A 66,653-nucleotide genomic window follows, 5' to 3' on the forward strand; every position below is an offset into this window, starting at 1 on the left:
TGAAGTGTGCACTGTGTGAACAGTATTATCTAGTTCAATTATCTACTATCTAGACAATATCTAGAAAATACAAGTATCGGTTTGAGACTCGGTATCGGATCAGGATCAAAATTAATGATTGGGATCAGGATTGTGAACAAAAAAACGTGATCGGGACATCCCTAAACACTACTAGAGTGTGTGTCTGTGTCTGGACAGGTGGCCATTCCATCACAGGACACATACACACTCTTGGAGCAATTTCTAGTAGCTCCAATTAACTGCATGGCTGCATGTCTTTGGACTTGTGGGAGGAAAACTTAGCACCCAGAGGAAACCCACACAGACACAGGGAGAACATGCAAACTCCACACATAAAGGACCCTCTTGCTTCATTCATTTATTTATTCATTGTCAGTTTTACCACTGCTCTATCCTGGTCTGGGTTGCAGTGTGTCTGAATTATTAGGCAAAAGGCAGGAAACACCCCGGACAGGTGGCCAGTCTGTCACATGACACACACACACAGACACATACACACACTTGGAGCAATTTCTAGTAGCTCCAATTAACCTGCCTGCATGTCTTTGGACTTTTGGGGGGAAACCAGAGCACCCAGAGGAAACCCACACAGACACAGGGAGAACATGCAAACTCCATACATAAAGAACCCTGGCCGCTCAGCCAGGGAATCAAACTCAGGTCCCTCTTGCTTCATTCATTTATTCATTTATTCATTCATTGTCTGTTTTACCACCACTTTATCCTGGTCTGGGTTGCGATGGGTCTAAAATATTAGGCAAAAAGCAGGAAACACCTCGGACAGGTGGCCAGTACGTCACAGGACACACACACAGACAGACACACACTTGGAGCAATTTCTAGTAGCTACAATTAACCTGGACTTGTGGGGAGAAACCGGAGCACCCAGAAGAAACCCACACAGACACAGGGAGAACATGCAAACTCCACACATTAAAGACCCTGGCCGCCTAGCTAAGCAATCAACCCAGCTCCTTCTTGCTGTGAGGCGACAGTGCCACCACATCCCAAAGATGCTCTGTTAGATTCAGTGACACTAAAGGTCATTAACGAGGACTCACTGTCATCTTCGTGGATCCAGTTTGAAATGACTTATGCCTTGTGACAAGGGTCAGAGTCATTCAGATCACATTTTTTCTCCATTCGGATTTTTGACATTAACATGAACTGAACCTCTTGATCTGTGTCTGTGTGCCACATACCTGGCTAACTGGATAGTCACATTAACGATCAGACGTTCCTAATAAAGTGGCTGGTAAGTTTATATGATCTCACACTTGTCTTGGATCACTTTATGTAATCCTGGCTTACTTTTTTCTAAAGCACAGTGTGGTATCACTCCACACATGCACCCGTATTTGCTAGTAGGTGAGTCTCAGTGTCAGAATCTATAGTTGTCTATTTGTATTTGTTACCATAAAGAAACTAGGATTAGGACTAGCAAATGCTAAAAAGTAAAGCATTTGACAGCTAAACATGCTTGTATATCTTAGCCATTCTGTATATTTAAGCTACAAGCTAGATATTAGTTAGCGATGTCCCAGTGATTAAGGAAGAGATGGACGCCATCCATCTTATTCAGAAAGCAGAACCAATTTAGCTCATTTACACACCCAGGCATTGAGGGATGTGGCATTTTTTACTGGTTTAAACATGCTGCAGGTGGCATGTAGTCAAGATCTGCCTCCTATGTCTTAATGAAGATGCAAATTTTCTTATATATTTACATCCTTGTCATCACTCCGTTATTGTCCTCACCTTCTCTTTACCTTTTTATTCTTTAGCTATCAGTTTTTCTATCCTTGCTTTCTCTCTCCACCTTCCTTCCTTGCTCGTTCCCTGTGGTATGTATCTCAGGGTGCTGCTCTGAGTCACCAGCTTTGGAAGACAGACAGGAAATTCAGACAGGACATTCTAAAAAATTCACACACACACACACACACACACACACACATATGCAAACACAGATACACAAAAGCTGTGTATGTTCTTCTGTGTCAACAATTTACAGTAGCATTCCCTAATAACCTGGTATCGTGGTGTAAACCATGAAGTAATGATTTGGTATTGCATCTGCAGGAATTAAAGCCCAACCACAAGTTATTTAATTAAAGGAGAAGAATACTGTGGCTAAAAACCTGGTTACAAACGGGAGTTCAATAGGAAATAATAATTATAATAATAATTGACAAAACAAAAACATCCACAGGCCACAACAGAGAAAGTGGATACAACAGGAATAGTGCAGAACTGAGAACTGGTTATCACAATAAGACATTCTCGGTTCTCAAACAAATTTAAGATAGGGAACCCTAAAACAAGCCGGGGTGGTGAAACACGAGCGGTAAGCCCTCGCCATCAACTGTTGCAGCCCTCATGTATACTCATGTACATTATAGAGAGAAATCACATAAACTCCTCATTGGCCGCTCAGGTGGCACAGCAGTAAAATATGCTAGCACACCAGAGCTGGGATTTCGAATACATCGCGTCTAATCTTAGCTCTGCCATCCGGCTGGGCTGGGCGGCTGCATGTTTATGTAGGGACCTCATAACTGATGCAATTACGACCTCTGCTGGCTGATTGATGGCGTCTGCACAGAGTAGAGGAATAATGCGTTGATCAGGATGTGGCTCTCCGTACACAAGGCTGATTCGCCTCGTGCAGGTGAAAAGATGCAGTCGGCTACTGCACACTTGATAGAGAGGGCATGTGTCAGTTCGCTCTCCTCAATCGGAGCGGAGGTCAGCACCAGTAGAGAGGAATCGTAACGCAATTAGGTAAAAATTGGACGGCCCCTAATTAAGCATTGATCAGCTGTCCAGCTCACAGTGTGAGGTCAGTAAAAGTGGGTCCAAGAGTGTAAGATTAATAGTGGTTCACTGTGTTTTTATCATTTTTCTTTCTCTCTTACTTTCAGATGCTTATTATACTTTTCTTTTTCTCACAGGCATATGATTCCTTAATCGCTCATTCATCAATTATTGTATCATTTTTCTCAGAAGAAAAATGCAACAGTCGTGTATAAATAATTGCACATTGCTGAATGGACGCTTATGTACGATGCTGCATGTCTCTGACTCATAGCTCAGTCTGTGTGTGTGTGTGTGTGTGTGTGTGTAAGAGAGAGATGAGGATAATCTAGGGCAGATGGAACACTTTTATTTGTCATGTGTACATATGCTGGGGTCAGAGCACAGAGGCAGCCGTTGTATGGCGCTTTTGGAGAGGAGAGGGTTAAGGGCCTTGCTCAAAGGTCCGACAGTGGCGCAACCCACAACCTTTTTTCAAATATTTTTTAAGTTTTGTGCTTTTCTGTATTTTAGGATCTATTTTACATGATGTACTTTATAAGTAACCGTGTGTGTGTGTGTGTGTGTGTGTGTGTGTGTGTAGATGAGCTCATGCAGCAGCAGGGCTCTCACTCTGCTCTCCACGGTGTTTGGGGCATGCGGGCTACTGTTGGTCGGGGTTGCCGTGGCAACTGACTATTGGCTACTGATGGAGGAGGGTATCGTGCTGCAGCAGAACCAGACCATCGACGTCAAGATGGCACTGCACTCTGGTCTCTGGAGGGTGTGCTTTATAGCAGGTACACACACACAGATAAACAGCACATTATAAACGCCCCTGTTTTATTTAGCCTTGATCCTAAAGGAATTTACTATTAAGCATCTTAAGCATGTTCCAATATAAGTGAAATCACTGATCATTTATTTATTATCTGCTTTACCACCGAGTTATCCTGGTCTGGGTCACTTTGGGTCCAGTTTCCCCAGAATCACTTGGCACTATGTAATAACACACCCTGGACAGGACGGCATCTCGGGGGCTCAACCACCCCGTCCTCAGACGCAGCCAATTACTTCTGTATGCAGACCCATGACTGTCCATTAGAACCGCTGGGGATTCGAACCCTGAATCCTAGTGGTAATTGGCTAGTGTAATTCTAAGCAACTTCTAAACAAGGGCATGGACAACTGACAAACAAGAGCAAACAAAAGCAAACTAGAACAAACAAGAGCAAACAGGAGAACCAAATCAAAAGCAAAGGCTAAGTCAAAGGCAAAAGCACATGAGTTAAGCACAGATATCATAACCAAGATAAACCAAAATAGTCTCCAATGAGTCCACCCCAGCTGCCTTCTTATATTGCCTTCTTATATATTCTTATAAGGGTGATTAGCAGGGGACCAATCAAAAAAAGGGCGTTGTCCCTAGACTGAGTGCTCCCGGAGAGAGGGGTGTGGCACCTAGGCACACTCCAGGAGCAGAGAGGCTTGATTCGTGACTAAAAGACCCATCGTCCACACTTTCTGCTCTTCTTGTGTCTGCCTCTCATTACTTCTGGTCCTAATTTCATCTTGTTGCCCTTCAGGTTCAGAGAAAGGTAAATGTGTGGCGTCCGAGTACTTCACTGAACCAGAGATCGAGATCACAACAGAAAACACTGCGAATATCCTCAGTGAGTAAAATCATTTTAATGGGTCAGACACAATCCAGACATAATCACCTGTTTTAAGTTCTGTACACACCTGATTTGTTTCGTGCTTTCTCAGAAATGGTGCGGACAGCCACGCCCTTCCCCATGGTGTCTTTGCTCTTTGTGTTTACTGCATTCATCCTGAGCAATGTTGGACACATTCGCCCACAGCGCACCATCCTGGCTTTTGTCTCTGGAATCTTCTTCATCCTGTCAGGTGAAGTATTAGTCACGGCTCCATCTGTTTTTAAAATGAACTGTGTTCGTGTAGGGCATATTGTAGGGCATTTCTAGATAAGATACTAGTTGAAATGTGTCTGTGCATATCTGTTGTTGCTTCTTCTTGCTGGATTATTTAAAATTTTTTACATATTTTTCTTTTGTACTTTCCCTGTTATTTGTCTTTTTGGTTTCTGGTTGTCTTTTTGCACACTATATCTGGTTGTCTTTTTGCTTTTGTGATCATTCTGTATCTAGTTTTTGCAAGCTTTACTTACCCTGCCACTTTGTAGGTCACTCGGTTTGTGCCTCCAGCTTTTCCCTCCCTTCCTGCTGCGAGCTCTCCTCTTGCTGTCTTGCACTTGTTGCTTTTTTGTTGCGTCGCGACATGGTCCCAGTCATCCATACTGTTCAAATCAAAGAATTTACTGAGTAGTGACCTTGGGGCTTTAGGACCTGTAGCAGTGCTCTTCTTGGGGGTCTGCTGGCTCCTGCTTTGGTTCAGAACCGCACATCTGCTCCTTCTGAGTGCAGTTGAAGTCTTTAAACTTCCGGGCTGTTCACTGTCCTGGAGGAGGAGGCTTTGTGCATCAGCTGCAAACACAGCTTGATCAACCACAGCAATAACTTCTGGTACTAGACTTTTGGCAGTTCTATGTACAGGACTCTTGTCAGTGGGTGGTGGGTCTTGCTGTGCTGCTGCTCCCAAGCTTTAAAAGTCCCACAATCTTTTAGTGACTGCTCCTTACCATCTCTTCTTTTGCAGCCTAATTTAAAACTTTGGCTGTGGCTGGCGACATGTACAGGGTGTTTCCTACCTTTAGCTTAGTGAATCGTACCCCCTGAAAAATGAATAAATGAACGAATGAACAAATGAATGAATGAATCAATCAATCAGCTATTCTTTCTCAATATCTTGCCATGTATCTGATTATTAAATTATACCAAAGCTGTAGTTCAACTAAATGTTCTGTGTTTATCATATCATTGCTGTCCGATTAAAAACATGTACCTCCAAAACTTCTTAGAAAAAAAAGAAAAAAAAACGTTTTAAGACCACAAACAAACCACAGATGGCAACATTTACATACAATTTAGCACAGAAACAAAAGTATTTCTTTATCAGGTCATCAATCCGCCGATATCATATGTAATTGAATAACCTGAATAAACTGTATAGATCGAATATTACACATTTCTCAAACAGTACCGGAGGGGAAGGAGAAGGAGATACGCGGTTTTGATGGACAGGTCTAGCAGACAACGGAGATACTTGTTAAAGAGATTTCATGATTTTTCATCTTTTCATTGGTCATTTTGATATTCGCTGCTATAGACAGACAGAGATTTATACCCACAACCAACACATGTAAAAAAGTGAAAACCGCTAAAAGTGGAGATACGTGTTTTTCATCGGACAGTGACGATATATTTGTATTGCATTACACGTTGGTGTTTACTCTTCCTTTACCGTTAAAGCTGATTGGAAAGACCATCACAGAGCTGGACGTCTGTTGTTCCCTTTTGCACTCTCACTTCATCTGATTCTTTTAATTTCTTCTCAAATTTCTCTATTTTTGCTTCTTTTATCTGAAGAGGTTCATTAAAATTGAGTTGAGGAGCATGTAATGGCAAAGGTTTTTAAACTGTGTGTGTGTGCAGGTTGTGATGACTCATGGTAGGTGAATGTTTTCAGGGGGTAAAAGGCTCTTGAACACAGCATGACATCTCACTCACATCTTTACTAATGGCAGTATTTTTATTGATCTTTAGTGACTGATTAGCATCCAGCCTGTAATGATCCACACTGTAATGATTACAGTGCAGGTCTGGAAATACCTGGGGGTGGACAACCAGTTCACCTCAAAGTATCTTAGTGCTTGTAGGATTTTTATTAAATAAACTGAGGTTAAACTTGTAAAAATGTACATTTTGCAATATACATGGTGGCATTGTGGCATAGGAGATAATAGTGGGTTCTACCCAGGACATGTGTGTTACAAGTTTGGTATGTTCTCCCACATCCACATGGGTTTCCTTTCCTCTCCCAAAATATGCAGAGGCTGGATTGGCTGAAAAAGACCTGAGTGTAGGACTGACTGAATGCCAGTTGTTCCCTGTGATGGACCACTCATATTGTGGTGTTATTATAGTGTTTTTAGGCACAAGGATCAGGATGAAGCCGTTAATAAAATAAATACATTTCTTTTTTCTGTTTTTCCACCTCTTTCTCTTCTCTCATTCTTTCTCAGGTCTAAGCCTGGTGGTGGGCCTGGTGCTCTACATATCCAGCATAAATGATGAGGTGATGAACAGGCCAAGGGAACCTGAGCACTTCTTTCACTATCACTATGGATGGTCCTTCGCGTTTGCTGCCAGCTCGTTCCTTCTCAAAGAGGTCAGAATTCACAGTGTCTTTTGTTAGAAGACAGGACAGGACATGACCCTAATGGACAGGACATGACAGGAGAGAACACGATAGAACAGAATAGGATATGACAGTAACATCCCAGCTCGTAATTCCTACTTTGACCAGCAGAGGGAGGTGCAGGACAATGCAAGTGCATCCGTCTCTGTGCCCATCAACACTCATTTCTGTTAGCTGTGTCAGCACTTGTCTGCAGATCTCAGTCGCTCTGAATTAAATCCCACACTGCATAAGTGATTCGTTTGTTGTTGAATCTTTTTTAGTGTGTTTTGAGCCACTATATGCATTGATATACTTTGTGTTGGCTTTGCTGACTTCTGCATTGGGTCCATTACTTTATCTACTTAGCAGCAGGGTGTGTTCTGATGTCAGAAACCTATAATTAAAGAACGACTCCCACTAACATGGACCCAAAGGACCCTGACCAAGTCACGCCTGCATTCCAAAACTAGTAAACTACTATAAGCTGGATCTTCTGGAGCTGATACTGGCAGTTACATCCAAGATAAGATAAGATTCCTTTATTGATCCCCATGGGGGAAATTCGAGTGATACAGCAGCTCCAGTACAGTGTAAGTACAGTAAGTAGAGTAAATAAAAATAGAATAAAAAAGAAAAAATAAGGAAAGAAATTTGCTATGCAATGCAATTACTATTATACATCAGTATGGCAATTACTACAATATTATACAAGCACTATATATTCTAATATATACATATGTGTAAATAATGAAACAGAGTCCAGTGCTGGGCAAAAGGGTATGGGGAGATCTTGAGTTATTATATGGGGAAAGCTGGCTCATTAGTGTGAGGACAGTCTGTGTATTCTGCTATTGTGGAGAGGGTGGACTCCTACAGGTACCTTGGGGTACATATAAATAACAAATTGGACTGGACACATAACACTGATGCCATCTATAGGAAAGGACAAAGTAGACTGTTTTTTTCTGAGAAGGCTGAGGTCCTTCAATGTGTGCAACAGACTGCTGAAAGCTTTCTATCAGTCTGTGGTTGCCAGTGCCCTCTTTTTTGCTGTGGTGTGCTGGGGTGGTGGCATCAAGGCTGGAGATGCCAACAAACTAAATAAGCTGGTCAGGAAAGCCAGTTCTGTGGCCTGCTATGTGATCAGAATCAGAATCAGATTTATTGGCCAAGTATGTGGATACACACAAGGAATTTGGTTCTGGCTGATGGTATCTCTCTAGTATAAATACAGTATACAAGCAATGCACAAGTTCTAGACAATGCGCAAGAAGAATTAAACATTAAACACAAAAATATACAAACTATAAGACTATATTCAGGCAATATATAGAAAATGTATGGACTTGTGCATGTATGTACAGTGTATCACAAAAGTGAGTACACCCCTCACATTTCTGCAGATATTTAAGTATATCTTTTCATGGGACAACATTGACAAAATGACACTTTGACACAATGAAAAGTAGTCTGTGTGCAGCTTATATAACAGTGTAAATTTATTCTTCCCTCAAAATAACTCAATATACAGCCATTAATGTCTAAACCACCGGCAACAAAAGTGAGTACACCCCTAAGAGACTACACCCCTAAATGTCCAAATTGAGCACTGCTTGTCATTTTCCCTCCAAAATGTCATGTGATTTGTTAGTGTTACTAGGTCTCAGGTGTGCATAGGGAGCAGGTGTGTTCAAATTAGTAGTACAGCTCTCACACTCTCTCATACTGGTCACTGAAAGTTCCAACATGGCACCTCATGGCAAAGAACTCTCTGAGGATCTTAAAAGACGAATTGTTGCGCTACATGAAGATGGCCAAGGCTACAAGAAGATTGCCAACACCCTGAAACTGAGCTGCAGCACAGTGGCCAAGATCATCCAGCGTTTTAAAAGAGCAGGGTCCACTCAGAACAGACCTCGCGTTGGTCGTCCAAAGAAGCTGAGTGCACGTGCTCAGCGTCACAGCCAACTGCTGTCTTTGAAAGATAGGCGCAGGAGTGCTGTCAGCATTGCTGCAGAGATTGAAAAGGTGGGGGGTCAGCCTGTCAGTGCTCAGACCATACGCCGCACACTACATCAAATTGGTCTGCATGGCTGTCACCCCAGAAGGAAGCCTCTTCTGAAGTCTCTACACAAGAAAGCCCGCAAACAGTTTGCTGAAGACATGTCAACAAAGGACATGGATTACTGGAACCATGTCCTATGGTCTGATGAGACCAAGATTAATTTGTTTGGTTCAGATGGTCTCAAGCATGTGTGGCAGCAATCAGGTGAGGAGTACAAAGATAAGTGTGTCATGCCTACAGTCAAGCATGGTGGTGGGAATGCCATGGTCTGGGGCTGCATGAGTGCAGCAGGTGTTGGGGAGTTACATTTCATTGAGGGACACATGAACTCCAATATGTACTGTGAAATACTGAAGCAGAGCATGATCCCCTCCCTCCAGAAACTGGGTCGCAGGGCAGTGTTCCAGCATGATAATGACCCCAAACACACCTCTAAGACGACCACTGCTTTATTGAAGAGGCTGAGGGTAAAGGTGATGGACTGGCCAAGCATGTCTCCAGACCTAAACCCAATAGAACATCTTTGGGCCATCCTCAAGCGGAAGGTGGAGGAGCGCAAAGTCTCGAATATCCGCCAGCTCCGTGATGTCGTCATGGAGGAGTGGAAAAGCATTCCAGTGGCAACCTGTGAAGCTCTGGTACACTCCATGCCCAGGAGAGTTAAGGCAGTTCTGGGAAATAATGGTGGCCACACAAAATATTGACACTTCAGGAACTTTCACTAAGGGGTGTACTCACTTTTGTTGCCGGTGGTTTAGACATTAATGGCTGTATATTGAGTTATTTTGAGGGAGGAATAAATTTACACTGTTATATAAGCTGCACACAGACTACTTTTCATTGTGTCAAAGTGTCATTTTGTCAGTGTTGTCCCATGAAAAGATATACTTAAATATCTGCAGAAATGTGAGGGGTGTACTCACTTTTGTGATACACTGTATGTACAGTATTCAGTGACCAATGTACACCGATTAGCCATAACATTAAAACCACCTCCTTGTTTCTACACTCACTGTCCATTTTATCAGCTCCACTTACCATATAGAAGCACTTTGTAGTTCTACAATTACTGACTGTAGTCCATCTGTTTCTCTGCATGCTGTTCTTCAATGGTCAGGACCACTACAGAGTAGGTATTTTTTAGGTGGTGGATGATTCTCAGCACTGCAGTGACACTGACGCGGTGGTGGTGTGTTATTTATTTATTTATTTATTTATTTATTTATTTAACAGGGACAATGTACATTAATCAACATTTTTGTTTCCACATCAATGTAAATGTACCAGAGTTAGCTATAAAGCTAATTTCCATCTGTAGTCCCTAGGCAGGTTATTGTTGTAGGGTTGGAAGCAGTGTCAATAGCTCAGTAAAACATTATACACAGAAGAAGCTATTAAAATACACACATATATACACATAAACGTACATACATATAACATCACAAACAGTAGATAGAAATATATGTGATTATCAATGATAACAGGTTTGATTTGCTTTCAGCCATGTCTTCAATTTATATTTAACAGTCTGATAATTTGTGCTCGCTCTTAACTCGATTGGTAAGCTGTTCCAGTATTGAGTGGCTCTAACTGAGAAGACTGCTTGCCCAAATTTGCTTTGTCTGTATTGTACAATACAGTCCCCTCTAGTAATTGCTCTTGTTATCCTACTACCTCTACTATCTTTTTGTGCTATAAACTGATTCAAGGGAGGAGGAGCAAGCCCATTTAAAATCTTGAAAATGAGACAAGCATCTGCAAAATGTTTGAAGTTATCAAAACTAAATAAATTATGCTTTTGTACAATATGACAGTGATGATAGCTATTGGGCTTCCGGTCTAATACCTTTAGTGCCTGTTTATAAAGAGACTCAATAGGTTTTAAGATTGTAGAGCTTGTTTGTGACCAACTTGTAAAGCAGTACGATATATGAGAAAAAATCATTGCGTGCATGAAGAGTTTGGCTGTAGCAGCTGTTAGATATGGTCGTATGTGTCTAAAATTAGCTAAGTTCAGTTTAACAGTACTTGTTACCTTTTTAACATGCTTTTTAAATGACATGATTGAGTCTAAGATGATTCCAAGATATTTAGTATCAGACACTACTTTGAGCTTTTCTCCTCTGACCAGAACATCATCTTGAAACATTTCTGTCAGTTTTTGCGAGAAAAACATACAAACAGTTTTATTTACATTCAAGTGTAAGCATGAATTAGTTAACCAATTAGATACAGGGATCATGGCTGCAGTTAACTCACTTGCAGCTTGCTGTTTATTTTTAGCATGTACATAAATAACGGTATCACAACGGTTAGTGTGTGTTGTGCTGGTATGAGTGGATCAGACACAGCAGCACTGCTGGAGTTTTTAAATACCGAGTCCACTCACTGTCCACACTATTAAACACTCCTACCTAGTTGTGGCGCTGTTGGCTGAATATATTTTTGGTTGGTGGACTATTCTCAGTCCAGCAGTGACAGTGAGGTGTTTAAAAACTCCAGCAGTGCTGCTGTGTCTGATTTACTCATACCAGCAAAACACACACTAACACACCACCACCATGTCAGTGTCACTGCAGTGCTGAGAATGATCCACCACCCAAATAATACCTGCTCAGGGGTCCTGACCATTAAAGAACAGCATGAAAGGGGGCTAACAAAGTATACAGAGGAACGGATGGACTACAGTCAGTAACTGTAGAACTACAAAGTGCTTCTATATGGTAAGTGGAGCTGATAACATGGACAGTGAGTGTAGAAACAAGGAGGTGGTTTTAATGTTATGGTTGATCGGTGTATGTATGTACATATAAGCAGAGGTACACAATATATGGTAACATACTAATGCCAATATACAGTAATATACAGATAATGTAAAACTCATGCATTGTCTGTTTTACCACATCTTTATTGTGGTCAGGGTTGCAGTGGGTTTGATACACTGAATGCGAGGTAGTAAACACCCCGGACAGGTTGCAAGGTTATCACAGTGCACACATTCGCACACACACACGCACTTAGTACTGTATTAAGTAGTGTCCATAAGCCTAACTGCACATCTTTGGACTTGTGGGAGGAAACCTGAGCACCCATAGGAAACCACTTGTGGAAGATCATGCACATTCCACACAGAAAGGCTGCTCGGCCATGGAATCGAACCCAGGCCCTTCTTGCTGAGAGGCGACAGCGCTAGCCATTGCGCCACTGTGTTACCCTTATCCAGGGGTCATCAACTACGGCCCGATGCTTTAATTTGACCGGCCCCTTTAACCACAGCAGCAATACATGTTGTCTGGCCCCTGTTCATCTTCGAACTCACAGTATTATAACGGGGAAAAAAATAACAAAGGAGTCTCAGTAGATTATACGGCAGCGATCCAACGGGTGAGGGGAGTGATTGGCGCATCAATAGAGAGATGAGTGACCGCAGCCACTGTGGGATTTCGTTATGAAAATCCTCGTGTCCTGTGTTAATTTAATTAAAGCTAATGCTCTTAACTACAGGCAGTTTCAGGAATTCTTGTCTGAGCTGAAGATGTGCTTTACTGAGATCCGCTGGCTGAGTCGGGGCGAGTTTTGAAATGTTTTAACGACCTGCTCCCGGAGATCAACGCATTTATGCATCCAAAATCAAAACTCAAGCACATTGTTTAATTTTTATGCTTCTCTTTCCATTGCTCCCCGATCTCAATAAAACATGCACTCAAAGTAACTACTGTTTTCGGGAGCATCTACTTCTGTGTGCAAACTTTTTCGAAGTTGAAACACCTTAAGTCTCCAACCAGATCCAGACTCACTGATCAACATTTATTAGCTATTATGACTGGCAGTAACAAATATGGAACCTGACGCTTACTCTCGTCAGGCAAAAGCAGGCTCACAGTTCACACTGATTTTTTAAGGAAACACTGTATGAGGTAGGATAATGGAAATTATTAAAATAAATAAAATGTCTGCATTATCATTATGAACTACAATTATACAAAGCCCAGACAATACATCCAGTATACATAGTAAATAGCTTTTTTGGGTGTGTTTACTATTTCACCTGCGGTCCGGCCCCCCGAAACACTGAAGAACAGTAATCTGGCCCTTCGGTTAAAAAGTTTGAGGACCCCTGCCCTTATCTATGACATTATCGTTATTTCTTATTATAATTACTCTTATTTTAAGCAATTAAATTATCCTGAGCCTTTATACACTGCCTGGCCAAAAAAAAGGTCACCACCTGGATTTAACTGAGCAAATAGGAAAGAGCCTCCCATTGGATAATTACTGCATGGGTGATTATGTTTCAGCTGTCAACAAGTTATTTAACCCTAACTGATGCAGTGAGTAGCTTCTCATTTGTTAAACAACCATGTTGAAAGACACATCCTGTGGTCATGGAAAATATGTTAATCTGTTTCAGAAGGGTCAAATTATTGGCATGCATCAAGCAGAGAAAACATCTAAGGAGAAGCTGAAACTACTAAAATCGGGTTAAGTACTGTCCAACGCATTATTAAAAAGTGGAAGGACAGTGGGGAAACATCATCTTCGAGGAAGGAATGTGGTCGGAAAAAAATCTTGAATGATCGTGAACGGCGATCACTTAAACGTTTGGTGAAATCAAATGGTAGAAAAACTACAGTAAAACTCAGGGATGTTTAATAGTGAAAGTAAGAGCATTTCCACACGCACAATGTGAAGGGAACTCGAGGGATTGGGACTAAACAGCTGTGTAGCCTTAAGAAAACCACTTGTCAGTGAGGCTAACCGGCAAAAACGGCTTCAATTTGCTAGGGAGCATAAAGATTGGACTCTGGAGCAATGGAAGAAGGTCATGTGGTCTGATGAGTCCAGATTTCCCCTGTTCCAGAGTGATGGGCGCATCAGGGTAAGAAAAGAGGCGGCTGAGATGATGCACCCATCATGCCTAGTGCCTACCGTACAAGCCTGTGGGGGCAGTGCTATGATCTGGGGTTGCTGCAGTTGGTCAGGTCTAGGTTCAGCAGCGTTATGTGCCCAAAGAATGTGGTCAGCTGACTACCTGAATATACTGAACGACCAGGTTACTCCATCAATGTATTTTTTCATCCCTGATGGAACGGGCATATTCCAGGATGACAATGCCAGGATTCATCGGGCTCAAATTGTGAAAGAGTGGTTCAGGGAGCATGAGACATCATTTTCACACATGGATTGGCCACCACAGAGTCCAGACCTGAACCCCATTGAGAATCTTTGGGATGTGCTGGAGAAGACTTTGCGCAGTGGTCCAAATCTCCTATCATCAATACAAGATCTTGGGGGGAAATTAATGCGACTCTGGACAGAAATAAATGTTGTGACATTGCAGAAGCTTGTGGAAACGATGCCACAGCGAATGCGTGCCGTAATCAAAGCTAAAGGCGGTCCAACCAAATATTAGTGTGTGACCTTTTTTTTTGGCCAGGCAGTGTATAATTATACATTCTTAAATGTTTTAAAATGACTGCTACTTCATTTACAATAGCAACAACTTTATAAAACTAAACAAAACATTATATTAATGTGTTACTGTATTCGTAATCAGACCTGGGACACATTAAGTGACCCACATGACATTTTTACTAAGAAAAAAAGACAACCACCATGTATTTTTATTTATTTATTTATTTATTTATAATAATTATTATTAAATATCTATTTTGTTATTGAATATTTCAGGGTGCGGGTGTGATGTCTGTCTATTTGTTCATGAAACGCTACGCTGAAGAGGAGAAGTATCAGCCTCACCCTGCTCTCTACCGCCCCCGTCTGTCAGAGGGCAGCGACTACAGCGGTCAGTTCCTGCAGCCTGACACCTGGCCTCCTCCACACCAGCGCGCCCGCAGCACCTCCGAGCTCTCCAGCGACATTTCCATTCAGCTGGCAGAGAGCCAGCAGCCACTTCCGAAACTCAGCGCCCAGCACAGCGTGCCGGCCATGAGCGCCACTGCCGCCTCCAGTCCTGAATCTGCAGCTGTATTTCAGCTTCAGTCGCCGTCACACTTTGCTCACAGTCACCCGCTACACCCGCTGGCACACGGAGTGCCCGGTGAGCCCCAGAGCCTGCCCCTCTCCATGCCTCCACCCGCTATGCCACCCCCTCACTACCACACACACATGCGCATGAGCGCATCCCCATGTTAGATAGTTTCCAATCGTGCATTGTTTTTTACAGATTTTGTATTTAAGCGTAGTTAACATACGTGGAAATATTCATATAAATTATTTTGTTTTCTCATGTGTATATATATATATATATATATATATATACTGTATATACACACACCGATCAGCCATAACATTAAAACCACCTCCTTGTTTCTACACTCACTGTCCATTTTATCAGCTCCACTTACCATATAGAAGCACTTTGTAGTTCTACAATTACTGACTGTAGTCCATCTGTTTCTCTGCATGCTTTGTTAGCCCCCTTTCATGCTGTTCTTCAATGATCAGGACCACCACAGAGCAGGTATTATTTAGGTGGAGGATGATTCTCAGCACTGCAGTGACACTGACATGGTGGTGGTGTGTTAGTGTGTGTTGTGCTGGTATGAGGGGATCAGACACAGCAGCACTGCTGGAGTTTTTAAACACCTCACTGTCACTGCTGAGTCCACCAACCAAAAATATCCAGCCAACAGTGCCCCGTGGGCGGCGTCCTGTGACCACTGATGAAGGTCTAGAAGATGACCAACTCAAACAGCAGCAATAGCTGAGCGATCGTCTCTGACTTTACATCTACAAAGTGGACCAACTAGGTAGGAGTGTCTAATAGAGTGGACAGTGAGTGGACACGGTGTTTAAAAAGTCCAGCAGCGCTGCTGTGTCTGATCCACTCATACCAGCACAACACACACTAACACACCACCACCATGTCAGTGTCACTGCAGTGCTGAGAATGATCCACCACCCAAATAATACCTGCTCTGTAGTGGTCCTGTGGGGGTCCTGACCATTGAAGAACAGCATGAAAGGTGGCTAACAAAGCATGCAGAGAAACAGATGGACTACAGTCAGTAATTGGAGAACTACAAAGAGCTTATCTATGGTAAGTGGAGCTGATAAAATGGACAGTGAGTGTAGAAACAAGGAGGTGGTTTTATGTTATGGCTGATATACAGTATATATGTATATATATATATACATATCTCAAGCTTTCAAGTTGGCTGTGTGTCTGTAAGGGGCTGAACAGGGCTGAACAGGGTTTTCAGTTGTTTGTACAATGAGACGGGGAATAATAGAGATCGGTGTGTGACTGCACTTGTCAGCAGGGGCGTGTAGCAGTTGCAAGCCTTCTCGGGCTGCAGCAGTAGAGGCAAAATACCATCAGATACCTGGATTTGAATAGATTGGGAGAAAATACACAAATATGAATGTTATAATGAAATCGTAAATTATTTTATTACATTTATGATGTAGAGCTCTATCAATGTACAATGCAAAACACTTTTCCATTATAACACATTACTTATTTATATACAGTATGTGATGCACAAACCTAAACAATGGCTTGAGTTGTACTGGTCATTTAAAAACATCATTTTAATTACTCAGTCTAACAACAGTAATGGAATTATGTTTGTTTGTGTTTTATGTGTAAAAGATATTTGTACCTTGAACATGAGATACTACGGAATAATGTTTTTATCATGTGTATATAATGTGGATTTTTAACTAGAATAAGAATATATGAATATATCACAGATAACTAAGAGGACTGAAATTAAATAGTCAAATCTTTTTTTTTATCAGAGCAGAATAATGGTGGACATTTTATTTATTTAATTATTTATTTATTTATTTATTTTGAAGCAGATCTTTTTTTCTAGATTAAGCCTGGTTTAATGATACAGTTTGACAACTTAATTTACATGCACTTTAAGTGGAAAATCCACAACAGGATTATTATAATAATAATAACAATAACACTGTATGTGTTCTGTTTATGATGTGACAGAGCTTTAGTGTTAAGTTTAGCCTGTGTGAGTGATTGTGGTTATCATTAGAATAAAGCCACTATGTTTACTCAGCGTATGTTGTTTTTGAACAGATACATTTGCTGATTAGGTTGAATTTTTGTTCATATACTTTTCACCACACAATACAGCTGTCTGCACCCCAAAACAGAGCGAGTCGCACGTAAGTCGCACACACAGCGACTTCAGACTCGACTCGGACTCGTTTCAAATGACTCGGACTCGACTCATAACTCGCAAAAAAATTATCGTCAGCATGTGTTAACATTCGTTAACTACTAACTAGTCCCTACTCAATACACAGTTTGAAGTTCACTTCATTTGAACATTTTCATTACCTTTGGATTGGAATCTCACTTAAAGTGGTGGAATACCCTACGTAGTGCACTTTACAGGGGTGAATGGAACGCTCCTACAGAATTGGCGCTAATGATTGTAAGAACCGCTTTCTGAACCAATCAGGCCTTCTGATTGTAATTTTTAGTAAGAAATGCTGTTATTTTTCATTTATTCAGTTTGCTTCACACAGATGATTGTCAATGAAACGCTTGATTGGCTTTCTAACGAGTTCATGTTTTACTTCACAACCGGGAAAAGTTTGGAGGTTTTTAATTATAAGCACATTTATAAAAAAATAACGGATTATATTCCTAATGGGACACACAGTTATAAATTTAATAGCATCTGGAAGAACATAAGCTAAGGTAAGCAGTGGTTGTGATTTTTTTTTTTTTTTTTTGCTGTGTTTTGGATTTTGGCCGCTGTGCCGTGATTTATCGCGCTTTTGTTTTGCAGTGAAAACAAAACTTATCAGTTTAAGCTTTTAACTGGTACCTTCCTGTTACAGAAATTACATTCATTTGCACAATGACTAGGAAAGTATTATCTGAACTTACATATTATTTGTTATTTCTATGCTACATTTCCAATATAGTAGATTATATTGACTCGTGACTTGACTCTGACTTGTATTTTGTGACTTGTGAACATCTCTGCCCCAAAACAAACTCAATCTAAAATGTGTGTTCCTTCAAATGACAGCCTGGCAAGAGGAATACTACTGACAGATGTAACAGATTTTACCAAACTATCCACATTTTAGTAAGTCAGTAATTTTTTGTTAATTATTCGAACTCTGTAGAATAAACTTGGGGGTGGCATGGTGGTGCAGTGGGTACTGTCACTTTACATCAAGCAGGCCCTGGGTTTGAGCTACTAAAGCTACTAAAAATGCCCTAAGTGTGAATGTTATGTGGCTGCCCAGCAAGCCAAAAGGGGGGAAAGGCAACAAGAGCAATAAGGTCAAATTAGTCAGAGAAAAAATGGCTAAAAAAACAGTGAAACTATAGTTAAGGAGAAGAGCACTAGGTAGAACTGTGACTGAGGCCAGTCCACTAGCTACTCAGTCCACCAATGCACTGACATAATCACAGTCCACAGTCTCCCTTAACCTCAAATAAGAACAGAATAGAATATGAAACCAGAATAATTACCATCTTTAATTGGGTTTGTTGAATGTACTGACACTTTGCTTACCACTGTCCGTGGTTCTGAAATGACCATTTGGGTCCCTGTCTGGTGTCCTGCAATGAGCTAAATATCCTATTTTAATACAACAGTTCAGAAAACCAGTCAGTAATCTAAGTGTCACACTGGATTTACTTCAACCACTGATGCTTTTCATTGCATTATCCACATCAGGCTGGATAGGACCTCTGTCTGGATTTGCGGGAAGCCAAATAAAAATAAGCCAAAAAATAATCATATCTATAAGTAGTGCATACATAGTTGAGCCTAGTACTAGTGAACCAGAGACAGGATGGTGGGTACCCAGGGCTCATTAGTGCACATACGGAGCAAAGGCTTGCCCATCTGGTTTAATCCCAAATGAGCTACTATAACCTGCATCAGCCATATTGGGCTGTGTAACCACAGCTCGGTCAGAGTACCCAGTGGACCAAAAGTGCCTTCAATAAGCATGAGAATATCAGAAGAGGACCAGGAAGCAATTTAAAAAAATTCTGTTCAATGTTGTTTTCTTTTACATCAGGGGAGTGACCAGGTGCATGTGTGTTGCTTACCTGGGGAAGAGATGGTACAGGGATGCACTGTGGAAAGAGGGCAAGCTGGCAGAGCATCTCAAGAATGTACTAATGTGGAATTTTAGCTTGTAGCTCATATATAACATAAATGCAATGTACAATTTACAATAATAAATGGCAAGGTGGGCGCCCAGGTGGCGCAGTGGGATATTCCACTAGCACACCAGCGCAGAGATTCTGAGCTCCTCGGTTCAAAACTCGACGTTGCCACCGGTCGGCTGGGCGCCATCTAGCGGGCATAATTGGCAGTGCCTGCAGCAGACACGTTTCTGCTAAGCCGGGATAACCAGACTATGTGGGTGGGGTCTTCAAACGCTGTGTAAGGACCCTGATAGGCAGATAGAGAGGTGCCTGTGCAGAATGCATGGTTGAAAAAGGGTTCCTCTAAGGGCTGCACATGGGTCGGAGGAGGCGTGAGCAGCAATATACCCACCTCGACTGCAATCAGGGATCCACCAGCAGCGGAAGACAAATTGACTACACTAAGTTGTAATCTAAATGTGTTGGTGTATTGTAATTAGGTCTGACAGATAAGATAGCATAATGGTTTAAATTTTGAGAGCGCAGTTTGGAGTTTTGGAAGGCCAAAGTTTCTAAATCCCAAACAGGGGCGTAACTACCGGGGGGACAGGGGGGCAGGTGCACTGGGGCCTATGGGGGGGGGGGGGGGGGGGGGCTCCACGACATGAACTCAACCCCCCACCGCACTGCTTCCCCATTGGCTGCACTCGCCAGGTTGTTATTATTATATTACAATATTGTAGCGATATGTAAGTGACATTCAGCTCAGCCAATCAGAATGCAGCACCCGGTTTATACATGTGAAATCAGGGATCCACCAACAGCGGAAGAAAAACTGACTATGCTAAATTGGGAGAAAATGGGAGAAGATGCATAAATAAAATGAAAAATAAATAAATGGCAAGGTAGTTTTAATGACATTAATTATGTGAGCACCTTATTAAGCACATCACTAAACAACAATGTGGTGTTTAAAGAAGCAGATCTCAGTGTACTGACAATGTCTAGTCGAATGTATTTCAGTGGCTGGACTGATTATTATTAATTTTCTTGAAATCAGTCGGGTTAAAATGAGCAAATGTTCTGCATGTAGCATCAATTTCCTTTGACAATAGGGGTGACATCATGGGGAACTCTTCAAAAGAAGGATCTGTGCGTGTGTGTGTGCATGTGTGTGTGTGTGTGTGTGTGTGTTTGATGCAGTTTATAGTGCTGTGGATAGGATGAACCACTGCAGTCCTTTATTACAATGCACAGCACTGCGCTGTGAGCTAACAGACCATGTGTGTGTGTGTGTGTGTGTGTGTGTGTGTGTGTGTGTGCGTGTGTGTGTGTGTGTGTCTCCTACACCACCAGGGCTGTCTGTTACTTTAAAACATTGTTTCCCTACTCAGCTTTGTGCAGCCTCAGACTATTGCCACAGGGCAGTCTGATCGATCAACATGTGTATGTGTGTGCTGGTCTGTGTGTATCCAGTGACATAAATACACACACAAATCCACAATATCTGTTGCATACATACGATGCTGAATTTTATTCCTATATGTTCCTATATGTTGCAGGTTTCGGTGAAAAGGCAGACAGGACGTTTAAGTGAATATAATTGTGGATTTGGAGACATGGAGTCTATGTATGTGACTGTCAGAATAGGGTTGAATGGAGCTCTCTTTTCACCATAACCATTACTGCATGAAAAGAGCTGTCACCCCACATTAGCCAATCCCTGCTCCGAGCCCATCCTCTTTTTCCATCAGACACAGAGAGACACACAAAAGAGAGGAACAGAGAGACAGGGAGAGACCCGACTTCACAGGTCAGAGTTCATTGTCCAGCACTGGTGCATTCTCTCTGCGTGTATGACTTTAGTCATTTATCAGCATTTTTAATCAGCAGCAGGTTCAAATCCGCCTCTGGGAGGATGGCAGGGAGACGTTACAGCTACTTAACCTCATCTTCCTCATCCTAATCTGGATAATTCAGTGTGAACCAAAGACAAACCACAAATACTTCAAATCTGAGTATTTATAAGTGAATGATGAATCTGCTTCTCTATAGTGAAGCTAGTTTTGACAGATCTGTCGCATTAAAACCCACCTCCTCACCCACCCCATTCTCTCTCTCTCTCTCTCTCTTGCTCGCACTCCCTGCAGAATTCATCCACATTAGACCACATCTATATTAGAGTGCTTGTTAGGTTTTATTCTTCGATCATCTTTTTTCCATCAAGGATTGAGCAACAATTTTAAACTGTCTGATGACAGAATGATGGAACACATTCTTAAACACACACACACACACACACACACACATAAACACACAAGCACACAAGCACACACACACACACACAGTTCTGTCATTTTATATTTATTGGGTACTTTCCTCAACGTGCAGGCTTACAATGATAAAGTGAAATTGAGGACATTGTAGCTTCACATTAGTTAAATTTAGTAACAGGCATTATTTACCAGAAATAACTACATATAGAAGTTTATTTCTATCAGTAAAGTAACTTTCCTTAGGATTTAGTTTTTTTTTTACAGTAGCCATTAACCCTTAAACAGCCAAGAGTGGAAGATTAGTTGTAAAAAATAATTTAATGTTATTGCTTACCTCCTTTGAACCTGACATGAACAAAGTCATGTGACCTACCTACTCATACCAGACGAGACTTTCAATAAATGATAGCCTCCTATAGGTGGTTAAATATGTTGTATCTCCTGGTGCACGCTGCCTGTTTAGAGTTAATTTTACTTTTGCACAATTTGTACAATTGCATTTTTGTAATACATCCATACTGCTGGTTCTGTAAAATTTTGTAACAGTTTTGTAAAAGTCTTAAAATTACATTATTTAGTACATTACATTTACATTTTCTGCATTTAGCAGACGCTTTTATCCAAAGCGACTTACAGTACTGTGACAGTATATTGTCTAAGCAATTGAGGGTTAAGGGCCTTGCTCAAGGGCCCAACAGTGGCAACCTGGCAGTGGTGAGGCTTGTACTGGCAACCTTCTGATCATTAGTCTAGTACCTTAACCATTAAGCTACAACTGTCATAAACAAAAATGTAAACATCTAACACATCTAACACTTATGAATGACACCTGTCATGTATTTAATATACAGTGTATCACAAAAGTGAGTACACCCCTCACATTTCTGCAAATATTTCATTATATCTTTTCATGGGACAACACTATAGACATGAAACTTGGATATAACTTAGAGTAGTCAGTGTACAGCTTGTATAGCAGTGTAGATTTACTGTCTTCTGAAAATAACTCAACACACAGCCATTAATGTCTAAATAGCTGGCAACATAAGTTAGTACACCCCACAGTGAACATGTCCAAATTGTGCCCAAATGTGTTGTTGTCCCTCCCTGGTGCCATGTGTCAAGGTCCCAGGTGTAAATGGGGAGCAGGGCTGTTAAATTTGGTGTTTTGGGTACAATTCTCTCATACTGGCCACTGGATATTCAACATGGCACCTCATGGCAAAGAACTCTCTGAGGATGTGAGAAATAGAATTGTTGCTCTCCACAAAGATGGCCTGGGCTATAAGAAGATTGCTAACACCCTGAAACTGAACTACAGCATGGTGGCCAAGGTCATACAGCGGTTTTCCAGGACAGGTTCCACTCGGAACAGGCTTCGCCAGGGTCGACCAAAGAAGTTGAGTCCACGTGTTCGGCGTCATATCCAGAGGTTGGCTTTAAAAAATAGACACATGAGTGCTGCCAGCATTGCTGCAGAGGTTGAAGACGTGGGAGGTCAGCCTGTCAGTGCTCAGACCATACGCCACACACTGCATCAACTCGGTCTGCATGGTCGTCATCCCAGAAGGAAGCTGACGCACAAGAAAGCCCGCAAACAGTTCGCTGAAGACAAGCAGTCCAAGAACATGGATTACTGGAATGCCCTGTGGTCTGACGAGACCAAGACAAACTTGTTTGGCTCAGACGGTGTCCAGCATGTGTGGCGGCGCCCTGGTGAGAAGTACCAAGACAACTGTATCTTGCCTACAGTCAAGCATGGTGGTGGTAGCATCATGGTCTTGGGCTGCATGAGTGTTGCTGGCACTGGGGAGCTGCAGTTCATTGAGGGAAACATGAATTCCAACATGTACTGTGACATTCTGAAACAGAGCATGATCCCCTCCCTTCGAAAACTGGGCCTCATGGCAGTTTTCCAACAGGATAACGACCCCAAACACAACCTCCAAGATGACAACTGCCTTGCTGAGGAAGCTGAAGGTAAAGGTGATGGACTAAACCCAATTGAGCACTTGTGGCGCATCCTCAAGTGGAAGGTGGAGGAGTTCAAGGTGTCTAACATCCACCAGCTCCGTGATGTCATCATGGAGGAGTGGAAGAGGATTCCAGTAGCAACCTGTGCAGCTCTGGTGAATTCCATGCCCAGGGGGGTTAAGGCAGTGCTGGATAATAATGGTGGTCACACAAAATATTGACACTTTGGGCACAATTTGGACATGTTCACTGTGGGGTGTACTCACTTATGTTGCAGCTATTTAGACATTAATGGCTGTGTGTTGAGTTATTTTCAGAAGACAGTAAATCTACACTGCTATACAGGCTGTACACTGACTACTCTAAGTTACATCCAAGTTTTATTTCTATAGTGTTGTCCCATGAAAAGATATAATGAAATATTTGCAGAAATGTGAGGGGTGTACTCACTTTTGTGATACACTGTATATAATAAATCATATGAATCAAATGATATATTAAATAGAAAGACGGCACAGTGGTGCAGTGAGTAGCTCTGTCACCTTACAGCAAGAAGGTCCTGGGTTTGATTCCTCGACCAGGCCAGCGGGGTTCTTTCTGTTGAGAGTGCATGTTCCCTGTGTCCACAAGAGTTTCCTCCAGGTGTTCTGGTTTCCTTCCATAGGTCCAAAGACATGCAGTCAGGCTAATTTGAGCTACTAAAAATTGCCCTAAGTGTACACTGTAGATATGTGTGTTTGTATGTCTGCCCTGTGATGGACTGGTGACCTGTCAACAAGGTGCATCAAGGTTCACCTATGATAAGCAGAATATATAAAGTGAAGTCTAATCCCATATCACAGAGCAGTTGTAGCCTAGTGGTTAAGGTACTGGATTAGTAATCATAAGGTTGCTGGTTCAAACCCCACCACTGCCAGATTGCCTTTGTTGGGCCCTTGAGCAAGGCCCTTAACTCTAAATTAAGTTGCTTTGAATAAAAGGGTCTGATAATGCCAAAAATGTAAATCATGGCCTTTCAAACTACAAAATGTACTCACTCACTTTCTTAACAGCTTATCCAATTAGGGTCGCAAGGGTGTGCTGGAGCCTATCCCAGCTTTTCAATGGGTGCAAGGCACACAGTAACACCTTGGACGGGGCGCCAGTACATACACACACCCATTCTCCTACAGGACAATTCAGTGTCTCCAATTAACCTGACTGCATGTTTTTGGACTGTGGGAGGAAACCGGAGCTCCCAGGGGAAACCCACGCAGACACGGGGAGAACATGCAAACCCTGCACAGAAAGGACCCGGACCGCCCGGCCTGGGGATCTAACCCAGGACCTTCTTGCTGTGAGGTAACAGTGCTACCCACCAAGCCGCCGTGACGCCCTCAACAAAATTTAATCAGAATAAATTTTGAAATGATGTTTTACATATATGCTGTATTATTTCTCATATGGATCAGCCATACAGCCCTGAGGTCAAATTTGTCCTATCATTATAGGGACATTTTGTTCTAATAAACACACACACACACACACACACACACACACACACACACAAATCCCTCACAGCAGGCTAAAAGTCACGCAGTGAGTAGCCATTATACGCAGGTGTCACCCAGCATTAGACATGCTGTATTAAACCACACCCAGCTCCCTGTGCAGTGCACTGGGTTTTCTTATTGCTCTGCTATGGTAAAATCATGAATATAGGGCTAACATAACCATAGCATGGAATCCCACAATGCATTGCAATGTCCAAAACATGTACCCTAAGGAATGTTGATCGTCCATTATACACTTGGCAGTTTGGAGTGGAAAATAGAGAGCTGTTCAGGGCACAGGGATGCAAAGGGAAGAAACAAGAGGCGTGCGCATGCGCTATTCCCATCTTCCCATCGTTTAAAGGTTGAGATGCGACAAGTTGCTTACGTCTCTCTCTCTCTCTCTCTCTCTCTCTCTCTCTTTCTGTGCGGGCGGGGTTTACGCAGTCGCGCAAAGGAATCACTCACACACACACACACACACACTTACAAATACACACACACGCGCGCGCGCGCGCGCGCACACACACACACAAGCATCAGCTGCGCGCGCTGTGGAAAAAAATCCATGTTTCTGTGACGTGAGTCCGCGTGCGTACGCAGCCTCCGGACCACCGCGACGCTATTTTAATGCAAGCAAGCAAACTTCGTTTATCGTGCAGAACCTTCTCTTCGGAGTTACCCGTCGTCCTTCGTAAATCTCCCTCGCTCTTATCCAGGTTCGTGTGGCGTTCAGAACCTGCACCGTTCTTCGAAAGGGGGGTAAGAACGCGGTTTGGTCCTGTTTGATGTTGTTTTACGCGTCAGATTTGCCACAGGGTGCTCAGTGTTTCTTGGTGCACTTTTGCGCAAACTGCAAGCTTGCATGCTGTCAGCTCACACAGCGTGCACTGTGCATAAATGCCTTGCCTAATTATGAATGGATAGATGTGAGTGTGAATCAGTCATGCATGCCAGGGTGCATGTGAGCGTCATTTCATCCAGCGCAATGAAACGTGCATCTAATGCGCCTCCTTAACTATAGTTTGTTCTCATGCATTCATTGGTAGTCCTCTGGCTCCTTTATATCAGGTCTTATTTTGTGCAAACATAAGCCAGGACGCGTGCCTGGTGTGTATTATGTTTTTCAGCGCGTGGTGCTGTCCGGTAGCCATGCGCGCACTGCGGCTCGCCGCACTCCTGCCCACCCGCCTTACCGACAGACAGACAGATGAGCTGCCGTGTAGGCGTTCTGCAAGGACCGCTTCATTATGATGTCAGCATTCGATGCGTCACGTGACCCGAGCTGGAACATGTCAGCTTATCTTCATTCACACATGAAGGGAGTCTTAATGTAAGGAGGCATAAGAAGGCCAGAGCACACTCACTGCCCAGCCAGCTCACTGCAGTCACATCCATGGCCACCATCCCAAAGTGTCAGGCAGCATCTAGTACTCATTTTCCTAGTTACATCATTACACGTAGTTTTTGGTGTCCAAGGCATCAAATAATACAAGACATGGCCATGAATTGAACACTGTGGGGACCAAATGATGGATCTTTTCAATATGCAAAGATAGAGCTGGGCGGTATGATGGTTCATTTGGTATACCGGCTTTCATTCCTCGTACGGTATGGATTTTTCATACACCGCCATATAGGGTTGCCAACTTTCAGAACTGGAGATAAGGAACACCCTGCTGGCGGGTTGGCGGAAGGCATAGGGTGGGGGTGGGTGGGGGGTGGGGGGGTGGTGGCAGGTGTTTACCTGAGCGGGGTGTAGGCGGTTAGGGTTGCACCTATAAAAAATATAACGGGTCTTACACCGTCATAAGAACATTATCAAAATGTTTTATTTAGGCTGTTTAACATATATTATTTTCATTCTGTTTCATATCGACCTGTCTCAGTCTAGTCTGCAGCATTTCTCTACAATTGATAAAAATCCAGAACAAAGCACGTCCCGTATCAGTTCAATACGGAACACAACGTTTAGTCTCCAAATAAGGGACGATTCCGTATTAGGGTGGCCAGCCGTCCGGCTTTAGGTTGGACAGGCCGGTTTTTCAGCTGCCAGTCCTCCGCCCATGCAACGCTAGGACGGACACTTAAAAATCCTCCTTTTGGAATGAACTGGTTACATTTTTGATCAATATTATCTGTCATTGGCTCAGGTACATGTCAAAACAAATGCTCGCCCACCACTGGCCAATCGCAGAAGGTCTGCCCTCTAAATGCTAGTCTGTGATTGGGTGGTTGAATTTCGCCCGCTCGCTCTGTTCTGCATACACCTCTACTTGAGTCAATTAGTAAACTTTTGGAGGCAGCGAGGAACAGACTTAAATATCAAAAGTAGACACAACATGGTGAGTAAAACAGTAATTTGTTATAGAATTCTTTCTTAAATTGGTCAAAAACTCTGTTATATGGGTTATGGTTTCATTCTGTGTGTTGCAGTATAATGTCCCCCTGTTCCTGGTATGACGTCCTCCTTTTGGGGTGTAATGTCCTCCTTTTTGTGACTATGAATGTGGCCACCCTATACCATATAGCATAGTTAATACAACAGCTGTAGGCCTTAATAGGACGCAAATATTGTTCACCACTAAAGCTATATGGAGCACTGTGCAGATGAGAAACAGCTTACTTGTTAACCAGGTAGCATTAGTGTAACAGTGTTAACAGATGAGAGAGGTTTTCTCGATATGGTGGGAAAAAATGAACAAAAACAGCAAAGATATGCGCTGTGTCAGCAGTTTAGAAGTTGTTTTAGTTCCGACACAGATTAAAACACTATATTCTGTACAGTTTGTCATGACATGGTTGTTGCAAAAAAAGCAAACAGTTAAAGGACGTTACTACTGGGGTGAAAATAGTTCAGTTTAATTACTATAATGACGTTATACCAACAACACCGAAGCAAGCCGGAAGCGTAGATATGTAAAGTCATCCACTTTTCTACAACAGACCTGTGATTAAGTTGTACAATCAGTGGAGTCATACCTCAGTATAACGGTATAACTGTGCACTTCATCAGTGGTGACTGGTGAACGTCGTTTTGTTTGTTAAAGGGAGAGCTAACAGTAATTGTACAATACTTAAATATTTAATAAACAATAAAATTCGTATTTATTGCAACTCTTTTACGCGTACTGATTCCATCATATATTTTGTCATTTCGTGGGGCCAAGCAAAGCTTATAGTCTTCAAAACCTTCACTATATACATGGTGAAATTAAAATATTTTATATTCTATGTGCTTATGACAGTAGAAAAAGCCACAGAAATATAAAAAGTCCCAGTCATACAAAAAATAAAACATACCGTGATATACCATGAAACCATCACAATCTTAAAAAATACTGTGATACAATTTTTTGGTCATACCGCCCAGCCCTATGCAAAGATGGAATCTGCATGGAATTTGTTTATCATTCTTATATTAGTCTATTGGGGTGGACATTTTGAGCGTAATATATTGTGTTGTCGGCGAGACGTATAGAAACATTTCTGCTCTTTAACTGTAGGAGGCAGCACTCTTTATTTGCAATTGCTCTGAAGTTAGTTACAAAATAGTGAAAAAGAAACCAGATCAGATATACAGCAGATCCATCCCGCTATGCTGAACAAGTGAACAGAACAGACAGGTCACCAAACACAGCACACTTTACGAAAATGGTGACTTACAAACGCAAACCAAATGATGGATCTTTTCAATATGCAAAGATAGTGTGTGGAATATGTTTATTTATTATTTTTACTTCAGTCTATTGGGGTGGACATTTTGTGCATAATTAGGGCACCACTAAATTCATGAGAAAATGTGCTTATTTTCACGGACCTGGTTTTTAAAAAAATCACGGATTTTTAAACAAAAGAGCCACATTTCACGACATTCATTAAATAACACTCATAGATTAAATGATAGAATCAATGGCATGTACAATACACAGCACATCTACCTAACGGATATGTAAATAGACGTCTGTGTTTTCACACACACCCCTCTGCGTCAACATAATCGGTTGGGAGTTTTCCAAACTTAGTTTTGTCTTACTGATTGTTAGGGTAACTGAGTGTCTTTCGAGTTTGCTGAGTTTATAAAGAAAGAAATAAACTGTACCTAGACAAACTATCAGGAGCATAACATTTTACTGGTTTGTTCTTTTGAGGCGCAGCACAGATATGATCACGTGTCTAGAGAAGCACACTTTTACATTGATTATGGAATCCCCAAAGGGACAAAATGCACTCAATACATAAACACATACAGTGTATCACAAAAGTGAGTACACCCCTCACATTTCTGCAAATATTTCATTATATCTTTTCATGGGACAACACTATAGACATGAAACTTGGATATAACTTAGAGTAGTCAGTGTACAGCGTGTATAGCAGTGTAAATTTACTGTCCTCTGAAAATAACTCAACACACAGCCATTAATGTCTAAATAGCTGGCAACATAAGTGAGTACACCCCACAGTGAACATGTCCAAATTGTGCCCAAATGTGTCGTTGTCCCTCCCTGGTGTCATGTGTCAAGGTTCCAGGTGTAAATAGGGAGCAGGGCTGTTAAATTTGGTGTTTTGGGTACAATTCTCTCATACTGGCCACTGGATATTCAACATGGCACCTCATGGCAAAGAACTCTCTGAGGATGTGAGAAATAGAATTGTTGCTCTCCACAAAGATGGCCTGGGCTATAAGAAGATTGCTAACACCCTGAAACTGAGTTACAGCATGGTGGCCAAGGTCATACAGCGGTTTTCCAGGACAGGTTCCACTCGGAACAGGCTTCGCCAGGGTCGACCAAAGAAGTTGAGTCCACGTGTTCGGCGTCATATCCAGAGGTTGGCTTTAAAAAATAGACACATGAGTGCTGCCAGCATTGCTGCAGAGGTTGAAGACGTGGGAGGTCAGCCTGTCAGTGCTCAGACCATACGCCGCACACTGCATCAACTCGGTCTGCATTGTCGTCATCCCAGAAGGAAGCTGACGCACAAGAAAGCCAGCAAACAGTTTGCTGAAAACAAGCAGTCCAAGAACATGGATTACTGGAATGCCCTGTGGTCTGACGAGACCAAGATAAACTTGTTTGGCTCAGATGGTGTCCAGCATGTGTGGCGGCGCCCTGGTGAGAAGTACCAAGACAACTGTATCTTGCCTACAGTCAAGCATGGTGGTGGTAGCATCATGGTCTTGGGCTGCATGAGTGTTGCTGGCACTGGGGAGCTGCGGTTCATTGAGGGAAACATGAATTCCAACATGTACTGTGACATTCTGAAACAGAGCATGATCCCCTCCCTTCGAAAACTGGGCCTCATGGCAGTTTTCCAACAGGATAACGACCCCAAACACAACCTCCAAGATGACAACTGCCTTGCTGAGGAAGCTGAAGGTAAAGGTGATGGACTAAACTCAAATGAGCACCTGTGGCGCATCCTCAAGTGGAAGGTGGAGGAGTTCAAGGTGTCTAACATCCACCAGCTCCATAATGTCATCATGGAGGAGTGGAAGAGGATTCCAGTAGCAACCTGTGCAGCTCTGGTGAATTCCATGCCCAGGAGGGTTAAGGCAGTGCTGGATAATAATGGTGGTCACACAAAATATTGACACTTTGGGCACAATTTGGACATGTTCACTGTGGGGTGTACTCACTTATGTTGCCAGCCATTTAGACATTAATGGCTGTGTGTTGAGTTATTTTCAGAAGACAGTAAATCTACACTGCTATACAAGTTGTACACTGACTACTCTAAGTTATATCCAAGTTTTATTTCTATAGTGTTGTCCCATGAAAAGATATAATAAAATATTTGCAGAAATGTGAGGGGTGTACTCACTTTTGTGATACACTGTACATCAAACACTGTCAGCAACAAACGTAATTATGATGCTGTATAATGGCGTACGATTGCTAGGACTGCCGCATATTGCGCCTCATATTTCATACCCTATGCAAATGAAATTTGTTATATCGCTAAACACAATCTTAAATTTTTCACAGCAAATTGCATATTACACGGGAAGAGGCTCATTTCACGGTCCATGACGCGATTTTCACTGCCGTCAGTTAGGTAGGACCTTAATATATAATATATTGTGATGTCGGTGAGACATATAGAAACATTTCTGTTCTTTAACTGTAGGCAGCAGCACTCTTTATTTGCAATTGCTCTTGAGTTAGTTGTAAAAGCAAAAAAGCATGAAAAAGAAACCAGATCTGATATACAGCAGATCCCTCCCACTATGCTGAACAGGATAACAGAACAGACAGGTCACCAAACACAGCACACTTTACGAAAATGGTGAATTACAAACAAGACAACAAACACAAAATACACCATAAATCACATCCTAACAAAACAACTCCCCACACTATTCAAACCAATAAACCTGTTTTAATCCTTATAAATGTATCATGGGATACAGCGCTCCCACAGCCCATGGCGTAAGCAGGGGGAACGTGCCTTAATATAACGGCGAGCCGACTGCTCACCACAATGTATTGTGATTACGGCCTTGATCTGTGTCAATTCAACATTTAACTGTAAAGCCATTTAACAGTGCCATTACTGTCGATAATAAACCACACACTGTAAGTGCAACATAAAAGGACTTGCTATGTTTTTTTTTTAAATAGCTTTATGTCCACTTACCCTAAAAACTCTGACACTACTGGCCTTAGTATGTTTACAAGCTTTCAAGTCATAGAACTTCAGCATCTGTGCGAAATGTTAAATGCATACTATCATATTAAATTGTAAGATGATTTAACTCTGTAGCAGATTCTACACTGTGGGCCTCATGTAGTACTTGACCTTTTCTTAATTTAATGTATGTACCAGAAACCTAGAGTCAGATACCTAGGCTATATGCTATACAATAAAATATACATTTTAGGCATGTTGTGATTCTATTTTTTCCAAATTTGTGAATGATTCTGATATTTATTTGCTTATATCAGTACTGATCTGGCACTGGTTTAAACTGACATGCTTGCAGTAACTGGGTTATGCAGGGTTATGTAAATCAGTGGTCCCCGGTCCATGGGTCATTTATTGCCGGGCCGCACAGAAAGAATAAATAATTAGAGATTGCTAGATCAGCAATATAAACACTGCTTTCATTTCCAACACACATGTGTTTATCATCTCATATCACCCCCAGGTGGAAGCAGCATCTTGTTGCAGTGAAAAAAGCTCATTTGTAAGCAGTATAGTTATTCTATTTTGAATCCTCCCGCCCCCGCCGGTCCATAAAATTTTATCTTGTATGAAACCGGTCCGTGGTGCAAAAAAGGTTGGGGAGTGCTGATGTAAATCACCACATGTAATCACGCTTTTCTTTTTCATCAAGCGCTTTATTCTGGTCAGGGTTGTGACTGGGTGCAGTGCAGGAAAACCCTGGGCGCGAATCCATCACCGGGCTTTGGTCTTCACACCCTCAGACATAGCCAATTATTTCTTGGTAGACAAATGGCTGGCCAATAGCACTGTTGAGATTCAAACCCAAATAGTTGTTAGCTAGTGTAATAGGCCGCTGCATAACATGAGCAACCCTTTTCCTGTGATTATGTGGATGATCTGTGTCATGTCATGTAAATTACAGTTTTCAGCGACAGGCTGCTTTACCCCAAATGTGTGAAGGAGCGGTATCGCAGGTCCTTCCTTCCTGCTGCTGTTAGACAACCAGCATTGCTCCTACTAAGTGCCTTGCTATCCCTTCACTGCTGTAACACTGAATTTCCCCACTGTGGGACTAATAAAAGATTATCTTATCTTATTCTGTGCTTAAAATACATTAGTAGCCCTAATACTCAGTGTTGGATCAGTATATTTTTGGTATATTTGACACATTAGACCTTTCACAGGGACAGTTGTTACACTGTCATGATACAAGCAAGCCTATAGTAAAACAAGGTAATCATTTCAGAGAGAATATTCTACTGTACAAGCTGTTCTCTGTTTTATTTTTTTATTTTAATAAAAATAGGGATTAATAAATTGATCTGTCTGTCTGTCTGTCTGTCTGTCTGTCTGTCTGTCTGTCTGTCTGTCTATCTATCTATCTATCTATCTATCTATCTATCTATCTATCTATCTATCTATCTATCTATCTATCTATCTATCTATCTATCTATCTATCTATCTATCTATCTATCTGTATATCTATCTGTCTATCTATCTATCTATCTGTCTGTCTGTCTGTCTATCTAATCTGTCTGTCTGTCTGTCTATCTATCTATCTATTTTTATTTTCTAGAATTTGTGTATTCTTAAATTCTCTCGATCAAAGATGTGAAGCAAAAACAAAGATTAGATGGTCTGATTGGAAGCTAATCAGAGAGTGCTGCATCCCATATTGTTATTTTTTCTCAAAATAAACCCGTTCACCTCAAAGTAACACGAGGTAAAAAAATAAGGCAAGAATTTAAAGTGGATTCTGATCTTTTTTGTACCCCTAAGTACACTTTAAATAAGTAGTGGAATAAAATAAAATATTCATATCTTTAAAAGGATTTTAATGTACTCCGCTTTTGTGTGTAGCTCTGTGTAGCTGACATGTACGTATGTCTTTATATTCACGTTTGACATTTTAAATCAAAACACAAATATTAATGTGAACCTGCGTTTACTTGCCATGCAGGCATTTGTCTACATTCATTCATTCATTCATTCATTCATTATCTGTTTCACCTCTGCTTAATCCTGGTCAGGGTCGTGGTGGGTCTGATTCATTAAGTGAAAGGCAGAAAGCACCCCAAACAGGTTCCCAGTTCATTACAGCACAAACACACACACACACACACACACACACACACACACACGTGTGCACTTTTGCACAATTTTTAGTCCTTTCAGTTTTTTTGATTGCATTTCTTTGGGCTTGTGGGAGGAAACCAGAGCACCTGGAGGAAACCCACACGGACATAGCAGGAACATGCAAAATTCACACAGGAATGGGAATTGATCCCAAGCTCTTCTTGCTTTGAGATGACAGCGCTACCCACTGTGCAACCATCTTTACTTTAAATAATCACCCGAGTAATAAAAAAAAAAGATTAATTTCAGTCAAGCTGATTTTTGATACTAATCTAAGAGTTTAGTTATAAAATCATACAGTAATATATTTTCCCATCTATAAGTAGTAAATTCCACATTATGTAATAGTGAATAAAATGCAAAAAAAAAATCTCTTAATTAGCTCAAATGTTTTAATAAGTTCTGGTATGTGACCTTGAACTGATCTCGACTCTGGTCTCTTAGGGCAGATTGTAGAATAATTAACTGTAAGAAAAAAAAAGTGCTCACCAGTGTGATATTTGCCTAGATCGACCCCAAGTGACAGAATCGGCTCTCTCCATGTGAGAAGAACTGTGTGGGTGTCAAGTGCTGGTGGCATTCAGATATTTTGTCCCCCACTCACTCCCGGTTGAGATAGCACACTCTGTCCCTTGGGTTTTTCTGAGTTATCTCTCCATCCAGAGCACAGCAGCTGCACTGCACTGCACACAGTATTAGATCAATGAGAACTATAGAAGGGCTGAGTCAACAATGTGCCCCTGAATTCTTCTCCTTACCTTCTTCCTAAATTACTTTAGACTGTTTAAGTCTCGGTTCCAAAACTGAACAAAACAGCGTGGCACAGCAGGTTGATGTGGGTGCTCGTCTTTGGCCACCGTGCAGAGTTTGCCATGTTCTCCACGTGTCCACCAGGGTCAGCCTCGTTTTACTTCGACCATGCACAAACATGATTAAGGTGGATCGATCTTAAATTGTCTAAAGGTGAGCATGGTCAGTTGAATGGGTTGCTTGTTTAGGTACAGTGGTAGCCTAGTGGGTAGAGCTTTGGGCTATCAATTGAAAGGTTGAGAGTTCAAATCCCAGCTCTGCCGTGTAGCCACTTTGGGCCCTAGAGCAAAGCCCTTAACCCTCTCTGCTCCAGAGGCACCGTAGAATGGCTGACCCAGCTGTATATGTACAGTGTATCACAAAAGTGAGTACACCCCTCACATTTCTGCAGATATTGAAGTATATCTTTTCATGGGACAACACTGACTAAATGACACTTTGACACAATGAAAAGTAGTCTGTGTGCAGCTTATATAACAGTGTAAATTTATTCTTCCCTCAAAATAACTCAATATACAGCCATTAATGTCTAAACCACCGGCAACAAAAGTGAGTACACCCCTTAGTGAAAGTTCCTGAAGTGTCAATATTTTGTGTGGCCACCATTATTTCCCAGAACTGCCTTAACTCTCCTGGGCATGAAGTTTACCAGAGCTTCACAGGTTGCCACTGGAATGCTTTTCCACTCCTCCATGATGACATCACGGAGCTGGCGGATATTCGAGACTTTGCGCTCCTCCACCTTCCGCTTGAGGATGCCCCAAAGATGTTCTATTGGGTTTAGGTCTGGAGACATGCTTGGCCAGTCCATCACCTTTACCCTCAGCCTCTTCAATAAAGCAGTGGTCGTCTTAGAGGTGTGTTTGGGGTCATTATCATGCTGGAACACTGCCCTGCGACCCAGTTTCCGGAGTGAGGGGATCATGCTCTGCTTCAGTATTTCACAGTACATATTGGAGTTCATGTGTCCGTCAATGAAATGTAACTCCCCAACACCTGCTGCACTCATGCAGCCCCAGACCATGGCATTCCCACCACCATGCTTGACTGTAGGCATGACACACTTATCTTTGTACTCCTCACCTGATTGCCGCCACACATGCTTGAGACCATCTGAACCAAACAAATTAATCTTGGTCTCATCAGACCATAGGACATGGTTCCAGTAATCCATGTCCTTTGTTGACATGTCTTCAGCAAACTGTTTGCGGGCTTTCTTGTGTAGAGACTTCAGAAGAGGCTTCCTTCTGGGGTGACAGCCATGCAGACCAATTTGATGTAGTGTGCGGCGTATGGTCTGAGCACTGACAGGCTGACCCCCCACCTTTTCAATCTCTGCAGCAATGCTGACAGCACTCCTGCGCCTATCTTTCAAAGACAGCAGTTGGATGTGACGCTGAGCACGTGCACTCAGCTTCTTTGGACGACCAACGCGAGGTCTGTTCTGAGTGGACCCTGCTCTTTTAAAACGCTGGATGATCTTGGCCACTGTGCTGCAGCTCAGTTTCAGGGTGTTGGCAATCTTCTTGTAGCCTTGGCCATCTTCATGTAGCGCAACAATTCGTCTTTTAAGATCCTCAGAGAGTTCTTTGCCATGAGGTGCCATGTTGGAACTTTCAGTGACCAGTATGAGAGAGTGTGAGAGCTGTACTACTAAATTGAACACACCTGCTCCCTATGCACACCTGAGACCTAGTAACACTAACAAATCACTTGACATTTTGGAGGGAAAATGACAAGCAGTGCTCAATTTGGACATTTAGGCGTGTAGTCTCTTAGGGGTGTACTCACTTTTGTTGCCGGTGGTTTAGACATTAATGGCTGTATATTGAGTTATTTTGAGGGAAGAATAAATTTACACTGTTATATAAGCTGCACACAGACTACTTTTCATTGTGTCAAAGTGTCATTTTGTCAGTGTTGTCCCATGAAAAGATATACTTAAATATCTGCAGAAATGTGAGGGGTGTACTCACTTTTGTGATACACTGTATATACACCGATCAGGAATACCATTATGACCACCTTCCTTATGTTGTGTTGGTCCTCCTTTTGCTGCCAAAACAGCCCTGCAACTGTGATGCACTGTGTATTCTGACACCTTTCTATCAGAACCAGCATTAAGTTCTTCACCAATCTGAGCTACAGTAGCTCGTCTGTTCGATCGGTCCACACGGGCCAGTCTTCGCTCCCCACGTGCATCAGTGAGCCTTTGCCACCCATGACCCTGTTTACCACTGTTTCTTCCTTGGACCACTTTTGATAGATACTGACCACTGCAGACCAAAGGGCAGAACCCAAACAGGTTGCCAGTCTATATCAGGGCAAACACACACACAGCAATTTTTAGTAGGCCTAGTTAACCTGACTGCATGTCTTTGGACTTGAGGGAGGAAACCGGAGCACCCAGAGAAAAGCCACACAGTACACAGGGAGAACATGCAAACTCCACACAAAAAAACCCCGGGCAGGCATGGCAGAGGAATCGAACCCAGGCCCTTCTTGCTGTAAAGCGACAGTGCTATCCATTGCGCTACCGTGCCACCTTATTAAGACCAAGGTATTAATAAAAACACTACTGTACCGCTACTAAGCGGTTTATTTAGTAAGAGCTTCAGCTCCAATAAAAACAACAAAATGTCTTTCTCATCCCATTTGGCCTAATTTTTAGTTAGTCTTAGAACTGTTATAATTAACTGTTCCACACAACAACGTGTCTACAGGGATTGAAGTGTGTGTGTGTGTGTGTGTGTGTGTGTGTGTGTGTGTGTGTGTGTGTGTGTGTGTTAAAGCATTCAGACTCATTTACTGTGGATATTCACTCAACCACAGACAGCTGCACATACCAGGCAATACAAAATAACCCACAATGCTCTGGAAAATCAGCCCTGCTTTTTATAACATAACAAGTAATGTTGTATAATAATAGTGACCCTGTCCTGATTTGTTAGATTTTTGCCTATATGCCACACTTATTTCTTAGGTCTGAATAATAACTGAATGAAAGTAATTTTTCACCTTAACTTAATAACCCGCTGTGCCACTTTTAGCTGCATCAACTTCAACCAAACTAAGGATCAATCATCATTCCTTCTTGATAACATGTTTCAATATTATAAGATAAGCAGAGCTCTACCTTGATGCCCAAATTTCCACACTGTGAAAAAAAAAATGATTGAAAAAAATGTAAATAACCGTAACCCAGATAGGACGACACTGTGGCTCGGTGGGTAGCACTGCCGCCTCACAGTAAGAAGGTTCTTGATTTGTTTCAGGAAGTTTCAGGAAGGCTTTTTGTTTTACAAATCCTCTATAACTAAATGGGCCCACATTTCCACAGACATACATTCAAAGTCTTGTGAGAACCTTCTAGAAGTCACTCTGTTTTAATACCATTTGTTTTGAAATGGGATGCCGAACAAGCTTATGGTCAGGTTTCTAAATATGTTCAGCCATGTAGTGTAACTTTATCAGTCTGAAGTAGGTCGATAGATTATTCTATCCAACAAGCATTCCAGTGATTACTGCTGAAGCCACTGGATGATGCTGCTACTAACCTAAATCACAGCAGGAACTGTGTAGTGTGAGAGACATAGTGGGGTCTGCACCAAATATAACTCATGGCATTAAAATAAAAAAAATTATTTTCTCTTAATTGACCTCACACTTTTTATTAAAATACTTTGAACCCAGGGTACCTTGGGTGATCACATGACCTATAGCATGCAGCCGGCAACCTATCCCAGATCGGCCTCACCCAATCACTGATTGCCTAGTCTATTTAAGCTGTTTGCTTCGTTCACCGGGGAGGGGACCTGAGAGTACATCTCTCACCATCTTACAATGCCGTAATAGGAGCTATACCCCAATCATGTGTGAAAGGCACACATGGCCATTATAATTAATGGTCATTTGCATATGGACCTGATCACCGGTTCCATTGTCATGCAATGGGCGGTGATCGGCTGTTATGCAAATCGTCTACACATAAGGTCGGGGTATTCACCACCAGCTCAGACTGAAGAAGTCACTTGGATGTGTGACGAGACGTATCGCTACAACAAACTTGTGTCCAGATGAACTGATTCAACTTTGTGGATTTGTGTAGCTGGATTATTGAGCATGCATCAAGAGATTTGCTTCGTTCAGTTCATTGCGAAGTATCGTCTCTGATTTACAGTGTGTACCAAGCCTTATTACTGATCGTTGTACTTTCTGGTTTTTGACTTTTTGCCTTCTTTTTTGACTTTGTCTCCTGGATTCCCCTTTTGGTGTATGTTTGTGTGGGTATCGACCGTTTGCTTGTTTTTGACTACGGCTTTGGATTGTGATTTTGTAAATAAACCTCTTAGCCTCATCTGCATGCATCCTTTAGCCCGAACCTGACAGGGAGTCCACATCTGACCTTTGGATATCACTTTTTAAACTGTTTTACTTCTTAGAAAGTAAGAAATGGTGTTCCACTATTGTTGTTATAATTGTGAGTGCATACACAGAGATGTCACTTAACTTATTAGGCAGTGCACAAATGTAAAAAGTAATCATCCAGTTTTGTGCGACAGATCCCTGAAGGTTTGGCCGGGTCCAATTACAATGTGGTGCTCAAATATAAAGCTCTCTCTGTGTGTGTGTGTGTGTGTGTGTGTGTGTGTGTGTGTGTGTGTGTGTGTGTGTGAATATTCACTCGATCAGCACAACTGTGAACGTATTGACTTTCCTTCAGGTACACTGAAGACAGATCCAGCAGAGACGGTGTCTGTACATTCTGTAATTTTACACCAAAACGAGGTGAACATTGCAATCACAAAAATGGAGGGGTGGGGTATGAAATTGTTTTTATTATTAGTTGGTTGCCCATATCATCATCATGAACCCTCACAATACTAAACAGTATCCTTACCATAACTTAAACATTTATAGCTCCCAGATGTAAGAAATTGTATAAACAGAATACATATTAGACCATGTTGCATTTCCCACTGTTTTGGGCTCCAGGTTTTGTGCAGCAGCGTGTTGAAGCTCATGATTAGATAAACACTGGATGACCGGGGTGCTCATCGATTTCTGTGTTTAGTTTATGGCTGAACATTTGGCACAATCTGGTGCCGTCCATTCCTGTAAGTGACCAGTATGTGATCTATTTATTTATTTATTAGGATTTTAGGACGTCATGTTTTACACACTTTGGTTACATTCATGACAGGACAGGTAGTTACTGGTTACACAAGGTTCATCAGTTCAAATCTTTTAATAATAATATCAAACACAGTCATGGACAATTTTGTATCTCCAATTTGCCTCACTTGCACATCTTTGGATTGTGGGAGGAAACCGGAGCTCCCGGAGGAAACCCACGCAGACACATGGAGAACATGCAAACTCCACACAGAAAGGACCCGGACCACTCCACCTGGGAATTGAACTTAGGATCCTTCTTGCTGTGAGGTGACAGCACTACCCACTGAGCCACCGTGCTGCCCAACCAGCATGTGAAAATAAGAAGCTAAGTAAACATGTTGATTTCAAACCCGGTCTACCTGTCTGACCATAGCGATTTCATTTCTGCTCTTTTGATCGAATGGGCACAGAAATTCCAAATTCTTGTAAATGGCCTTGCTATAGGAGTGGATGCTTCCGTTGTCGTAGTGTAAAATTTTCCTGTGTGGTTGTATTGGTGTCTGTACCTTTGGGATATTTATCTTGTAAAACTCCTAATATTTGACCTCATTGGAACTTTGTTTGCTGCCTCATGTTGCTGTAAAATCATACACAAAGCTCACTCACTCACTGTCTTAACCGCTTATCCAATTAGGGTCGCGGGGGAGGGGGTACTGGAGCCTATCCCAGCTTTTCAATGGGCGCAAGGCACACAGTAACACTCTGGACGGGGCGCCAGTCCATCACAGGGCAGACACACACATATACACACCTATAGGGCAATTCAGTTTCTCCAATTAACCTGACTGCATGTTTTTGGACTGTGGGAGGAAACCAGAGCTCCCGGTGTAAACCCATGTAGACACGAAGAAAGGACCCGGACCGTCCCGCCTGGGGATCGAACCAGGACCTTCTTGCTGTGAGGCGACAGTGCTACCCACTGAGCCACCGTGCCGCCCTATACACAAAGCTGAATGTGTTAATTCCATTTTAGTTTTTAATTGTGGTGTTCTTCTTTTTACTGTGGTGTTCCATTTTATTTATATTACGTTTACCTCCTTTATGTGTATTTACAGTTTTGTACCACTGGCGTCAAGAACAAGCAGAATAATTGCCAGAGCAAGCTACGTTCCAATTACAGTGTATGTAATTTAATAGTAATAAAGTATCTAATCTGTGCTGGACGGTTAACCTATCCGGTGTGTTTTCTACCTTTACCCAACCACGACCCTGATCAGGATAATGTGGTGGTAAAACATACAGTGAATAAATGAAAAGTATATGATTGCATGGTGTTTTTGTAGAGAAGTAGAAGAAAAAGCTGCTTGCATTGTTAAAAATCTATATTTACATGACAGATCTGGTGCATCTTTTAACTACAAATTCCAGTTACATTCATTACAGTCTCGTGAGTTCTGTGTAAATGAACTCCTGTTTAAAATGTATCCGAAGCATTTTTCCACAGTGGGTCTGAGACAGACAGCGCTGTTATGTGCACAGTGTCCAGTACAGCTCTAGTGATCTATCTTTAATGTTATATAAATGGTACAGAGGGATCTGTATGGCTCAGCCATAGTGGTGCAACCAGAATATATTGAGCACTTAAAATCCAAGGCAGTGCCAGCATCATTGTAAAGGCTGAACTTTCCCTGACCCATCACTGTCCCAAATGCAGTTACATTTCACCCCTTGAGCTCTGCGGACGATAAAGCCACACATTAAAACATTACCAAGAGTGCTCTTGTGTGGAGGTCCACTGGAGTGTCACTGGTTCATTTGTAGTTTGTTGTGCTGTTTCTCACTTGATTTGATCCACAGTGGCATTAAACATAACATCACAGGAAGTGTGGGTAGGGTTCTGTGGACCTGGCTTTAAAATTCACCTCCATTTTCCTTCTACCTCACAAAAACAAGCGAAAGATGCTGCACTGAGTTGGCACCGTGTCCAGGGTTTATTCCTGCATTGTGTTTAGTGTTTTCATTAAGTTCTTTAATACAGACGCTTCATACATCTGATCTCAGTACATACAGTGTATCACAAAAGTGAGTACACCCCTCACATTTCTGCAAATATTTTATTATATCTTTTCATGGGACAACACTATAGACATGAAACTTGGATATAACTTAGAGTAGTCAGTGTACAGCTTGTATAGCAGTGTAGATTTACTGTCTTCTGAAAATAACTCAACACACAGCCATTAATGTCTAAATAGCTGGCAACATAAGTGAGTACACCCCACAGTGAACATGTCCAAATTGTGCCCAAATGTGTCGTTGTCCCTCCCTGGTGTCATGTGTCAAGGTCCCAGGTGTAAATGGGGAGCAGGGCTGTTAAATTTGGTGTTTTGGGTACAATTCTCTCATACTGGCCACTGGATATTCAACATGGCACCTCATGGCAAAGAACTCTCCGAGGATGTGAGAAATAGAATTGTTGCTCTCCACAAAGATGGCCTGGGCTATAAGAAGATTGCTAACACCCTGAAACTAAGCTACAGCATTGTGGCCAAGGTCATACAGCGGTTTTCCAGGACAGGTTCCACTCGGAACAGGCTTCGCCAGGGTCGACCAAAGAAGTTGAGTCCACGTGTTCGGCGTCATATCCAGAGGTTGGCTTTAAAAAATAGACACATGAGTGCTGCCAGCATTGCTGCAGAGGTTGAAGACGTGGGAGGTCAGCCTGTCAGTGCTCATACCATACGCCGCACACTGCATCAACTCGGTCTGCATGGTCGTCATCCCAGAAGGAAGCTGACGCACAAGAAAGCCAGCAAACAGTTTGCTGAAGACAAGCAGTCCAAGAACATGGATTACTGGAATGTCCTGTGGTCTGACGAGACCAAGATAAACTTGTTTGGCTCAGATGGTGTCCAGCATGTGTGGCGGCGCCCTGGTGAGAAGTACCAAGACAACTGTATCTTGCCTACAGTCAAGCATGGTGGTGGTAGCATCATGGTCTTGGGCTGCATGAGTGTTGCTGGCACTGGGGAGCTGCAGTTCATTGAGGGAAACATGAATTCCAACATGTACTGTGACATTCTGAAACAGAGCATGATCCCCTCCCTTCGAAAACTCATGGCAGTTTTCCAACAGGATAACGACCCCAAACACAACCTCCAAGGTGACAACTGCCTTGCTGAGGAAGCTGAAGGTAAAGGTGATGGACTAAACCCAATTGAGCACCTGTGGCGCATCCTTAAGTGGAAGGTGGAGGAGTTCAAGGTGTCTAACATCCACCAGCTCCGTGATGTCATCATGGAGGAGTGGAAGAGGGTTCCAGTAGCAACCTGTGCAGCTCTGGTGAATTCCATGCCCAGGAGGGTTAAGGCAGTGCTGGATAATAATGGTGGTCACACAAAATATTGTCACTTTGGGCACAATTTGGACATGTTCACTTATGTTGCCAGCCATTTAGACATTAATGGCTGTGTGTTGAGTTATTTTCAGAAGACAGTAAATCTACACTGCTATACAAGTTGTACACTGACTACTCTAAGTTATATCCAAGTTTCATGTCTATAGTGTTGTCCCATGAAAAGATATAATAAAATATTTGCAGAAATGTGAGGGGTGTACTCACTTTTGTGATACACTGTAGATTTGGCAGAAATCTGTCTGTTGACAACAGCTGATACACATCCGTATTATCATTTTGTCTGGTAATTCACCTATAAGTGTTTTTGTATTTGCATTTGGTCACTGATACCTTCGAAAATATGTATACATTTTTTTCATCACACTAGCCCACTACTGCTGGGATCATTGTAGTCCCAATTGGTGCCATCAGCCCCGGGTGTCTTCACAGATACATGATTGGTTATGTCTGAGGTGAGCGGAGGCCCCGTGATGGATTGACATCCCAGTGATTCTAGGAAAACTGGACCCTCTGTGATCCTAACCAGGATAAAGTAGAGGTAGAACATTAAAATTGGATTAAGAAATAGGTATACATTATCTTAACATATGATTCAATGTTACAATTTATAATTGCAAATGGTCATATAGAAATCCATTCTGCTCACTCCTCCATGCAGCTCACCTGCACATGACCCTGTCGCCAGTTCACTGGTTGTCCTTCCTTGGACCACTTTCTATTAGTTACTAACCGCTGCATGTCAAGAACATCCCACAAGACTTGATGATCTGACCCAGTTGTTGATGTAATCCTAATTTGGCCCTTGTCAAAGTCACACAGATCTTTATACACCATCTGTTCTGCTTCCAAGACATCAACTTCAGGAACTGACTTCACTTGATGCCTAATATATCCCAGTCCTTAAGATTGTAATGCCATTGTAAAGAGCTAATCAATGTCATTTACCTCATCTGTGTGTGGTGTTTGTTTGTTTGTTTCAACTTTGAGTGGCACTAGCTATTTAAGTACTAATGAGATCCTAAATGAGCCTCCAGAAGATGTGACACGCTACGTGTACATGCAGCCCGATAATTGATTAATAATCAATATCTCAAGTAATATCAGTAATATATCAATCTAAATAGAACACGTATTTCCATTCCACACATACTTCCATTGATTCCAAATACAATTATTATCCGATTGAGCAAGGTCAGTAATCCATTAAATAATTGAAGAATAATATCCATGTAAACATCTGTATTTGATTACATTTTTATTCAGAATGTTTAAGTACGTTCTGCACATGTGCATATGCATAATAGCAGAAGTTTACAAAATTCAAAACTGATTTGCAAAAGAGACAAAGTTTAGAACTGTGTGCCTCTAAATGTTGGAGGATGTGACAACTTCCTCTCACCCATTCTTTAATAAGTGCATGTGAAATACATTTTCCTGAGTTCTTCATCATTTTAAAGCAATAAAAAAAGACTGAAAACTGGTTACATACAGCTGGTTCTCTTACTCTGACTGGACTCACGTGATGCTTGTTGTCATGGTAACATATACACTAAATGGTACTCTACATATGCGCGTCATTTTGGATGTGATTACTTGTAGTGTTCATGTAAAGAGATTTTTATCAGATTATTAAGTAAAGTGCACATATAAACACAGTCTTATTTTATAATTGGAATAAGTTTAATAGGATTGGAAGAAATATCATAGAGAAGTGATCATAGTTCATGTGCTGTAGATTGTTGATGAGTGTTGACCAGTAGCAGGACACAGCAGCGTGTGCTGGTGTAGATACAGTCTAATTTATACACGTTTAAGAAGAGGAGATGACAGGAGGCATGAGCTGAAGGTGACCACATGGTAAATAGTGCTCAGGTGTTGCACCCTAATCCTTCATTACAGCATTCATCTCTCGGCCCTGCTCTATACACCTCTCACACTCACTCACACACACACACACACACACACCAGCCACTCTGGTGGCAGGGTCAACAAATGCTTTGACCGAAATCCATCTAGACATTTAAATTGATGTGGTTTAATGGGTTATTACAAATGTTGATCTGTGTCACAGACGTTGTTTATATCTCGTCATATTGTATCTGTTGGGCAAATTTTAATAAATATTTTTTTAATAAAATGATATTGCTTTGAATAAATACAGTTCAATTTTTTTCTTGCTGCTCCTGTATTTAATGGTCGCCACTGCAGATCTGTTCTGCGTACAGGACCTGGTACAGTTTTTACCCTTCCTTACACAACCCTCCTATTTCTATTCGGTTCTGGGGCTGGCGCTGAGAGCGCACTGACAAGTGTGCTTTCCAATGGCTAGGCTGTTTCAGCCATCCACCGCTCCACATTAGCCAATCAAATTCATGCACACACGCCTGGTCGGCCACTAGCAAGATTCAAATCAATAATCAAAAACACATTATAAGGCAATGCCGTATATCTAGATAAACTCTTCTATTGAAAATCTGGAAGTTTAAACCCTGCTTAGCTAATCCAATTGCTGCATCACATGTAAATCACAAAGCAAATCAGATCACGTAACTTTGTGCAATGATCAAGTAACAAGTGCAATCATTTTAGGGTTTTTTTAGTTTCTTTTTTGATGTAAATTATAAGATATATAAACAAACAGAAAAATATAGAATTTGTGGCTTTCTATAATGTGAAGCTGGGCTTTGACTCATCACGCTCTGCTGTGGTATGAATGGTCTCAGTTGTTCATACATATGCAGGATTTGGCAGAGAGTTTGGCGTTTGGTGTTATTTCTGTATAGCCGTAGGCAGAAACAAATGTGGCCGTACACACACACACACACACACACACACACACACACAAACAGTGAAGAGGAAAACTCCCATTAAAGTCATTTATTAGACCGAGTGAATAAGGGAGTAAAAGCTTTTAAATGCTCCTCACGGATTACAAAACAGTCAAACCAATATTTCTTATTTGATACAGATTTGGTGTGTTTAGTTCTCTATGGCCGTTCTAAAAACTCTTATATCAGATCTACCCTGAGCCCCCTGAAGCAATATGGCTGTAAAGCCAGTAAAAACGCGGTAACGCTCAGTACAGCTTGTTCTCATTGATTGGATCGGTCGTTGTTGCGGTTTTCACTACCGGCTCCTATTAGCACCTCTGTTCATGGTTGTTACTGAAACCAAAGTCCCCAGAGTTTATCAAACAAGGTCATCTAGTCTGGATTAAATGTAGCAACAGAATTCCTCTGTGCCATAAATGTGTGTGTGTGTTTTCATTTAGGTTTTATGGTGGTCGGCTAAAGCAATTTAGTGACAGTAAATGGTATTATTATTATTATTATCATTATTTGAGTTATTATTATTATTATTATTATTTCAGGTATTGATATTATTATTTGAGGTAGCATAATTTGTATAGCATTATTTGAGGTATTATTATTATTATTTGAGGTAGCATTATTTGAGGTAGCATTATTTGAGGTATTATTATTACTATTTGATGTATTATTACTATTTGAGGTAGCATTATTTGAGGTAGCATTATTTGAGGTATTATTACTATTTGATGTATTATTATTACTATTTGAGGTAGCATTATTTGAGGTATTGATATTATCATTTGAGGTATTATTATTATTATTATTATTACTATTTGATGTATTATTATTATTATTATTATTTGATGTATTATTATTATTATTATTTGAGGTAGCATTATTTGAAGTATTGATGTTATAATTTGAGGTATTATTATTACTATTTGATGTATTATTATTATTATTATTATTTGATGTATTATTATTATTATTTGAGGTAGCATTATTTGAGGTGTTATTATTATTATCTGAGCTATTATTATTATTTCAAGTGTTGATATTATTATTTGAGGTAGCATTATTTAAGTTATTATTTGAGGTATTATTATTTGAGGTATTATTATTATTATTTAAGGTATTATTATTATTATTATTATTATTATTTGAGGTATTATTATTATTTGAGGTGTTATTATTTTTTGAGGTAGCATTATATGAGTTATTACTATTTAAAGCATTATTATTATTATTTGATGTATTGATATTATTTGAAGTATTATTATTATTATTTAAGGTATTGATATTATTATGTAAGGTATTAATCATTATTATTTGAGGTATTTTTTTCAGGCCTTAAGTGTAATGCAGTGGATGCCTAATGTGTGTATTTCTTATTTTCTTAACTTATTAATAACATTTAGATGGCTGTTTCAGAATAATTACAGTGGCTTTTGGTCAATTTAGTTACAACAGTGCAGAAATTTTAATTCACTTTTTGTAACAGGCATTTACCAAAATCTCTGTATTTATCTTGGTGTGACATCAATATTCAGGCTCTACAATTATTAGCTAATCACACCTGAAAGTCAAATTATTGTTATTATTGGTATTATTATTATTTTATTTCTTATTATCTTCTGGCCAGGGCGCCAATCCATTAGCTGCCATGTTAGCTGGGTGGCTCACATTGCCCACATGAAAATAGGGCTGATAATAATTTTCTATTTCCTAATTTTCTTGGCTATTAAAATAAAACAATAGTTAACTTCTGCTCAGTTTATTGTAATGGTTTAAAATGACTAGTTTATACATATTCCTAAAGCTTTTCCTGTGAAGCAGTGAACTGTACAGCTTGTTTATAAAGAAATAAGACTCAGTACCCAGGTGCTTGCCGTTGGTGCAGTGCTTTGGTGCAGATTTAGAATGTAGACAGGGTGAAAGCTGTTTTGATGGCTGTGCCATATTGCAACATGAATTATTAACGGCTGAGATCTGATTTGCATTAAACCTGCTAAATTACGTTCGCTAAGTTATGTACAGAGCATCCCTGCATGCACTTCAGTTTTGGGGTGTAAACGTGTGTGTGTGTGTGTCTGTGTGTGTGTGTGTGGTTTTCTTGTTTCTTACATGGTTTCTTGTTTCTTTCTCTTTTACCCTTTTACTTTTCAGACCATGACTGGTAATTGGAGCAAATGAGCAGATTCACACGGGAGCAGAAGCAGTGTCCATAAAATTGTATTTTATCCTAACTGACCTGAGAGAATAAGAAGAACAGAAGAGTCAGACGAGAAAAACAAGTGCAGAGAGAAGAGGACGAGTGTGTGAAGACAGTCGATGGACACTGCCCAGTCCGAGGGGACGACACATTCTCATCTAGCGGGGAAAAAAAAGATTTCAAAATTGAGTCGAAGGACAGAAACTCGCCGTCAGGTCAGGGCTAAAAAAGACATTAATTAAAATACAATATTATTATTTGTGTCACTGCAGATAGTGTGAGTGTTGGGAACTTCTGAGAGTTTATACACTATGTGGACAAAAGTATTGGGACACCCCTTCTAATTCCTAATAATTATTAAATTCATGTGTTTCAGCCATAACAATTGTAAACAAGTGTAATAAATTAATTATATAAAAGAAGTTGTATCCATCCAACTTTACAGCAATTGTTTAGGGATATTCCGCTACCACACCAGCACCGAGTTTCTGCTGCCATGCGGTCCATTTTACTTCAAATTAATAAGCATTAAAAAAAAAACCGAAAATTTTTAATATTTGATAATGCTTTGCTATCATAGCAAAATGAAATCGCACGGTAAACAGCAGCACCGTGACCCAGATCAGCCACACAACAGCATAAAATCATAACCGCAGCTTACCTTGGAAGCCATCTTGTATATTTCCAGAATATTTTCAGAATATAAAATCCATATTTAACTGTGTTTATCCACCTAACTAATGAAAACCGTCGATAATTTAACTTAGTTGATTCTCTCGGCTGTCGCGGTTGAAAACTAAAACTGGTAATTTGTTTACTTATCTGTCAATTATACAGCAACCAATGAAGAGAGAGATTCCATCCAAAATTTAATTAGGAAGCTCTGATTGGTTTATACATCTGAATCTCTTGAACCAGAGTGAGCAAAACGAATGAATCTTTAACATAGATAAGAGCACAGTTTTCTGATTCGATTACAATCAATAATTCATCTGTAAAGAGTCGTTTCTGACTCAGTGATTCAGTTTCCATGCTCATACGCGAAGGAAAGCGTTCCGCTAAGCGCTTTTGTGTTTTAAACGTTTTCAAATGGTAACCTGTATATTCTATGCATACTCAATATATCGAATATGGTCATTTTCAACATTGTGTAAAAAGTGTAATCGAATATATCGATATTGATGATATACCGCCCAGCCATAATTGGCCCCCATATCTGCAGGGCGGGGGCCGGACTATGTGTGGGTGGGTGGTTCTTCATAAGCTGTGTAAGGACCCTAATTGGCGGAAGAGACACCTGTGCAGAAAGCAGGGGCGAGAAGAGGAGGGTTGTACACGTGTCGGAAGAGGCGTGTACAGTGACGTGCTCTCCTCAGATGCAATCTGGTATCTCTGGTAACAGCGGAAGACAAAATTGGGTGTGCTAAATCGGGAGGAAAATGGGGAGAAAATGCATTAAAAAAATAAATAAATCTCAGTTTTAAGAAACTCTGGAGCCCTGACCTCAGCACCACTGAACAGCTCTGACATAAACTGGAACTGGAATTAAGGCTTTCTTGACCAACATCAGTGCCCAGCAATACAAATGCTCTTTTGACTTTTTGTATGGGCACAAATTCCCACAGACATACTTTAATATCTTGTGAGAAGCCTTCTCAGAAACCAGTGGCTCTTGTTATAGCAAGAAAAGAAAAGATCACATGGCGGTCTCTCTACTTTAATACCATTTAATTACCTTTTAATACCAAATAGGATTTTCAACTAGGTCATAGTCAGGAGTCCAAATACTTTCGGCCATATAAAGTGTACCTCAACTCACTGATTCACTGATTGTGTTTGATGCCCTGCAGTGAATTGTCTCTGTCCGGAGTACATAAGTATTTAAGGTTTGCATATTTTTAGAACACAACCAATTTTATATATACATGATATAACTATATAATGTCCTATATATGCCTTATATATGTCTTATGGTATCTGGTACAAGGAAGTGGGTCATCCTTCAGTGCATCCAGGCACCATTTCTTTCATGAGTAAATGATGCACATGTGCCCAGCCATCCACATGATCCACAGAAAAACAGGATATATTGGACCAGTCAGCCATCTTCCTTTGCTCCTAAATCCTAAAGTCTGTTTGCCCATTATAAGTGCCTTCGACAGTGGACAGGGGTTGGCATGGGCACTTTGCAGCCACATTAACCTCATTAACAGTCTGTTGGTCCTTACCAGATGCCATAGCCCTTCCTGTCCTCTTACATCAATGAGTCTTGGCCGCCCAACAACCTGTCAACGGTTTGCACGGAGAGTCACTCGCTGATCTCCACATCCCACCACTTCTGAACAGGCGTCTTGGGCTGCTAATCAGGGTTCTTACACAGCCTCAAAGACCCCACTCCCTTTTAGTCTGGTCTTTTTGCACCCAGCAGACTAGTGGGCAATTTTATGTGTTGCAGGCACTGCCAATTGTGCCTGCTAGGGGGCACCAACTCAGAGAGTTCAGAATTCAAGCACTGGTGTGTTAGCAGAAATGTTTGAATAACTTGAAAGTTTAAAGGTAAAAGTTAGAAGGAAGTTCCTAAAAGGAAGGGTTGCGCCCCCTGGAGGTCATGGAGCTCTATATATAATATAATATAATAATATAATTTTTACTCTCACGTTTTTATCTGCTCTCATCTTTTTCCTGTCTGTAATCCTAATGAACCATTTTCGTTCCCTCTGCAGGCATGGTGTGTGAGAAGGGGATCCAGATCCTTCTCACCATCGTGGGGGCATTTGCCTCCTTCGGCCTGATGACGGTGGCGATCGGGACGGATTACTGGCTCTATTCGCGGGCTTTGATTTGCAACAGCACGGCAAATGTCACGCAGGATGACCCACACAACAAGGACAAGAAGGACCCCGGAGCACTTACACACTCAGGCCTGTGGAGGATCTGCTGCCTTGAAGGTCAGTCAAGCTTCCTCCTCTGGGATATATTGCATATGTTGTATTTATACACCGATCAGGCATTACATTATGGCCACCTTCCTAATATTGTGTTGGTCCCCCTTTTTCCTGCCAAAACAGCCCTGACCCGTTTCTATCAGAACCAGCATTAACTTCTTCAGCAGTTTGAGCTACAGGAGCTCATCTATTGGATCGGACCACACGGGCCAGCCTTCGCTCCCCACGTGCATCAGTGAGCCCTGGCCTGTTTACCACTGTTCCTTCCTTGGACCACTTTTGATAGATACTGACCACTGCAGACTGGGAACACCTCACAAGAGCTGCAGTTTTGGAGATGCTCTGACCCAGTCATCTAGCCATCACAATTTGGACCTTGTCAAACTCACACAGATCCTCACGCTCGCCCATTTTTGCTGCTTCTAACATCAACTTTGAGGATAAAATGTTCACTTGCTGCCTAATATATCCCCCCCACTAACAGGTGCCGTGATGAAGAGATAATCAGTGTTATTCACTTCACCTGTCAGTGCTCATAATGTTATGCCTGGTCGGTGTAGATTGTATTTATATATTGTATTTATATATTGTATTTAATGTTGAGGGGTCCTGGGCTTGTGCAGAGGTTTTTAGAATAAGATAAAATAAATTAATTAATAAAATAATTTGTTGCTTGGTTTAAAAACCTAAAAAATATGATAATGTATCTCTGCATTTTTTTCTAATCAGAGAAACAACTAAATACATTTGTTTAATACATTTACATTTGGTAAAATGCTTAAAACTGTATAATGACGTTAATATCAAAGACACTATTATTATTTTTATGCAATTTAGTGGTATTGAAAATGCAAACTGGGTCATTCTTTGATTGGTGTTAGTTAATTGAAATGTTCAATATATTATTTGGATATTAAACCTTTTTTGCAACTTATTTGTCAATTTTTATAAATATTATTTCATTTATTAATTAATTAATTCATTCATTTATTGTCTGTTTTACCACCACTTTATCATGTTACGGTAGGTCTAATTCATTGGGTGAAGTGTAGGAAACAACCTACATAGGTCTCCAGTCTATCGCCTGTCTTATAATAATAATAATAATAATAATAATAATAATAATAGTAACAATAATAATTAGTTCTTAGAAATATACATTTAAATTAGATTTATTCAGTTTTATTCAGTGATCGGGATCTGCATATAAAATGCACATTTGTTTGTCTGCTTGTTAAAAAATGTCTAAAATATTGATTATAGCAAACAATTACGTTAATTATATTATTATATTATAAGACCAATTTAGCATAACAGCTTAAATAAATATGAACCTCTGCAATACTAACATTTAATTATTATTTAATTTCATTAAATACTACATTCCACAAAATATTGTTACTGTGCAGCAGCCACACAAGCCGTGTGCAGCCCTGACGATGATAATAAATAAATCTTTTCCTTTTGTATAGAATGTAAAAGTGCTCAGATGTGATTTGTGATATTTTGTTAACACTGACCCAGTTGTGCACTCGGGGGCTCAGCTGTAAAACACGCTAGCACAATAGAGCTTACATCTCGAACTCGCCAGTTCAAATCAGGTCTGGCGTCTGTACAGGCAATGATTGGCTTGTCCGAGGGTGGGAATGACAAATGGGTTTCCTCATAACTGCTGCAGTTGCGACATCTGCTGGCTGATCGATGCCGCCTGCACAGAGAGGGATAATGAAGATCAGTTCGTGCTTCTCCATGCACGATACGGATCTCTGTGTAGGTGAAAAGAAGCGGTCAGCTACTGCACCATGTGAAATGTGATCAGGTTATTGGATACGACTAGATTGTGAGGAAATAAAAAAAATGCATTAAAAAACACTAATCCAGCTGTGTACACAATAAATGAGGTCAGACTGATTTAACACATGTGTTATTTGTCATCAAATGATTGTATTTTTAAAGTGTAAATGTTTGATTGCATATAAAATAATACACACACACACACACACACATACATATACAGTATATCAGGCATAACATTTGTGACCATCTCCTTGTTTCTACACTCACTGTCCATTTTATCAGCTCCACTTACCATATAGAAGCACTTTGTAGTTCCACAATTACTGACTGTAGTCCATCTGTTTTTCTTCATACCTTTTTAACCTGCTTTCACCCTGTTTTTCAATGGTCAGGACCACCACAGGACCACCACAGAGCAGGTATTATTTAGGTGGTGGATCCATCTCAGCACTGCAGTGACACTGACATGGTGGTGGTGTGTTAGTGTGTGTTGTGCTGGTATGAGTGGATAAAACACAGCAGCGCTGCTGGAGTTTTTAAACACCTCACTGTCACTGCTGGACTAAGAATAGTCCACCATCCAAAAATATCCAGCCAACAGCGCCTCATTGGCAGCGTCCTGTAACCACTGATGAAGCTCTAGAAGATGACCAAGATGAGCGATCGTCTCTGACTGTACATCTACAAGGTGGACCAACTAGGTAGAAGTGTCTAATAGAGTGGACAGTGAGTGGACCTGGTATTTAAAAACTCCAGAAGCGCTGCTGTGTCTGATCCACTCATACCAGCACAACACACACTAACACACCACCACCATGTCAGTGTCACTGTAGTGCTGAGAATGATCCACCACCTAAATAATACCTGCTCTGTGGTGGTCCTATGGGGGTCCTGACCATTAAAGAACAGGGTGAAAGCAGGTTAAAAAGGTATGTAGAGAAACAGATGGACTACAGTCAGTAATTGTAGAATTACAAAGTGCTTCTATATGGTAAGTGGAGCTGATAAAATGGACAGTGAGTGTAGAAACAAGGAGGTGGTTTTAATGTTATGGCTGATCAGTATATATATTTACATTCACGTATAAGATATTTTTAAATGTGCATAGTGTGATGAGAAAACGTTGACAGGCTAATTAAAGCACTGCGCTAAATTTATCTGGATGCCTAGACCCAAAGGGGATGGCAGTCATAAACTGTTTGGCAATTTTAACGGCTCAAGTTCTCATAACATTCATTCTTCTTTAAGCCTGTACCCAGCCGCCGTACGCTGCTAATTTAGCCTTATGGCTAAGCTTCTTGATAACAAAGCATTCAATTAGAGATAAGCTCTCGTCCATACTGCACTTCTGTCTCTCATTTTCTCTTGTATTTGCATAATCTGTCTTTCATTTTCTTAATATTAAAACATCTTTTTCTTGCTATATTTTACACCCATTTTATCTCTTTATGACTGTTTTTAATATTTTTGTTCCCTCTTTTTTGCACCCTCTCTTCCTTTTCCTTAGTGACTGCAGTGTTGTGATATTGGCACAGTTTAGAGGTCAAGTAATCCTTTTTGTCTCTGGGGTTGGAGCTAAAATGAATGCTAAGTAGTGGCGTCTTTGAGAGTAGGTGAAGTGGAAAGAGGACCCATATTGAGTCTGCATAATGAATGCCAAGCTCGCCGCCACTTACATTACTTTCTATCCAGAGACAGTGGGGTGTGGGGACACAGACAGGGCCTTTGACTTTAGTCCGTCCAAAAATACGTGATGGCTGTCATTTTGTCTCTCCATTAGTTTCTATTAACACTGTAGGATGTGAGATTTGAGTGTGTGAGTCAATGAGCTGATTTTATGTGTCCATGGGTCTCAGAGATACGAGTGCAAGGTCAGAACACACAGCCAAGCTCTCATTTCCAATAGCTGATTGGTGCTTTAAACAGAGGCGTCTCCTGATCTCTATCATGCATGTCATGTTGTCATCGGTAGTATTACCATTGTTCCAAACCATTTTCAACCCACTGTTGTGCATTCTAGCCTGAGAAAAGCTCAAAAACAGAAAAACCGTCCTTAAAAATCTCTCCGAATAGTCGTTCTTCTTTCTGTCGTGTCTCGTCTCAGCATCACACTATTGAATTATCTGTTACCACAGATCAGTCTTCATAGAGCATCAGTCTGTGTGGCAGCAGTTGTGCCTCAGCACTTGAGCGAGTAGATATCCTGCATGACTCCAGGGCTCTCTTCACTCTAATCCACGTGCAGGGGGTGAGGTTTTCCTCCCAATCTAGTCATATCCAGTTACCCGATTGCATTTAACTTCCAGTACTGCTGCAGACCTCTACTTCTGACTGTAGGGCTGTAACTAATAAACACCCCCTCCGACACGTGCATTCTTTTCACCAGCATGAGACGGGTTCATATGGAGAGTCATGCGCCGATCTTCAATATCCCTCATTTCCAAAGTCTACAATTGCCCAATACATAAAAAAAAACTCTCACACAAGATAATACAGAAATAATCATCAATTTCCTTAACATAAGACTGAAAACATATACACGAGAGTTCTTCAAAAAGTTTCCACACTCTTTCAACTCTATTTATTAAAAATTTCAAAAACAAATTACTTTTCTATATAGTCATCTTCTGATGCATTTTTCTCAGCGTCGTACCAGCTTTTTAATGCCATCAGGAAAAAGTGCTGCTTTCACATCATCATCACATAAAGCTTCCCCTTAAAGCTTCTTTGAGCTTCCAAAAAGGTAGAAATCAGATGGCGCTGAATCCGGACTGTAAGCGTCTCTCAGTCTCTCAGACACGACCGATTACTACTCCTCCCACCTTCACTGTTTATAACTAAAATATAAAGGTAACAAACAAACATCCCTCAATTCTGTGCAAGCGGCATCGATCAGCCAGCAGAGGTCATAATTGCAGCAGTCATGAGGAATCCCCTCCAGTATTCCCACCCTCGGCAGGCCAATCTTTGTCTGTATAGGTTCCCGGTAGCAGAAGTGAGATTTGAACTCATGAGTTTGAAATGTCATGTGTATTGGCATCTTTTACAGCTGCCACCCAAGCACCAGCTTTACTGTTTGAATGTTTTGAACCATCCAGTATGCTAGTATACAAAACCTAATGGGTCTGTTCGAAAACCTAGTGATCTCTCTGCATAGATGCATTTTATATCATCCTACACTCCTGAGAAGAAGGCTGTTCAAATTCTTGGATACCTTAAAATGCTGCCTTATAAGATGCCTTATTTCAATTGATGATCTGACCTGAATAACGAGGGAGCATCCAATGCTTCCTTACGGCACAACTTTTCTCACAAAAAATGACAAATATGGCGAAGGGATACGGAGCAACGAACTTTCTTTTTAAATGTATATGAATTCTCATTGATTTAAAATTTGTATAAAAGTTTCATTTATTTGCACATTCGGGCTTGTCCGTGACAGTTTAACCGTTTACGGAACACAGAGGAACAAATTAGCTGGCATGATAGCAGGTTGTCCCGCCTCAACCCATTGATTTGAATGGCCTGAAGCTAACTGTGTTAGCTTAGTAAGCTTAATAAAATTGCAGTGATGTAATCACGGTATCTTAAAAGGTTTTTAGTTGAAGCTTACAGATGTCAAATGTAACCAAATACAGTCTGTCAGTGCCTGTGGTGTTGTGTATAAAGCCAAATCTCAAACACACATATACATGAGCTATTTAGATCATCTTGTTAGGCTAACTGATTGCCTGCTAAATGCATTTGCGAAACCACAGAGACATTTTAACCAGAAAATACGGTAGATTTTACTGAAAGCTCCCAGAACGTGATTTAGATCAACACTGCAATATTCCATGGTACAGAGCTGACTGATGCCGCTTCTCTGTGTCTTCTATGCAGGTGTAAAGCGAGGTGTGTGCTCTCAGATTAACCACTTCCCAGAAGATGCCGACTTTGACCACGATGGAGCAGAGTACGTCTTACGTAAGAGATTCTTCTTCTCTTGCTCTGTGTTAATGCAGTTAAAGGGAATCTCTATGCAGCTGTCAGTTATTTATTTTTATTATATTAGGATTTTAACATCATGTTTTACACTCTTCGGTTACATTCATAACAGGAACGGCAATTACAGTCTACACAAGATTCATAAGTTCAAGTTTTAATGTCAAACACAGTCATGGACCATTTAGTATCTTTAATATTGCACGTTTTGGACTGTGGGAGGAAACCGGAGCTCCCGGAGGGGACTCACACAGACACGGCGAGAACATGCAAACTCCACACAGAAAGGACCCGGACTGCTTCACCTGGGAATCGAACCCAGGACCTTCTTGCCGTGAGGCGACAGTGCTACACACTGAGCCACAGTGCCACCACTTATATGACATAAAATCTGTCATAGGAAACTTGTTGAACATCACTCACTCACTTTCTAAGCCACTTTTCCTAATCAGGGACTTGAGGGTGCTGGAGTCTGTCCCAGCTCTCAATGGGCACAAGACACACAGAAACACCCTGGACAGGGTGCCAGTCCAACACAGGGCAGACACACACAAACACACATCTAAAGGCAATTCCTAGTATCTCCAATTATCCTGACTGCATGTCTTTGGACTGCGGGAGGAAACCGGAGCTCCCGGAGGAAACCCACGCAGACACAGGGAGAACATGCAAACTCCACATCGAAAGGACCCAGACTGCTCCACCTAGGGATCAAACCCAGCACTTTCTTGCTGTGAGGTGACAGTGCTACCCATCGTGACGCCCCCACTGTCAGTTAATGTGGCTTGTATTTTAAATGCACATGCACGTAGATACATAAATACATATTTGTTTGCAGTTTAATGATATCTATACAGCATTTCTTCCAACTGTGCCAGGAAAGCTGGTCCTGGATGTGGTCCCGGACTTTGGAGAAAAAGTACCTTGAGCTAGAAACACACCTACATAGCAAAGATGTGACTTAATTAAGCAAAAGCTTTAAAATAATTACAGTTTTTCATATTTAGTTCTGCAAAGTTTTGATCCTTATTTCGTGCCGTCTCATATCTAGGATATAACTAGACAGTTGAAGCCTAGTGGTTAAGGTACTGGACTAGTAATTGAAAGGTCGCTGGTTCAAGAACCTCCACTGACGGGTTGCCACTGTTGGGCCCCTAAGCAAGGTCCTTAACCCTCAATTGCTTAGACTGTATACTGTCACAGTACTGTAAGTCACTTTGGATAAAAGCATCTGCTAAATGCCAAAAATGTAAATGTTTTATTACATTTTTATAGTTTTATCATCTTAATGCAAATGTTTTATTTTCTTATTACATAAATCTATCTCTGCCCTTTTTATCTCCACCTTCCCTGTCATTACAGGAGTGGTTCGAGCCTCAAACATCTTCCCAATTTTAAGTGCCATTTTGTTGCTAATGGGTGGCGTGTGCATTGCTGCCAGTCGTTTCTACAAAAGCAAAAGGAACATAATCCTGGGAGCTGGAATTCTCTTTGTAGCTGCAGGTTTGAGATTCTTTTCATCGCTGTTATCATTTTTTATTAGAACGGTGCTTCATGTCTGTAACATAAGCCTGAGGCAGTAAATTAGATTAGCACAAGGGACACCTCTAAATGTCCTAAAAACCTGTGTTTAACCCTGCAGGCTTAAGCAACATCATCGGTGTGATCGTGTACATCTCAGCAGCGCTGGGCGACATCTCTCCAAAGAAAGATGAGGATAAAAAATGGCAGTACTCGTACGGCTGGTCCTTCTACTTCGGTGGTCTGTCTTTCATCCTGGCTGAAATGGTGGGCGTCCTGGCCGTCAACATCTACATCGAAAAGAACAAGGAGCTGCGCTGCCGGTCACGCACCGACATCTTTAAAAGCACGACACACGCCGTGCTGCGCTTACCCAGCTACCGTTTCCGCCGCCGCTCCTCACGGTCCAGCTCGCGCTCTACCGAACCGTCGCGGGGCTCACGGGACCCCTCGCCTGCAGCCGGTCCCCCGGGAAGCAAAAGCTACGGCCTGCCCCCTTCAGCACTGCTCTCGCAGGGGCCCGTCTCTGTATCCACACTGCCCAATCCACACTCGCGTTCGCATTCGGCCCTGCCTGGAGGCGACATCTCGCTGTACACGCTGTCACGAGACCCCAAACTGGGTGCACTGGGGACCCTGGGTGCACCCCCGCTGTACGGCACAGTCGACCGCGCGACACTCTACCAGTTACACAACTGCTTTCCCAAAGATAGCGCCGGCGGAGCGGCCATGATGATGAGTGGCACCCTGCCGTCTCTTAAGTCCCACAATCCCGTGCAGAATTCATCCAGTGGAAACTCAGCGCCCTCATCACAGCCACCGCCGTTCACCTCCTCGACCGTGGAGAGGGAGAGAGGAATGGGCACACTGGACAGGCTGACCAAACCGGAAAGCAACTCCAACACGCTGAACAGGAAAACCACACCAGTGTAGTGAGGGACTAATAAGGGTGCAAATGGGTGAAGGGTGCTGAAGGAAAACAGAGACGGGGAGAGAGAGCAGGGGTAAATAATCTATTCTCTTTCTCTCTGTTAAAGGATGTTTTACTTTTTCAAAAAAAAAAGTTTTTAAAAGATTAAACCAGTGATAAAAACAGATAGATTACAGCTAGGACGTTCTCTCACTTTTAATTTAATGTTAGTATTTTATAGCAGTTTTATTTAAATGGACAATTACTCTATGATACTGTGAAACCCTTTTTTATTTCAATAGAATCTAAAGAAGTGGTAGCGCATTTCTAAAAACATTGTTAATGTTGTCGATATGGTAAATCTTAGTGACTGCTAGCTTTTAGTGTTGGGAATGATCCTAGTTTCAATGTTTCGTTTTTAAAGACGTCAACTGTGAGTCCATCATGGGTTAGGGGCTGCAAAATGTGTACAGATTATTATGATTATTAGTATTATTATTATTACAACTAGCATTACATGTTTATAGAAAGTGTCCAATTTATTTTTAGAATTAATTTCTTTTTTTATCTTAAAAAATATATATAATTTAGTAATTATTATTATTATATTCTCGATATTGTCTTCCAGTTGCGCTGACAGAAGAAAATAGTAACTGACCAAGTGAACACTGCTGGCTGAAATGCTAAAAACATGCTTCCATTTATTTTATTATGATCATTTCTAGATGTTAATTCTGGACTCTAGCAAAAATCGGGCATTTTGGGGCATTACCAGGATCCCTCTTTAGCACAAAAGGGGGAATATATATATATACACCGATCAGCCATAACATTAAAACCACCTCCTTGTTTCTACACTCACTGTCCATTTTATCAGCTCCACTTACCATATAGAAGCACTTTGTAGTTCTACAATTACTGACCATAGTCCATCTATTTCTCTACATACCTTTTTGGCCTGCTTTCACCCTGTTCTTCAATGGTCAGGACCCCCACAGGACCACCACAGAGCAGGTATTATTTGGGTGGTGGATGATTCTCAGTACTGCAGTGACTTTGACATGGTGGTGGTGTGTTATTGTGTGTTGTGCTGGTATGAGTGGATAAGACACAGCAGCGCTGCTGGAGTTTTTAAATACCGTGTCCACTCACTGTCCACTCTATTAGACACTCCTACCTAGTTGGTCACCTTGTAGATGAAAAGTCAGAGACGATCGCTCATCTATTGCTGCTTTTCGAGTTGGTCATCTTCTAGACCTTCATCAGTGGTCACAGGACACTGCCCATGGGGCGCTGTTGGCTGGATGTTTTTGGTTGGTGGACTATTCTCAGTCCAGCAGTAACAGTGAGGAGTTTAAAAACGCCAGCAGTGCTGCTGTGTCTTATCCACTCATACCAGCACAACACACACTAACACACCACCACCATGACAGTGTCACTGCAGTGCTGAGAATGATCCACCACCCAAATAATACCTGCTCTGTAGTGGTCCTGTGGGGGTCTCGACCATTGAAGAACAGAGTAAAAAGAGGTTTAAAAGGTATGTAGAGAAACAGATGGACTAGAGTCAGTAATTGTAGCACTACAAAGTGCTTCTATATGGTAAGTGGAGCTGATAAAATGGACAGTGAGTGTAGAAACAAGGAGGTGGTTTTAATGTTATGGCTGATCGGTGTATATAGGTATGTGTGTGTGTGTGTGTGTGTGTGTGTACTAAAAGAGCATTATAGATGTTCTTTAGGAGCAAATACTGTAAAGTGACTTCTATCCAAATATACTGTGGTTTACAAAGGTAAGGGAGATTAAAGATTAAAGATAAAGAAAAGTATGTTTAAAAAAATAAGAGGCTTGTGACGGGATGGGAGACAAATATTTATGTATGTTGTCATTATGCATTACTATATTTAAAAAAGATTATTGTTTTAGAGGAAGTAGTAAATGGGACCACGATGGGACATTGATTTAGTTGATTCAGCAGGTATAATGAGATATAATTATTTATTGGATTACTTACTACAGCCTCGATTAGGAGTTCAGGTCAGGCTCGTGTCATTTGTGTTTTCCAGTCTCTTGTGCCATATTACCATGCCAGCATCTTCATGGCCAATAAATCTTCACTGTGTTGCACCTGATTTCATCAAACCTTTAACCTTTCGGCTTCTTCCAATGAAAGAACCAACATTTGCAAACATTTCGTCGACCCCGGTCAACATGGGGCTGTCATGGGACACTTCGCCACAGAATGCGAACAGGCATCGACATGCTCAACTGCAACTTGGGGTCTTTTTTTTAAACGCATTGAGAAAATGCAAAAGCTACACACAGACTGCATTCATGTGAGCTACTTTACATATGTAGTAAAAATAGATATACCCACACAAAAAGAACATGGTTTATCTAAATGTGTGATAGACTGAACACTGTATTGCACGATTTTTCTATATAAAAATCCAAGACAAGCTCAGTGTGGTGTCATTTGTGCTTTTACTAATTTCACCAAGCTAGCAGCTTTTGGCATGGAAATTTTACAGAATCATGTTCCATAAAACAGGTTTATTTTAAACGGAATGTATTTCCATTATGAAGGATTTTTATGCTACAATGTGAAAGACTGAAGCAGCCTGATCTGTATTTATACATTACACAGGATTGTAATTGTAGTATCATTCACATCAACACTGCAAACATGTTGAACTGGACTTACACAGATTCAGCAGTCACGCTATGCCAATTAAATGGCTATATATACAGCAGGGACATGAGATCGAGTGTCTACCTGCAGGCTCTAGTTGCACCTCCAGTTTGTACCACACACGCCAAGCACCCAAGATCTCTTCCTAACTTAATGCTGTTGAGACCTTTTTGCTTAGAAATGCTATTTTGAAAGCACTACAAGCCTTCAAAAACTCGTAATTTGCCAATATATATATAAATATATATACACACACACACCGATAAGGCATAACATTATGACCACCTTTCTAATATTGTGTTGGTCCCCCTTTTGCTGCCCCACAAGCCACAAACTGCGATGCACTGTGTATTCTGACACCTTTCTATCAGAACCTGCTTTAACTTTTTCAGTAATTTGAGCTACAGTATCTCGTCTGTTGGATCGGACCACACGGGTCCGCCTTCGCTCCCCACGTGCATCAATGAGCCTTGGCCGCCCATGACCCTGTCGCCGGTTTACCACTGTTCCTTCCTTGGACCACTTTTGATAGATACTGACCACTGCAGACCGGGAACACCCCACAAGAGCTGCAGTTTTGGAGATGCTCTGACCCAGTCATCTAGCCATCACAATTTTGCCCTTGTCAAACTCACTCAGATCCTCACGCTCGCCCATTTTTCCTGTTTTTAACATCAACTTTGGGGATAAAATGTTCACTTGCTGCCTAATATATCCCACCCACTAACAGGTGCCGTGATGAAGAGATAATCAGTGTTATTCACGGTCATAATGTTATGCCTTGTCATTATCAAAAGTGCCTAAAATCGGGACACAGGCATTAGAATTGAACATAAAAGCAATACAAGAAGATCGATTGCTGCAATGAAGAGTTTTTTCCAAGGTGGACGTGTGTATTATTGGTAATAGATGGCACCAGAATGCATTGTATAATCCACCATGCAACGTACAGAAAGTGGACTTGCAGGTAATGTAATGGTACCAGATAACAAAGGTGGATCGAAGTATATGTACAAGAAAATATTGTTATATAAATATAATATACGTTTGGAATTCATCTTTCCTAATGTATTATTAGTTGCACTTTATTAATCGTTGCAAGTGGATTTTTGCCCATTTTTGCTTGATGCAAGGTTGGTTAGTGAAGAGTTGGAAGATTTTACTTTGTACTTTTGTCACTAAAGGTTCAGTAGAATTAACAAATCACAGATTCTTCTTTTTATTGCATTTCACAATATGTACCAACTTTTAAAAACATTAAAACATCATATAACATTTAAGGAAAATACAAAATAAAAGCATTTTACTAGTGGTCTCAGACTTTTGCCCATGCTGTATACATGCTAAACGTCTAAGCACAATTAGTGAATTACATTAGCAAAATCAGGGGTACATGATTAGCCATCAAATATGACATTTATATTACATTAAATCATATTAAACCAGGTATAAGTACCATAAAAACATCAAAATAGGTTATTAAAGATATTGAAACAGACAAGGTTATTAAGCAGACAGGGTTAAGGGCCTTGCTCAAGGGCCCAACGGTGGCTCCTTAGAGTCGAGGTTCAAACCCACAATCTTCCAAATGATGGTCTAAAGCTCTACCCACTAGGTTACCACTGACCCAAATATTATATAATAACTATTGTAGGGAAGAGTAACATGTGAACAGTTAACATTAGTGCAGATTAAAATAGAACGCTATGTATTACTCTTATCTGAACTTTTTCTATAGAAACCTTTTGTTTTCCCAAACTTCCCCTCACCCTTCATGGTCAGGACTCTCCCAGGACCACTACAGAGCAGGTATTATTTGGGTGGTGGATGATTCTCAGCACTGCAGTGACACTGACATGGTGGTGGTGTGTTAGTGTGTGTTGTGCTGGTATGAGTGGATCAGACACAGCAGCGCTGCTGGAGTTTTTAAATACGTCCACTCACTGTCCACTCTATTAGACACTCCTACCTAGTTGGTCCACCTTGTAGATGTAAAGTCAGAGATTATTGCTCATCTATTGCTGCTGTTTGAGTTGGTCATCTTCTAGACCTTCATCAGTGGTCACAGGACGCTGCCCATGGGGCGCTGTTGGCTGGATATATTTTTGGCTGGTGGACTATTCTCAGTCCAGCAGTGAGGTGTTTAAAAACTCCAGCAGCGCTGCTGTGTCTGATCCACTCATATTAGCACAACACACACTAACACACCACCACCATGTCAGTGTCACTGCAGTGCTGAGAATGAGCCAACACCTAAATAATACCTGCTCTGTGGTGGTCCTGTGGTGGTCCTGACCATTGAAGAACAGCATGAAAGGGGGCTAACAAAGCATGCAGAGAAACAGATGGACTACAGTCAGTAATTGTAGAACTACAAAGTGCTTCTATATGGTAAGTGGAGTTGATCAAATGGACAGTGTGTGTAGAAACAAGGAGGTGGGTTTAATGTTATGGTTGACTGGTGTACATAAATTAATTTAGATTAGAATAATTAGTACTAAATAACCCTGTAACAGGCCACAATAGTTACACAGCACTTTCTTATTAGAGTAACTGATTCTAAATAAATAATATAAGAGTAATCTGAAGCAGTTTTCTAATTAAGCTTTTTGGGCAGTTGTGAACTAGAACTACTAGATAAATATTATGATAAAAGAAAACCTGATATTATATCACAATAAATAAATGATAAAACAGTATATAATATAAGCATAACATAAAGTGTGGAATGTTAGGTGGGCACATGAGGAGATACTAGTACACATTTCCAGCAGAAAACATCTTATTAAAAGCTAAGATGTAAAAAAAAAAATGCTACCTCACTCCTTTACCAAGCTCTTTATCACACAACAGGGCGTCTAGGTCGTCAAGGTGTTGCTGCTTTGGTGTTTCATACATTTCTTAAAAGGATTGAAGGGGAACAAAAGCAAAAGAAAGAGAATGCCACCCACGAGGAGGATGGCCCCGGCCGAGCCAACACAAGCCACTGACCAGGACAGCTCGTAGTGCAGAGGGATGCTGTGATCACTCGCCAGCAACGCCAGTACTGATTGGTGGAAAACAATAATAGACAGCAGGATCAAAAGACCTGGGAGAGACACAGGGATATAAAGACAAGATAACAGGTTAGGTCAATTAGTTACATAAGTTAATGTGACAAAACCATAGCCCTGTAATTGTCTCAATATGGACCAAATCATGTTTACCACTGTTACATCACCTATCCTATTAATTCTACTTTTACTTTATTGCCCATTTGCCAGATTTCAGCTGATTAACAGTTTGTGGTTGCTAATGTCTGATATTCCTGTTCCATACATTTCAATAGGAGACGTCTAGACTGCAGGCAAGATATTCAAGCAAATGCATTCTATTTATATTAATAATCAATCTGATCATACCATCTGCATGTTTCAACAGAAATCAAGATTTATCAGACCAGGCAGAGCTTTTTTAGTAACAAGAGCATTCCTGTCAGCTTGGACAGCATTGCTTAACAACATTTTGGCATTTACACAAGACTGCCACTTACTGCAAGTTTTATTTGCTCTAGGATGTCTGGTTTCTGATATCCAGTCCATCTGGTACCACCTAAAGTCATAGTTACTCAGATCACATTTTTTCCCCAATTATGGAGTTTAAAGTCAACCTTTAATTGTATGGGGTGCTGATTAAATTACTACATAAAAGAGCACACATACCCGTGTTCCTATTAAAGTGGATGGTGTGTGTGTGAATATTTAGTATCTTACATATCCATAGTAATTTTTAAACCATTACACATTATTAACGTATTATTATCTCACCTGAGATAACAAAGCAGACTGAAGCGGGTTTCAGGAGGAAGGGCACATTCGTGGTAAGAGACATAGTGATACACACTGAGCCCATCATCATTAGAAAAAAACTGAACAGTGCCAGCATGGTCGTGGCTATGCCTAAGTCTGTGTTGAAAAGTGGGAAAGAAAGAAAGAAAAGAAAATGTTAGTGTAAAAATGTCATTTTTGTTTACTGATTTGGTAAAGCGAAATTGTCCGGGCTCTATACACATTTATATGTTTAAAGAGACTTGTAAGTAAGAATCTATACAGTAATATTACTTTTTTTAAATGGTGTTTAAACATTACCTTTTAGCAAAAAGTGTTTACTTTTTTATATTGTGTCACTTAATATAATGTTTTTAATTGGCAACTTACACTGATCAGGCATAATATTGTGTTGGTCCCTGTGCTGCACTGTGTATTCTGACACCTTTCTATCAGAACCTGCATTAACTTCTTCAGCAATTTGAGCTACAGTAGCTCGTCTGTTGGATCGGACCACACGGGTCCGCCTTCGCTCCCCACGTGCATCAATGAGCCTTGGCCGCCCATGACCCTGTCACCGGTTTACCACTGTTTCTTACTTGGACCACTTTTGATAGATACTGACCACTGCAGACCGGGAACACCTCACAAGAGCTGCAGTTTTGGAGATGCTCTGACCCAGTCGTCTAGCCATCACAATTTTGCCCTTGTCAAACTCACTCAAATC

General features: G+C 41.2%; 2 protein-coding genes across 3 annotated transcripts; both read left to right on the forward strand.

The window, feature by feature from the left end:
* Window positions 1-3,418: 3,418 nt before the first annotated feature.
* cacng7b (calcium channel, voltage-dependent, gamma subunit 7b) lies at window positions 3,419-15,355 on the forward strand. 2 transcript variants are annotated; one of them, XM_062991759.1, is made up of 6 exons: window positions 3,419-3,614; window positions 4,401-4,487; window positions 4,582-4,722; window positions 6,977-7,122; window positions 14,891-15,105; window positions 15,274-15,355. In XM_062991759.1, exons 1-6 carry the CDS (start codon window positions 3,419-3,421, stop codon window positions 15,353-15,355), a joined length of 867 nt encoding a protein of 288 aa, XP_062847829.1. The 2 variants fall into 2 exon arrangements, with proteins under 2 accessions (XP_062847829.1, XP_062847828.1); XM_062991758.1 differs by having other exon boundaries at window positions 14,891-15,355.
* A 10,403-nt stretch (window positions 15,356-25,758) lies between these two features.
* On the forward strand, window positions 25,759-59,661 carry cacng8b (calcium channel, voltage-dependent, gamma subunit 8b). Its single transcript, XM_062991760.1, has 6 exons — window positions 25,759-25,857; window positions 48,226-48,486; window positions 50,995-51,219; window positions 56,896-56,979; window positions 58,360-58,500; window positions 58,640-59,661. The coding sequence occupies exons 3-6, from the start codon at window positions 50,997-50,999 to the stop codon at window positions 59,449-59,451; spliced, it is 1,260 nt and encodes a 419-aa protein (XP_062847830.1). The 5' UTR covers window positions 25,759-25,857; window positions 48,226-48,486; window positions 50,995-50,996; the 3' UTR covers window positions 59,452-59,661.
* The last annotated feature ends 6,992 nt before the right edge of the window (window positions 59,662-66,653 follow it).

Source organism: Trichomycterus rosablanca, chromosome 3 (genome assembly GCF_030014385.1).
Source record: "Trichomycterus rosablanca isolate fTriRos1 chromosome 3, fTriRos1.hap1, whole genome shotgun sequence".
NCBI classification, from domain to species: domain Eukaryota; kingdom Metazoa; phylum Chordata; class Actinopteri; order Siluriformes; family Trichomycteridae; genus Trichomycterus; species Trichomycterus rosablanca.

Excerpts from the sequence above, each read along its gene's own strand:
- cacng7b (XM_062991758.1), top strand. The coding sequence starts at position 3,419 with ATGAGCTCATGCAGCAGCAGGGCTCTCACTCTGCTCTCCACGGTGTTT. Across the intron at positions 3,615-4,400 it reads GAGGGTGTGCTTTATAGCAG|GTTCAGAGAAAGGTAAATGT; the intron begins GTACACACACAC and ends GTTGCCCTTCAG. Across the intron at positions 4,723-6,976 it reads AATCTTCTTCATCCTGTCAG|GTCTAAGCCTGGTGGTGGGC; the intron begins GTGAAGTATTAG and ends ATTCTTTCTCAG.
- cacng8b (XM_062991760.1), top strand. The coding sequence starts at position 50,997 with ATGGTGTGTGAGAAGGGGATCCAGATCCTTCTCACCATCGTGGGGGCA. Across the intron at positions 56,980-58,359 it reads TGGAGCAGAGTACGTCTTAC|GAGTGGTTCGAGCCTCAAAC; the intron begins GTAAGAGATTCT and ends CTGTCATTACAG. Across the intron at positions 58,501-58,639 it reads AATTCTCTTTGTAGCTGCAG|GCTTAAGCAACATCATCGGT; the intron begins GTTTGAGATTCT and ends TTAACCCTGCAG.